This window comes from Ambystoma mexicanum, chromosome 4p, assembly GCF_040938575.1.
Source record: "Ambystoma mexicanum isolate Mex_15411 chromosome 4p, UKY_AmexF1_1, whole genome shotgun sequence".
Classification (NCBI taxonomy): domain Eukaryota; kingdom Metazoa; phylum Chordata; class Amphibia; order Caudata; family Ambystomatidae; genus Ambystoma; species Ambystoma mexicanum.
The window spans coordinates 451,258,055-451,330,143 of record NC_090927.1 but is presented as its reverse complement, the minus strand read 5'-3'; positions in this window follow the sequence as shown (position 1 = coordinate 451,330,143).

Genomic DNA, 72,089 nt, shown 5'->3' with positions numbered 1-72,089 from the left:
GAGTGTGATCAAACAACAGGAAGTCATCTGCGTATGCTAACCATGTAATTTCTTTCCCCACCCAACTTGGGTGAAGGCAAAGAAGCCTTCCTTAGATACATCGGTACATCAAATACATACAAATTAAAGAGAAAGGGGGCGTGTTTGCAGCCTTGCCTTAGACCGGACGGAGTGGAAATAAAGTCTGACATAAGGCCATCTCTATTACGACGAACCCTCACCCCCGATTTCTCATGTAGAGCCATAATAGGTTTAAACAGGAGCCTCGACAATTACCAAGAGTCCAGTTTCCGCTACAGGCGCCAATGGTACACTCGATCAAAGGCCCCAAAGAGGTTTATCGAGGTCACGTAAGTAGTAGCTGCTTTATCTGACCAGGCACTTTGCTGGATGGCCATTACTACCAATTTGTTAATATAAGTAGAGTGTCCTCTGCAGAAGCCTGTTTGGAAGATAGAAAACCTATTTGCTGCATTCGCCCAGGCCTCCAGATGGGTCATCAAGAGGGATGCAAAGATCTTACTGTCTGAATCCAAAAGAGATATCGGTGTATAGTTATTTGGATCCGATCTTGCACCCCTCTTGAATATAGGGACCACAATGGCTGTATGCCAAGATAGAAGGAGAGTGGTTAGCTCAATTATACAGTTAAAGAGAATTATCAGAACATTCCTCCAATTAAAGGGATCAGCCCTTTAGGTACTATTACTTAGGCCATTCAGGCCGGCCGCCCTGGAGGGCTTACAAGATTCAATTAGGTTGCTTACCCTCTCAATGTCCACCCTCAGCTCAAATCCGGCCGTTGCTTCCATCATTTGCCTTAAAGCTGGAGATTCCTGTTTTGCTTTACCCAGAGAACAGAGTTCAGAAAATCGGATGACCTAATCCTTCTCCAAAACTGTATTGGACTGGTAGAGGAGCAGTGGAACATCAAGACCATTGATCAGTGACCAAAACGCACCCATATGTTTACTAATCAGTACCTGAATCATGTTTTCTGCATCCCTTTTGATAAGTTCGCCTTTCTTTTGTTTAAAAATTCTTAAACCTATGTTTTATTAACCTGATTTTTCCAGCTTGCTTGGAAGTTAGGAGCCTACCACTACCACCCCCAAGAGCTTTGATTTCGCACCTCATCAGTGTTTTCCTATTGGAAAGTGTTTCATCATATACATACAAATGTTTCCTAGGGCAGTGCCTCGCCCGAGGACCTCCCCCTCTTAGTAGATTCATCATAAGTTCCTCTATAGTGGAGTCAAAGCTAGACACATTGAACACTCTCAACTTCCATTCAAATGATAAAGTAGATATTACCCACTTGAGTGAATCATTTAGAGAATCTATATTTCATGGAGACCACCTGATGCCATTACGGCCCGTTAGGACAGTAAGGTCTATCGGTCGCCCTTTTAATTACTGAGCGGGTTTATGTTTCAGAGTGACTTTAAATGTGGCACTAACAATACAATGATCACTCCATGAGTTTTTTTCTATGCAGAAATCTGAGCATAGCTCAAAAAGGTATTGGCCCACAAAGATGTAGTCCAATGTTGATTCACTGGTACCCCGAAACCAGGTCGAGTTCCCCCGCACCTGTCTGCCACTCTGACCATTCAGGAGTTTCAGCTCCCAGGCAGCGGCCGCCCAAAGTCATTTCAGCCCTGCCTGGGATTTCTGCTCTGAATTTGCCAATATTGGCATCGCATTTCATGTAGTAGCTGAGATTTCAGGAAGGAGACAATCAGCGTTTTAGTCACCCCCCAAAACTACCTGCCGAAACCCACTCTTCAGCTGCCAAGACGAAAGCAGGTCTTTTAGGACACAAATAAACTCCTCCAACTTACTCATTCCACTATGCCAATGGATGTTAACCAGTGATATGCTAATTCTCTCTTCAGAACTTAACACTTCCACTGCTAATAGCCATACATAGAGTTCAATACCTCATGTGCTGTTATGCCCAGTCCAATACGGATGGCTGTCACCAAGCCTCCTGCAGGGTAGCCCCCTGTACTAGGTTTTGCTGACTGTGAGAAAATACAAAAACCGTCTAATAGTGATGGACTAGTGAGCCAAGGTTCCTGAAGGAAAATAACAGTTCCCCTTTTCTAGGTCTCAATGGTTTCTACATTAGTTAAAAGATGACTGTTACCCGAGAATTCCACGGCAGCAGTTTTAATTCTGTTACTCCCAATGTGGGGGACAAAGCCCTCCTATCATCATTTTCCAATCATTTGACCCAAAACATGCCTGGCTGGCCCGCTTAACCCTTCGGCACCCCAACCTTGAGCCAACCGCTCATTGCCATGGTTAACATTGCTCTACCCTACCAATGCTTTTAGCCAAAGGCGAGGGGATTTAGAGCCACGTTCACTTCCCTGAACAACATTAAAGCCCAACCGCTACAGGTTTTTCCTCTGAGACAGAATCAAACCCATCAAAACTCTTAAACCAAAGTACAGACCAACATGCTTTGTGGCCCCTCTAATTGGAAAGAATACTCTATCAATGTCTGCTGAAGACAAAGACCGTAAAAGCACAAGTTCAGCAAAAATCAAAAGCACATTTGAGCAATTTAAACATAGAGGAACTGCATCCCCCAAAAGGCTAGACAGATCAAGCACATTTTGACCCAAATAGGCCAAATATAGGTTGAGCGGTTGCCTCTCTCAAAGTTTGGGGGTACTTAGGAAATGCAGAGGGATGATCCACATGTGTGCAACCTCTTACGGATGGCTGAACACTATAGGGTTTCTCAGAGCATCGTTCCCATAGTTTAGATTTCATTTTTATAAGAATCTTCCTTCCACGTAGGAAGCTGTAGTCCTGCCCCATGTGGGGGAGTTTTGCCAGACTGGGTGGCTCTCCTCCAGTTCACAGGGTTGTAAAGTTTGCTAAGAATTTTCCCCAAGTTGGAGTTAGCACCTTCACAACAAGATCTGTCTCGATAGACCACTGAGGGGCAAAGCACTGGGGTTGGGTGATCAACCTTGGATAAAAAGTTAGGAATAGACATTGTAGGGTTGCCTGGTGGGGCCACTCCAGCTGTTGCCTCCGGGACCATGCAATGCATTGAAAGTAATCCTGTCTTCGGTGTCTTCGGCCTCTCTAGTGGATTCAAGTTTTCCTGCGTAAGAGAATATCAGTGGGTGCAATTGATGTGGTATTGCTCTTCAGAAGTCCAATCCCGTCCGTCTGCACCCCCACAGTCATTGCTCCCCAAATAGTCTGGGACAGTGTATTTCCCATTGCTAGGGATTGACTCGACAGAGGACAGGCCTGTGGAAATTCATCCCTTGCTTGGGGTACTCCTTGCAGTTGACACTCCATTGTGGTAGTTAGAGCAATAGCCCCAGTTTGTAGATCTGCCACCGCTCGACCCTGGGGTCTCGTTACAATAGACTTTCCTGCCACCTTCACAGGGGTAGAGCCCTCTGCATGGCCTTTTGGGGCAAAAAATATGGGTGCACCATTCTTACATCTGTTTCCACAGTAATGTACATCTTGGAATCACCTTCCATTGACTGTGGTTGAACCAGGGAGTCTCTTTGGAAGGTTACCTTCTTTATCAATGTTGGAGGGTCAAAGACGCCTTCCTCCAGTAAAACCTGTAGTAGGTTCCTTTTGGATACTCCTACTTTTTTTTCAAAGACTGGTAAGGAAGGATTTCACATGAATTTCCGTGAATAAGAGTTTTTGTTAGATATGGATTTCTGCTTTTTAGACCTCTTCAACCTTCATTCCGTTCTACCACCATTGGCCTGACCAGGATTCCGGATTCACCACTCCGTCCGTTTTCGTTGTTAGTAGACTGGGAGGCCAGTGTAGGATCCTCTAGAGTGGACTCCTCAATGACAATCACTCCGCCTTTGTTATCCCTTGTTGTGGGAGTGTTTTGAGGCTTCTCCAAAATCGTTGCAGACCAAAGGACACAATGTGCCCCAGGCAGGCTTCCAGATCTTCAACCTTTACACTGATGGAGTTCAACATTGTTGTGTGCCTTTTACTTCCTTCCACATGTTATTTTAGGGACTCACAAAGGAACTCAACACCATATTAAATGCAGACAGGTTATATGAAGTTAGCTTAACCATGTCATCTGCTTCTCTAAGTGCATGGTGGATAGGGCCATCATCTTTGTGGTCTGTGAATTCCGAAGGAATGGGGGAGGCTATGCCCACTGCCTCCTGAGCCATAAAGTCAGTCAGGTCTGTTGGATTTCCTGAATGAGAAGCATCACATGTCCGTTGGATCACACTACTCTGAGCTTCAGTGATGTCTACTGCAATGGCCTCATCCGCGTTTTCAATGATGCTCATGCCGTTAGCACATTCATCGAAGTGCAGTCTAAAATAGCTGCGCATTGAGTAAAATTCACTGCTCGTATTTCGGAGCTTGTACCCAGTAATTCGGGGGGAAAGTCTGTCATTTTTTGCCTTGCTATGGGTGACAGTATGTGGCACACTGAGCTGCTTAGTACATTTTTAAAGTTCTTTTTACCTTGCATCTTCATGGAGCTGGATTGAACTTCCTGGGCGTTGGGAGTATGTCATTCCATTAAATCTTCAGATGAAAGTACCTTCATGTGGAAGCTTGGCTCCCCCCATGGAGAGAGGGTCAGATTTAACCTGCAGGTCCCTCGTTGTAACCTTATGGTCAACTGACCCACAGATTACTGGAGACATTAAAGAGGAAGGGCCAGCTTTTGTGGGGTGAGCTGATGCATATTGTCTGTGCTGGATTGGCTCATCAGGCCAGTATGAAAAGCCTTCATTTTTTGTGCAATATTGGTGTTTGTGCCCTCCCCGTCTTTCTCATGCAAAGGAATACAACTGACACACCCCGGATGGGGAATGAGGCAAAGAGAGCAGGCTGTGAAAGTTCAAGGCAAGGTTTATGTAAATAAATGGCATTCAGAGATTTCTGTTGCCTCTGAGAGCGCTCTGACCAGAATTAATGTTACAATACATTTTATAGGGAGAATGACGCAACAAACATAAGATACTACATTGGTCCCGGATTGGACAGTCCATATGGTGCCCACGGTGTGGGTGGCATCTCTTCCTCCGGGTTGGCTGCTTGGTTGGCGGGAGGGTGGACGTCAGGCATCTGTGCTCCGAATGGGTAAAGGTCAGGTCGCTGTGAAACAGGGTGATCACTATCTAAGCTAACATAATATATTCTCAAAATACATGCACTAAATGACAATCGTTTTTAGTGTTTGAATAATTCATCATGTCTCTATAAAAGTCACACGTATATCTATACTATCAATTACATTGGATTATAAAGGCTTTAGGTTAAGGGTCTTGACCACCATAATAACACTGATTGAAGTTAAGGTCTGCATTCATAAGAATCTCTGGTATGTCACATTTGTTAGTAGTAGACAACGATATACTGCAGTAGAGGTCTAATGTTAGTTGGGGATCTGTTGGGTGGGCATCATGGCTTGGTCAGTGATCAAAAGAATACCTTGCAGGGGCACAGGGTCACAATAGCAGTAAGTTTTCACTGGCGAGGGTGCGGGGGCAAGGACACGTTTGTGGAGATTGACGAGCTATGTGCTTAGCTCATGCTGGTTCACATGCAGGACAGTGATCTAGGAGGAAGAGTGATGTGTTACATTTATTATTTGTTGCAAGCACCTCCGGCTTCAGCGTGAGAATGGAGCCGTGGAGTTTTCCAGTCAGAGTGGGAACGATGGTGGGGGCCATGTGCCCTGTGTGTCTGGCCGTTGCGAGAAAGGGAAGAGAAGCGTTTTTGTACTATCGCAGTGAGGCCTAGTCACCAAGATGGAGTCGAAAGGGGGTACAAAAATGGATACCATGTGTCCTGTGCAGAGGTCCCATCTACGCGAATCTTAACCGAAGTCGACACCGTATAAGGACGAGGGGCGAACCCATCACTGGAGGCACTTGGTCCGAGTTTTGTACTGAGAAGTAAAGGACACGAGGGGCTCGCTCCCACACATTCCCCCCTTTCCTTACATCTAAAGTAACGAATTATGATACTTTATTTCTTTCATTCTCCCTTAGGTAGTACTCAGCTTCAGCAACTGCTTCTTCCCAGGCTGGGGTACGCTTTATTGGCATCCATGCTCTGCTTACACTTCTCAAGCTATTCCCTCTTCTTGCATATTCATCTGGAGTGCATGTTAAGTATATCCCACCATCCCCGTCCAGGTCTACCCATACCTCGTTATACCATTGCAAATCTGTTGGTTCCTTGATTTTGGTGTGGTATAAATTATCAACCCTGTCCCCATATTGCCTGTAGATGGCATTCGTCCTGTACTTTGGAGTGTTATGTTCCCCTGTTTGTATTTGTGCATCTATCATAGTTGCTACCGCTGTCGGTCGGCCCATTGTTACCATCATCATAGTTGAGGTAGGCATGCTTTTTGCACAACACTGGAGTCCTAATTGGAACACGCAGAAGAATAGTAACACAAAGACGATGATAGGGACGAGTATTTTCATCATCACATTTACCCATGATGGTATCCAGCTGAACAAGTTGTCAAACCATGTGCTTTCTTCTGCTCCGCCCTCTGTTCTCATCTTCTCTCCTAAATTGTGGACTGCTGTTATCACATGTGAGAGTGTCCCATTATCTGCATCTTCAGATGGCACGAATGTGCAACAGGCCCCCCCTGATTTTTCGGCAAACACCACCGTCCATCGCCGTGAGGAGATCTAGAACATATTGGTTTTGCATTGTCATTAGGCGCAAGGCCCGGAGCTCTATTTTTATAACGTTGAATCCTTCTTCAGTGTCGTTGGCCAGTTGGATTAGCTCCCAGCGCACTATTTGTAACCATTTGGCATTTGCTCGTGCCTGGAGCCCTGGTGCTAGGAGCGATGCGAAAAATGTCTCTGCACATGAGAACAGCTTGTATTTTTGTGGGATCTCAGCAAGGAGTTTTGACGATTCAGATGAAATATAGTTGGATGATCTTTTGCTTCGTGACAACTTTGTTTTCAACTCATATTCTGACAACAGTTCATAAGCTGGAAGTTCTGTGTTTACTTGTTGGGGCGCTGTTGATGGATCAGCCGTTTGCCCTGCTGCCGATTTGCCAGCCGAATCTCCTGCTGCCGATCTGCCAGCCGATTCTCCTGCCGCTCCTTGGATATGGCTTTCTGGTATTACTATCAGGGCTGTATTGAAAGTGGCTAAGGTGCAAGTACCTTTCCAGGATGCAGGTAGATGCAGGTAGGCTTGTTTGCCACAAACCCAGTACATGTCCATGAGGGCTGCGGTGCCTTTCTTCATGTCAGGTATTATTACTGTCTTGTTGCATCTCCTTGCTTCCCCCATGTTCACTTTTCCTTCCCCATGGAATCAAGTTTGTGCGGTATTTCTTTTTGTGTTTTTATAGGCTTTTCCAGTGCTGTAATCCATGTTAGCTTAGTGATGTGCTGTGACCAGATGGGGGTGCACACTCCCTTTATCCATTGGAACGCGTCCTCAGCTAGTCCCCGGAGTGCTCCTGCTTTGCATTCACTAGTTTAATTGTGCCATTTGTTTTCTGCATACCTCGTCACTTTTATGACAAGAAATGGTTCTCTGAGGCAGATTACTCCTTGACGCCGGCTCGTGCATGTTCTCTCACTCTCCAGTCTTTCTAGGCTGACAGTCTGTGCCTGGAAGGTGCTTTTTATCCTACATAGAACTAAGTGAATCAAACATTGAGCCTCCGACAAGGGCACTTCCTGGGGTACCAACATTTTGGGTGTCCCTGATGCATGTGGTATGAGTGAACAGACATAGAAGCTTTCATTTGTTGCTTGCTTTGCCGTAGCACTCATGTCCGAGTACCATTTGTTAGATTGATCAGGGTGGCGGGGGTCTTATTTCATCTAACCCCAGGTTATGATAGATATCGTATCTCTTCCTTCCCGCCCCCCTTTTGTCTCTCCTTTTCCCTCCCTCCTATAGCTTCTCACTCTTTGGTACTGTATTGGGAACATTCCAGCCCAGGCAGTATCATTGCTGTTTAATATGGCATGTGTATACTCCTTAGTAGCAGCAGCATAATATGAGGTAGGGTCTAGTGTTGTCTGTGCATGCATACTCGTGTTGGCTAAGTTACTCGGCCAATATTAGTCGCCATCGTATTCATTTGATTCATAATCATTACTCATATTTATGCCAGGATGCAACAAGGAGACAATCGTTGGATCAGCAGGGGCGTGTTCTGAAGGTTGTGTCACATTTGTATCGTTAGTACTAATGATATATCTTTCTCCCCACATTGTCTTTACTCCAGTCCATATTAGGCTTGAACCTTCTCGTATCAGATTAGCCCCGCTCCCCCCCTTGTGCATGTCATTAACCAGAGACAAGAGAGTGTAATACCAGGCCATAAAGAACAACATCACAGAAAGCAAAACAGCAGCGCATTTCAAACACATTCAACATTGCTAAACTTATTAGCCCTAATGGCATCCCTATTGCTATCTAACATAGTGAGTTCTCCGCGAATGTACTTTGTTGAGCCATTTTGGTCACCTGGAGGGACGATATAAATTTGTTAAGTCACCAGAACATGTACATTATTTATATATTTACACTTCTTGTTTGCTCATTGCTTTTGTCACAGTTGCTGCACTTATTATTATGCATTTTTCTGTCATTCGCTTCACTTATATCCTCGTTTTCATTGTGCATTTTTGTGACAAGAGAGAGATATAGTGATGAAAAGAGGGTGAAAAGGGAAGGAAAAAAAAGATAGAGACATAGGGTAAAGCAAATCAGAGGATACATCAGTTTCTTTGCTCCTTACAACTTTCTTTTTATTTGATGAGTTTGTCATTGCTGCTCAACTTCACTTGTAGTACCACTTGCACATTCCTGTTCGCTCTGAAGGATTGTACTATCGCGTGCCCTCCTCGCATCTGAGAGGTGCACCCAATATTTCAGTCCCTTAACTTTCACTGCAGTGGGCGTACTATAAATAACTTCATAGGGGCCATGAAACCTTGGTGAATTCCATCGCCTGACAAAACTCCTCACATATACCTGCGCCCCTGGCATCAGCGGCCCAGTTGGGCTATCTGTGGCTGGCGTGGTAGTATCAGTTGCCACATTTTCAGTAAAAGGCGGTGCTATTTGCCGCGCTATGCTGCATACTGCACGCATCAGCTGAGTCAAATATTCCTTAAATTCTTTCCCCAGCACTCTGGCAGCCCTGTGTGCATCTGATGCTCTCCTAATCGGGGAGAGTGGTTTGTGTATTCGCCTCCCAGTCACAATTTCATGGGGGCTCAAATGGTGGTCTTTGCATGGTTGCGTCCTGAGTTGGAAAAGTGCTAGGGGTAGGCAATATACCCAGTTCTTCTTCAATGTATTGCACAATTTTGATAACTTACTCTTCAGCAGGCCGTTGATCTTTTCCACCACTCCATTAGCCATCAGATGATAAATGGAACACAGTTTGTGCTTCACCCCCAAGAGTGACGTCACTTCCTTGAAGAGGTCATTCTCAAAGTGTGTGCCATTGTCTGACCGAATCACATCACATATTCCCCACCGGAAAAACACTTCTTGTACTAGGAACTTCGCCGCACACTTGGCGTCTGGGTGGGGACATGGACCCACCTCCACCCACCTTGAAAAAGGACATGCTACCACAATTAGATACCTTGCCCCGTTACATCTCTCTCCCATGTCGGCGTAGTCTATATGGAGTTCCCTGAACGGCCCTGCTGGTCGTGGCAAAGTGCCTCGCAATGTCCTCAATGTCATCCCTGAATTGTATGTTTGACATGTTGTACAATCTATGATAAATTTTGACAAATGTTCCTGTAGCTTGGGGACAAACCAATGTTCCTGGATGTCTGTGGCGATGTGTTGTTTCGCTACATGGGCTGGAAAGTGCAGCTGTTGAAATGCTAGGTCTAGTAATTCTACTGCATCACTAGATTCCCCGTTGTCTCCTGTCTCCAAATGAGGTCTGTGGCCGATTGTTTGCACCCCCGCTTGCTCCACAACTCTTGCTCCTCCGGTGGTGCTCTCCTCTGTAGCTCTATCAGCTGTGCTATGGGTGTGTTACTATAGGCTTCTCCTAGTGGCTCTACGGTGGCTGCTTTGACAATGCATTCGGTTGCTGGTGTTATATTGAAATACTAGGCCTCCTTCGCTGCTGCGTCGGCTGCAGCGTTTCCCAATGAGATTGCATCTGTGTTGTTGGTATGGGCTTGGCATTTTACCACTGCCACTACCGATGGCTCTGCCAACGCCTCTATCAATTCATTCAATAGCACGGCGTGCTGTACTGGTGAGCCATCTGCTCGTCTGAACCCTCTTCTGCGCCAGCGTGATAATCCTGAATGGACAGTGGTGGTTGCATATGCTGAATCTGAGTATATAGTCACTGTGCATCCTTTGGCTGTACGTAATGCCTCAATTAATGCGGTTAGTTCAGACGCTTGTGCAGAGTAATAATGGGACGGGAGACGCTTTTGGACAATTGTCTCATAGCTATCTTCCTCCATTCGTACTACTGCCATCCCTACATGCTTCTCTCCTGTTTCTGGGTTGATTGATGCTGAACCATCTATGAAATATATTTCTCCTTCCTTCAGGGCGTCTTCACTCGCTTTGGGAATATCATCACCCTCCCCCTCATAGGTGGCACAATCGTGTTCCTGCATGTCCTTGTCATGATGCCCGCTCCCTGGGAGCCGGTTCAAGCCCTGCGTCCCCGAAAGCGGACATCCAGTCCCCAAGGAAGGACCCAGCAACCCCATATAGGGGCCCTTTGGACAGTGTCCTGGCGCCTATGGCGCCAGGCTCATAAAAGACATCAGTCCTGGCGCCATAGGCGCCAGGCTCATTATGGAAGTGCTTGGATGCACTTACCTGATGCAGACCATGCTGCAGGATCCCGGCCTCCTTGAGGCCTGAAAGGAACTACTTTACCTTTGGGACTAATTTACCATCCGGGCGTGGTCGGGGAAGGATACATACCTGATTGGAGGAAGGATACATACCTGGAACTTCTTCCAAGGCTATTTAAACCCCACCCGAACAGCCACACGTGCTTCGCGTTGTTCTGCATCTAGCAGCTGGACGCTCACCGTGTCTGCTCCCTCCAGCATCCTGACCTCTGCCACGTCTGCCAGCATCCTGGATCACCTGCAAAGGAAGAGAAGAAGAGAACAGAAGAAGGAAAAGTCCTTACCTGTTAAATCCGCATCCCGGAGACATCTCGCCGACAATCCTGAAAAGGAAGACTTTTATTTAAAAGCTCATCGCGTCGATCGCTGCAGCGCCGCATTCCACTCACCTTTACAGGGCGCCTCCATGTTCAGCAGCGATCATCCGGATTCGCAGTCACGCCCCAGCGCCTAGGGAGAAAAAGACCAGAACAAAAGGTGAGAGAGAGAAGGGAATAAGGAAAGCTCATTCTCCATGTTAAGACTTACCTGTTGATTCATTCCCTCTTCATTTTGGGTCCGCGCCGCACCCTGGCATTTCCGGACCCCGGCCCCTTAAGGGGAAAAAAGAGACATCAGCGTTAATGAGCGAATGAAAAGACATTACCAAAAAACGCTCATTAAAGACTTACCTGATTTCTACAAGGATTTCACCTCTCATCTCGGGTCGGTGCCTGTTCCCCGGCATTCCGTACCCCGGCCCCTATGGGGAAAAAGACACTAGCATTAGTACATTAATGCATGGAAACAAGGGGAACCTCTTATCAAAAAACTTACTTGGAAGCCAAGCAAGTTTGGTTCTCACCAATCAGAAAATCCAGTGAAGTAACTGGATACCAATGCGCCCCTGCATCAGAAGCAGGATGGAGAACTCGTCCTTCCAGACCCTAAAGTGAGTCGCTACGAGGAATCAAAGAAGGGTTTCGAGGAGGGTGAGAGGGGAAAGTGGGAGGCTGATTGCATTACCCCGCAGACAGTTAATCCCCTATTTTCACCTACAGAAGGATACTTTGCGAGCCAGACAAGCCAGATTTGGGGGCCTGGTCCAGTCCGTCTTCCGAACCCTGCTCATCACCTGAGAAGAGGTCACAGCAGCGCGAACCAGGCCAGTGCCTCCGTGGGAGTCAGGTGAGCGTTACAGTCCTCCATTGTACATGGCTCTGTGATGAATGTTGCTGGGTTTACTGTTTTACACCTAACCACATGCACATTGGGACTTGAAATTATTATCTCATATGCGGTTGCTCTCTGTGTTGTCAGGGTTGACTTTGACCACTCAAGAATCGCAAATAATGAATGCTCTGCGTACAACGTTACTGAACATCCCATTACAATTGTGGCACTTTTTTCAAAGGCAAAGGCTGCGGCTGCGAGGGCCTGTTCGCACGCGAAGTGACCTTGCATCACTGCATCTAGTGTTCCGCTGTAATAGGCCAATGGTTTGTGGCCTAATGATGTTTTTTGTGTCAGCACTGCCGTCTTCAGTGTTCCATTGCAGTGCGAGAACAAGAAAAATTCCCTGTCATAATCTGGGTTTGCGAGGACTGGGGCATCTGCGATAAGGTCTTTTAGTCTGAAGTACTGAGTCATCATGTCATGTGTCCATTTTATTGGGGCTCTACTTTTTTGTGCTTCTTTTAATGCTTGCAATAATGGGTGTGTATGCTGCATAATCAAGGATCCATGCTCAGCAATAGTTACATATGCCAAGAAATGTTTGCATGTCCTTCACTGTCTTAGGTATTATTATGTTACGTATAGCAGCTGCCCTATCAGGGAGTATTCGTTTTCCATCTTTCGATATCAACTGTCCGAGGTATACAACTTCGGAAAGGCAATACTGCAGCTTCCCTTTATCGACTTTGTATCCTTTGGTGGCTAACACATTTAACAGTGTTATGGAGTCCTCTCTGCACTTTTCTTCTGTTTTGCTACAGACGAGTAAATCGTCTACATATTGTATAATGGTGCTCTCTACGTTCATATTTCCAATGTCTTCACGCAATACTCTGTTAAATATACTTGGGCTTTCACAATATCCCTGTGGGAGTCTGCGATGTTCATATCTGTTATTTCCGAGTGTGAATGCTGTGAGGTACTGTGATCCTGGGTCAAGTGGCATGGAGAAGAAGGCATTCTTCAAGTCAACCACAGTAAAACATGTAGATTCTTTGGATATGCTGCACAGTATTGATGCCGGGTTAGGCACTAATGGGAACTCTTTTTGAAATGCGTCATTAAGTGGGCAGAGATCTTGGATCATCCTCCACGCCCCTCCTTTCGCTTTTTTAATCGGGAAGATGGCTGTGTTACACGGGGAGTTTGATGGTACTATGATACCTTAGTTCAGGAGTGTATTGATTGTCTCTCTAATTCCTTCCTCTGCTTCTCTGGATATTGGGTACTGTTTCACTCTTGGCGGTATGGCACCTGGTTTAAGTTTTATCTTTATTGGTGTTACTTCGTGTAATAACCCTACATCATGGGGGCCTGTGGTCCAAATTTCTGATGCTACTTTTGCCATGTCTTCCTGAAATATTGTTGGTGGGGCATTAACACTAGCCATGAGTGGGTTGTGTACCTCTCTGTACTGGATCATGATGTCACATGGTATACTTATTTCCATTATTATCTCCCCATCATCTTCATTGTCAGTGAATAATTCTTCATCAGTTAGGTCTCTTAACATTATGTTTGGATTTATGCATAGCACAGTTCTCCACTCGCACCCATGCATGTCCAGGCCGATGACCACAATACGTTTGCTCGATACCTGAACTGCCTCGATGTCTATGGACATTATCGTGCCTGGCACGACATCCGTATTTACAATTGGGCGGGATATGAAGTCTGATGGTGTCCTCCATTCTTTTCTCGTTATCTCGGGTACTACTCGGGCTAACACTTTGATGCCATAGATAAACATGTCTATATCAATAGGTATCCCTTGCACCACAACTTCATTCATCATCGTATTGATCATTAACATTGCTCTCACTGGGCACACTCCTGGGGTGGAACACACTATTCCCCGCTCGGTAAACGAAATGGTCATGTTCAATTTACTTAGCAAATCTCTACCCAGCAAGTTAATTGGCGCGTCTTCGTGATACAGTAAGGGTTGTGCACTGTTTTCCCCCCACCGTTATATCAAGATCTTTGGTGTAAGGAACTTTTAAAATAGCCCCAGAGAACCCCTGCGTTTCCAAATTCCTGCCTGAGAGCGGAAACCGCCCTTCCATAAGACATGATTTTTCCGCTCCTGAGTCTACCATAAAGATAAACTGCGTATTTCCTATCTCCGCCCCCACTAGTGGTTCCTCTTCAGCACGTAGGGTGGTGGAAAGGACTGGACACGCAAGTGCTCCCTGTGGGCTGTCCTAGTCTGCGTACCTTTCTTGTCCGGGCACTGAGAAAACATTATCTCCAGCTACTGTGGCGCCGCGGAACGGTGCAGGTACACCATGTGCAGTTGTCGCGAAATCGTTGCTGCTGGCATTTCCTACAATGTTTTGTCTTGTCATGGGCTGTGATGCACTGTGATGTGGTTGTGAGGGTGGTTGTCTTTGCTGTATTTGGGGTTCGTTATAACATTGGTCTTGTGGTCTTCCCCCTCCCATTGGTAATCCATAGGGGCTACCTGGGTGTGGGCATCCCCATACCTGTTCATTGTCCATGGGTGGTTGCCCTTGGAAATACCCTGAGGGCCCCATTCTGCAATCCCGTGAATAGTGTTCCCATCTCCCACAGTTCCAACATGACCCTTGCTGTCCTCCTCGCATCCCTTGGCCACCGAATCCTCTATTCCCCATTCCTCCGAACCCTCCTCTCTGGCCTCGGTACCCACCTCTTCCTCTTGCCGGCCTTTCTTGCCACTTTGGTCCTCTGTGTTGCTCCTCTCCGTACCACGATCCTTGTTCTCCTGTTGCCCACAGCGCCGCTATTCCCACTGGTCTGTTTCCCGCACTTTCATCCCCCAAGTTCTCCCTATCTGTTGCTACGTTGGCGTTTATGGCGGCAATCTTCACTAATTTATTCTGTACCAGTTTCGCTTCGTCTGCCAGCCTTTTTTGTGCTATCTCCTTTTCTCTCTCTTTGATCCTCCTACAGTGGTGCACAATTATACTCTGAATTTCAGGCCAACCCTTGGCTTCTATCCCAGCTATCTTGTCCAAGGCCTTCTATACCTCCTTCGGGAGCCCTTTCTTGAATTATAAAATAGAACAAAGCGGTGGATTGGTTCCACGCCGTACCAGTTTCACTTCTCCACAAGTCCTGCACCCGCCATATGAATTGCGTAGGGTCCTCGTTCTCCTCCATTGTACATTGCATTACCAAATGTAAATCTGGAATATCTGGAAATGTGTGCCGCAATGCATCCCATACTTGTGCTCGAACATTGTTAAAGGGCGATCCATGGTGGCGGTCACAGCTCATTGTTACTCCCGGAAATCCCGCCTTTTCCCACACAGCGTCTGCTTGATCACCAACAGCGGACACTAGCAAACTTTTTACATCGCCTATCGCCAACGGTACTCCTGCTGTGTTCTTGTCGAATGCATGTATTCATTTCCCCACCCCTCCCGCAAGTAGGGGGAGGAGTTTCAACAAGTTGTTTTTATCCATCTGGGCCTATGGATATAGTGTGGCCTGCCTGCTCCTTTATTTATTAACGGCATCTGCAACTTATGCTTCTTCCCTGTTTTACTTACTGTCCCTCTCTTCGTCTTACTTACCAGCATATTCCCTACTTGCTCCCTTAATCTACCCTGCCATCGTGGGGGTGATCGTGGATCCATGCCATCGAAATGATGTGGCAGTGGGGATCCTACAGCTGCCACTCCTTCCTCGTATTCGTCTAGATCGCTCCACACCTCCTCTACTTCCTCTTTTTGCTCGCCATTCTCCTCTTGTCCTTCTCCGCGCTGACTTTCTAGGGTGGCTGGGCATATAATTCTCACTGGTTTATCATTCAGATGGAACAGGAACTCTCCTGATCGCCATTATTTTTCTCGCCCTTGTGATATACGTGCTCCCTGAGAAAGTACGGACTGTGCTGGCTCTGGCGTTGCTAGGGCTAATTGCCCTGTTGCACTTAGCGGGGGTGTGAGATCTGCTACGGACAACGGTGGTACTTCCCCTCCCCCCGGTGGCATTTGGCCTCGGTCGCACAGTGCCCTTAGCCGCGTTATTTCCATTTGTGCATGCGCTAGCTCGCAGTCTAAATCTCCGGTTAATCACGCTAAATTCACAGGGGGTGCACTTGTCGGGACATAAAGGCCTCCTTTTTTCGTATGGTGGTGGCGCCGTGGATACCGCTCCATTTGAGGGAGTGGGGGTGGGGCACGCTGGTATATACAGAGGCTCACTGTATCCTGCTACCGGTCTTGTCATTAAGGGGTATATTTTAGTCGTATCATTCTCAACTGTGGTCGTTGTGCATTCACCCTTTGGTGTTCCACTTACCTCTCCCTGTGTTTTCTGTTTTTCGATTGTTTTTTCTATATCTACCTCTGCTGTAGGGGTAACCTCCTCGAACATTCGCCACAGATCCAATACTTCTCTTCTGTTCTGCAACTGGTTTCCTTTATATTTTGCCAACAAGTGTGTGGACACTAGGTCTAACACCCTTTTGTCAAATGACCCTCCCTCTGGCCAGATTGGTGTGACACTGTCCCCTTTTATCTCCGTCACCCATTGGTTGTGGTACTTTTGTATCCTGTCACTATATAGTGGGAGGTGTTGGCAAATGTGAGCTAATAGTGTTATTCCCCCCTTGATGGTGTTTCTCCCTTCACTTGTGGGTGTGTGCTTGCACCCGATCCTTCACCTAATTGCACCTTTCAACCACCCTTCCCCTTGTATAGATCAACAATATATTAAGCGTTTCTCACTTATTGGCAGTTATTGGGCATCAATATTCAATGTTACCTTTGTAATCATTGCATTTCCAAGTTCAACAGTTCACTTTTGCATATATAACCTCTTACCAACAAATCACTTACAACATTTTGACATACGCAACAATGAGGGACAAAAAGACAAAGACATATAACACATAACATGCACATGCACTACCTGCACGCTTTTATCTCCCCCTTGTTCCCGTTACCGAACACTTTTTACCCTTCCCCATTTTACCTGCTCTTCTCATTCACTCCCCACCTCTTCCACCCTTTTACTCTTTCCCAAGAATTCTTGCTTACACAGAAAAAGAATATTCTAAATAACTACTCCAAGTCTATTCAATATACGAGACTCCTAACATTTTTTCTTTATCTCCACTTATTTATCTGCACTGGACGAGACAATGCTACGCGGCGCCGCCTTCTACCCCGTTCGGGCTAGAATACCTCTTCTCTTCTTCTTCTTACTTCTCACAAAAACCTAATGGCCATATAAAGGACAGATCAGAAAAGTCTCAGCATCACTCACACAGTCCCTACTCTTGGTTTTAACTCACTATCACCTGTTCCCCCTTACCTTTCCTTAGGAACCTTCGCAACCGGCACTCACGTGTTCAGTCAGGTAATCCGAGGTCACCGTTCACGTTCTGAACCCAGTCAGGTCCGCACCCCAACCAAGCCGTGGCCCGCCTCGGCGAGCAGCTTTTTCAGTTGGGTATTCGTCAACCGGGACCCCTTGACCCTTTCTCGTAGTGCGCACAGGCTGGTCGGCCGCAGAGGCGATGGTTTTGCTGGGGGGCGTCCCGGATCTCGCCGCACGGTGTGGGCCTCGAGGAACCTCTCCAAATCACGTCGCAGGGGGTCACCAAATGTTTGTGCCCTCCCCGTCTTTCTCATGCAAAGGAATAAAACTGACACACCTCGGACGGGGAATGAGGCAAAGCTAGCAGGCTGCGAAAGTTCAAGGCAAGGTTTATGTAAATAAATGGCATTCAAAGATCTCTGTTGCCTCTGAGAGCGCTCTGACCAAAATTAATGTTACAATACATTTCATAGGGCGAATGACGCAACTAACATAAGATACTACGTTGGTCCAGGATTGGACAGTCCATATGGTGCCCACAGTGTGGGTGGCATCTCTTCCTCCTGGTTGGCTGCTTGGTTGGCGGGAGGGTGGACGTCAGGCATCTGTGCTCCGAATGGGTGAAGGTCAGGTCGCTGTGAAACAGGGTGATCACTATCTAAGCTAACATAATATATTCTCAAAATACATGCACTAAATGACAATCGTTTGTAGTGTTTGAATAATTCATCATGTCTCTATAAAAGTCACACGTATATCTATACTATCAGTTACATTGGATTATAAAGGCTTTAGGTTAAGGGTCTTGACCACCATAATAACACTGACTGAAGTTAAGGTCTGCATTCATAAGAATCTCTGGTATGCGACATTTGTTGGTAGTAGACAACGATATACTGCAGTAGGGGTCTAATGATAGTTGGGGATCTGTTGGGTGGGCATCATGGCTTGGTCAGTGATCTGGCACATGAAAGGAATACCTTGCAGGGGCACAGGGTCACAATAGCAGTAAGTTTCCACTGGCGAGCGTGCGGGGACAAGGACACGTTTGTGGAGATGGACGAGCTATGTGCTTAGCTCATGCTGGTTCACATGCAGGACAGTGATCTCAGAGGAAGAGTGATGTGTTACATTTATTATTTGTTGCAAGCACCTCCGGCTTCAGCGTGAGAATGGACCCATGGAGTTTTCCAGTCAGAGTGGGAACGATGGTGGGGGCCATGTGCCCTGTGTGTCTGGCCGTTGCGAGAAAGGGAAGAGAAGCGTTTTTGTACTATCACAGTGAGGCCTAGTCACCAAGATGGAGTTGAAAGGGGGTACAAAAATGGATACCCTGTGTCCTGTGCAGTGGTCCCATCTACGCGAATCTTAACCGAAGTCGACATCGTATAAGGGCGAGGGGCGAACCCATCACTGGAGGCACTTGGTCCGAGTTTTGTACTGAGAAGTAAAGGACACGAGGGGCCTGATGGTCCCTCGCTCCCATACACTGGCTCAAAGGGACAGGTATTCAACCCTGCAGTTACCAGTGGAAAGTTTAGGTGGGGAGAGAAAAAGATTGTGGCTTCCTTATGCACAGCCTTCCACATGCAGTAAATGAATTTTGAGCAACGACAGGGAGGATCAAATCAGGATCCATGCAGCCCTTAGGGCAGTAAGCGGGTGCCAGCAAGTACTGATGAGAGCTGGAAAGACCTGGAAGACCCAAAGTGAGCGGCTAGGCAAGAGAGGGGAAGGAAAAGGAGTACCAGACCTGTCAGACCTTATCCGTCCTCTATGCCGCCGAAGACCACCAAAGACTCAGCGCGACTCTGCGACGCTCCACGTTGGATTGAGGTATATGTATCAGAGATCCTCCTCTCAACAGGCAGCAGAGTAAACAGACTCTAGTGGATGCCTCTAGTAACTGTCAGTAATGCCAAAGACTCAGCGCTGACTCTGCAACGCTCTGTGTTGGATTGAGGTATTTTTATCAGAGCTCCTCCTCTCAACAGGCAGCAGTGTAAACAGACTCTTGTGGATGCCTCCAGTAACTGTCAGTAACGGCAAAGACTCAGCGGCGACTCTGCAACGCTTCGCATTGGATTGAGGTATTTGTATCAGAGCTCCTCCTCTCAACAGGCAGCATAGTAAAGAGACTCTAGTGTATGCCTCCAGTAACTGTCAGCAACGCCAAAGATTCAGCGGAAGACTTGTTTGAGAGGAGAATTCCTGAAGAATTAGATATCACATTTCTCTTGTCTAGCTCAGTGGAAGTATATGGTGCAGTTTCAAGTTTGGTCCATCAAAGAAGAGAACAACAAACAATTATAATCATCACATTGAAGAATTCATGTATATGGTGTTGTGCTAGACCTGACGAATACCATTGTGCATTTAGGTCGAAACACGTGTTGGCAAAGGTCGAAACACCATCAATGTGTGTGTGGAGAATAGAAATAGCATCTATTTGAAAACTTTGTTTGAGAATTATCACTGAGTGGATATATAAGAATATCATTAGGAAATTACTTCATTGTATTTTTGAGTGCTTGGCGAATTGGACAGACATCCCCACCCCAATGCTGCTGGAACAAGACCTGCCACTGTGCCAGCCACCGCCGTACCCAGGACATCACCATGTTGAAGGATCCCTGTGTGGTGTACAAGGCTCCCCTGTGTTTAGGAGCATGAGAAAAGGACCCATCTTCTCCCTGAGCCTCTGGATTGGGACTTTCAGCACCCTGAGAGACAAGACAGCTGGAATCCTAGTATTTTTGCTGATGTTCTGCTTGATGCTGCTAACAAGAACCATTCAACACAATTGAACCACCAGGAACCACTGGTGCTGCCTTTTTCACTCTCCCGAACTTCGAATTGCTTGTACAGCGCAAAAAAGTTTGATTTGGTGCTGCCGAACCGCCAAAACCCTCAAAAAGCTAATAAGGACTGCTAACTGGCCCCCTTGGTTCCATTTTGTGGTCCCTAGAGACTGGTTAGGTCACATTTATCCATATTGCACACAAGAAAATATTCCTTTAAAGAACATTGGGCCTCATTACACGGTAGGCGGTAAACCATGGCGCTATTAGTGCCATGGTTTATGCCGGTAATTTACCGGTACCGCCTTGGAGGAAAGGGGAATTACCGCCCTATTCCAAGGTTGGGAAGGCGGTAATTCCTCCTTCCTCCATTGCCCTTCCCCATTCCCATTTTTGCCCCATAGGGCATAATGGGAATGGGGAAGGCGCTAATTACGGTACCGCAAATTGCGGCACCGTAATTAGCACCCCGGTCCCTTTGCGGGTTCGTTTTTCAACGCCTGCAAAAAGCAGGCGTTAAATTCCCCAACCCGCAAAGGGACCTCGTAGTAAGGCGGTAAGGGTTTACCGGTACCGGTCAAGTACCGGTACCGGTAAACCCTTACCGCCTACCGTGTAATGAGGCCCATTATGGTTATTATTTGCATTACACCCCTGATTCATAACTCGGATTATGCTTTTGCTATCTTTTCTTAGTCTGTATTCTTTCATCAGGGTTGGGTTTTGTGTAGTGTTTTTCTAGTTAGTCATGATTGTATATGTGTGTTTAATTAAAGCATAAATAATTTTATAGAACACTAATTGGACATTCCTTTATTTTTGACTGATATACATCACTATTTGGGTTGCTACCAGTGTTCCCTCTAAGCTGTGCGCATGTGCGCTTGCCCAGCTTCCTTCTGGGTGCCTCTCAGAAGATTTTTAGCAGCGCACACTGAAAATTCTCACCTATTCAAAAAGATTTAATAAAGCACAAGACACAGCAATTACCTGACATTTTCTTTCTCTTAAAATAAGCAACTATTCTTGATATTCTTCTAATTTGCATTACATTGCTATGAACCTAAAATCCCTAACAGCAAAATACAACAGAAGAGGTTAAAAACTAACTTTCCCTCCCCACCCATGACTCCTAAACCTGACTCTATCACAGTTTCACCTTATGACTCTAACTTCTGCCCGAGAGAACATTAAGATACTACCGGACAACCTTGTCTCTTCCTCTCCTGGCTCTGCGAAAGGTTAGCAGACGTGTACCGACATCCACTTGTTTTAAGTTTGTTGTAACATGAAAAATGTTCACGCGCCAGAATTTCTGTTACTCATTGTGCCTTACCAAAAGCGTCACCCACACTATATGATCTAACTACCAGCTCAAATATCGGATACTGACTGTAAGTAAGCAGGCTACTTGGATGTGTAACCAAATCCCATACTTCCTCTTCTTTGCACGTATGTCACGCAAGTGCTTTGAAGTGGCCCACTAGTAAGTTAACGCATTATGAAACTCAAATATTAATAAGCAAAGGCACAGGAATTGTGGATCATCATATTCTAAGGTGCAGTTATTCTGATGCAATTATCATCCTCACACAAATCATTACAAGCATGTTCTACTGGCCCTTGAATTACTTCATTAAAGTGGCACTTGAACTCCTTTAGCATGTTTTTGACACATTGCTTTTAATTGCCATTAATCCATCGGCAAATGTATTCTGTGTGAGTTTCTTGACAGCCACTTAAATTATGACAAGAAATATTTGAGTGCCAAAAACGCCAGGGTAATTGTTCGCAGGGGTAACAGGCTGACAAGCCAGCCTATTCAAGGAGTGGAACACACCTACCCCAACCCACTGCCAATAGCCAACCTACCTAACGGTCAATGAACAATAACGCACCAGCCTTGATAAAGACTCCTTGGGTCGAAACACGTGTTGGATGACCACAAGATTATCGCATCAAAAATAAAATTTCCTTTTTCGGAAAAATCAGAATACAAAGAAACATTTCTTTAAGAATAAATATTGTTTGCACGATATATCGGGGAACACAATTTAGAGATATTTGTGTTTTTTCATACACATTAGTGATTTTCCAGTGGCATAAAACATGCAGGGCCTCATTAAGACTTGGAACGGTATCCCGGTGTAAATCTGCCAGAATGCCACCCAAACAAATTACTGTTACTGCCACTTTGTCTGGAGGAATTTCTGCCGGATTACAACTGATGGTGGCGGTGTAATTCCCCATTCATACTGAGTCCATATTGAGTCCATTGGAATAAATGTGGCTTTTTGGCGGGATTACCACAGCAGAAATTCTGACGATTTCGGCATTGAGTTGGAGGATTTACCTCTAGGATTTTCCTGGAGGCAAATCTTCCACTCCAGGCCCGAGATCGTAATTTGGCGTAGAGGTAAAGTTGGCGGCAATGGAGTTACTGCCAACTTTACCACTTACCGCCAAACTCGTAATAAGGCTGACATTTTTCTCTGCACAGAAGTACGTTTGCAAGGTACTGTGGCAGATATTGAAGTCTTGGACTGGTTGATGAGTTTTCTGTATAATCACATATGACATATTTTATTTTAGCCCATATGTTTGGAAAAAGTATTATAAGATTTCTAAAGAATTGCAGTGGCTGGGAAGATGAAATTACTTTCCAAACTCTCTTCTGCGACGGTAGCTCATAAACTGGCTCACCTCATTAATCAGTTGCGCACATGGAAAATAATGTGCGCACAACAGCCAACCGGTCCTGCACATAGAGAAAGATAATTAGAGGGAACATTGGTTGCTACTGAACCACATTCACACCCCTGCGAGTATACCCTCCCTTGGCCCATGTTACCACAAAATAATTTGTCAGTACTGGCTGTCATTTTAGTCTTCTGATGGGGTCTGTTTGGAATCTGTGCTGCTTCTCACCCTCCTCCAAGAAAACCGTTTTGGACATATGATTCCTAGAGTAGGGCTTGTAATTAACCCTTTTTACCCAATGATACACTTCTACTCCCCCCTTTAAAGGCATGTACACATGGTGCCATTTTGGCATCCTTTTCGAGTGCTTGTTTGTAGATTTGGTTGAGGCTAAAGTAAAATAATTTCATGTAAAAGGTAGCCTTAATATATGTACTTTAAATGTTGTCCATTTGGTTTTCTTTCAAGATACGGGACATAGGGCCTCATTAGGACCCAGGCGGACTTCGCGGTGCTAAATGCACCGCGAAGCATGGCGGAAAGCCGCCGATAGCGCCATGGGGGTTGGCGGATTTACCGCCCCATTCCGACCTCGGCGGAGCGGTAAATCCCCAATCCCCATTCTGCCCTTCCCCATTCCCATTTTTGCCCCATAGGGTATAATGGGAGTGGGGAAGGAGTTAATTACGCCACCGTAAAATACGGTGGCGTAATTAACAACGAGGTCCCGTAGCGCCATGGTTTTCTCCGCCTGGTAAAACCAGGCGGAAAAGGCCGCCATGGCGCTACGGGAACTCGTAGTATGGCGGAGAGGTACGCCATGCACTACGCTGGCGTAACACCCTCTCCGCCAGGGTCCTAATGAGGCCCCTAGTGCTTAATTAATATTGAGTGGTATTTCTGGTTCTAAGTATGTTTGTAGACACCTTTTTAAATGTGTGCAGTTTTGGTCGATAGGATATCAACCAGTTTCTTATTTTGGCAGGTCCCCCCATTTTTCCCTGTAACGTACATCCCAACCGGTGTTGTGGTGGAGAAATGAAGGAAGGCTTCTTTAAGGAGGATGGACCAAGGACGAGGGGACGGAAGCGGGAGGAGGGAGGAAGGGGCAGAAGGAGGAGAGTTGGACCAGTTTGTACACAGAGAATAAAGGAATAGGTTGAGAGATCCCGAGGCTCCTGTTTTCCTTTGTGGGAGTGTGCCTTGGGCCTAACAACTGGCTACGAGGCAACACGTCCCCATCCTGCAGGACATTGCCACTGAGTGAGAATCAGTGCTGCGTGGAGGCGACAGCAACGACCGGTGAGGAGTACCCAGCAGGACGCTGCAGAGGTGAGGAGGGCCATTGATGAGGAGGTGCGGGTGTGGAGAGCCTTGCAGAGGGACCAGCGCAGGAGGAAGCTGATCCGAGCAAGCGGAGCGAACCTGAGCTCAGGAAGGAATGAGTGGGTGAACAGGACCCAGAGCACATGGAGGTGATCAACCGGAGGAGGAGAAGCCGGCAGGAGCCAACAGTGCAGCCCAGATGGTGCGGAGGACCTGGCAAAGACACCGGTATGCTGTGTAGGACAGAGAAAAGGGAGGGGGAAAAGCACACTACATGCAAACCATGAAGCGAGAAAAAAAAGGATACTAAAGGGACACACGTGGATGTACTGGGAGAGCAGTGCGTGGACACAGGGACAGAGGAACTACACGCGCATAACAAGGCCTCGCGTAATACACGTGGATGCAGACAAGCGTACCATGCGCACATCACAAAACCAAAAAAAATGTAATAATAATGATCTGAAAGGGAAACAACAATAAAGCACTACAATTACTTTGCAAGGCCACACAAAACACACATGGCTGCAGTAAGAGTCCAGCACGCAGTGGGAGAAGGCCCAGCCTACATTGGAGTCAGCAGGAAGTGTGGAGGCACTCCGCCTCAGCCGCGACAATACATGACCATCACACCAGGGGCTAACAAGTGTACGCCAAGAGCAGCAGCGCACAGGCCAAACAAGGCACACCGCAGGGCATAACCCAGTGACCACTGTGGGTAAAGCAAGTCAGAGACAGGGTGTAGAGCAGGCGCCTGCACAAGCTCCTCCACGCCCAAGCCGATACGACCAAAGGGAGACTTCAGTGGAAGGAGAGGAAACCCAATCCCACAGAACATGGACGGCATAAACACACTATGCTATAGGTGCAGATTTGAATTCCCCCACAGGGGCTAACGCCCAGCCATAGGGCAAATGTGTATGAGGTGTGGCCAGGAAAACCACTTTCAGGCGATATGCAGGGAGAAATCCCCAACGCTTGCTGCCTATAGAGCGACACTGCCGTCAAGAGTAGCCAGAAGATTTGAACAGCCGAGAGGACCCAGTCCCAGATCATGCCACGACCGAGACAACATAAGAACATTCCAAGACAGAAACATGCCTACACTCCCAGCCCAATCAGGAGTAATATGGGTGATGGAAGACCTCGAATGGTCCCACCAGTGTGGTACTTGGACGCATACGACTACTCATCCAACCCACCGGCAGGTTATGCCCTCGACCAAAGACTCAACCAAGAACCCAACATGAACACGTATCCTACACCATACTACAGTCAAGACCCATATGAGAACCCAGCACCGGACGGAGCACTAGGATATACAGACGACCAATACTACACCCACGACAGATACAACAAAGAATATGTCAGGCTCATCAGCGACACCTCGGATGACAGCACAGCACCGAAAGTCGCTGTCCAAATAGGCGACCTGAACAACCAATTTATTGTGAACACTGTAGCAACTGTTAACATCATGAAAGAAAGCCTCCACTGCGCAATAGCAGATGCCTACCCGCTACGTCCATCCCATGCACAAATAATCCAATGGGGCTCAGCCCACCCACTCCCATCAAAAGGTTAATTTCAAAGTGACTTACTCCATAGAGGACGCAGAGTACCCACTATCATCCATGTCATCCATAGCCCTACAACTGGGCGATGCCTTCTCAGCTACCGGATCGCCAGAGCCCTACCTAGCCCTAATCGACATCCAATAGGAACAATCTGAAGTTGTCCAGGGCCTCCGGCCAGGGGCATAGATCCTGAGAGCAATATCATGTCCGCAACTCAACATTGAGGAACTCAAATCCCTGTTTCCGAAGCTATTTGAAGGAGTGGGCATACTAATCAACACCGTCATATTCCTCCACATTGACCCAACAGTCAACCCGGTGCCTCAACACCCTTGCAGGGTCAGATTCCACCTACAGGCCCAAGTAATGTGTGAGCTGCAACTGCTACTCGACAAAAACATTATCGGGAGGGTAGACGCCCCCACACCATGGACGTCCCCTCAAGTTGTCATCCCATGGGACAATGGTCGTCTGCGCCTCTGCGTAGACATGCGCATACCAAACACTGCAATTCAAACAGAGAGGCACCCAGGACCCAACATTGAGGATATGCTAGTGAGGCTAAACCAGGCCACCCACTTTTCCAAACTAGACTTGAATCAAGGGTTCCACCAGCTGGTGATCGACCCTGCCTCCAGACCAACCACCGCATTTGCAACGCACAAAGGGCTATTCTGCTACAAGTGGCTCAACTTCAGGATATCCTGCGCTGCAGAGATATTTCAAGAGACAATTCGCAGACTGATATCCCTGGTGCTCAATGCCCTCAACTACAGCATTGACATCCTCATCTTCATCACCACACAAGAACAACACGAACATGCACTAAAGCGGTCTGTGATATTCTAAACAAGGCTGGTCTCACCCTCAGTGCACCATCAACAAACATAGCCTGCGCTTATTCGGCCACATTTTTTCTGGCGAGGGCATCACAGCCGACCCTAACAAACTAGCTCCGATCATTCCTAGGGATGGCAGGCTACTGCGCTCGCTATCTACCGAACTATGCCACCCTCACGGACCGACTCCGGAGACTTCTAAAAAAGGACTCCCCATTTGAATGGGACACACACTGCCAAGAAGCATTCCACACCAGAAAAAAAGAACTTGCCAACAAAAGACAGCTTGCCTACTTTAACCCGGCATGGGAAACAGAACTCACCATTGATGCCAGTCCCATTGGCCTGGGTGCCATACTTGCCGAGACAGGCTACAGGAGGCACCATGAACTCACCATCATCGCATACGCTAGCAGGGCCGTGTTGCCCACTGAACAGGTATACTCCCAAGCCAAACGTGAGAGCCTGGTAGCAGTATGGGCATATGAGAAATTCCATCACGTCATCATCACCAGAAGATTCACTCTCATCACGACCTGCCAGGCACTGCTCTTCTTATTCGGCAAACCTAAAACCAAAATGCACCCACGCATCGAGAGGTGGGGCATCCAGCTTCAGGAATACGACTACCTGATCGTCCACAAACCTGGGAGAGATGCCAACCCGGCGGACATTCTGTCCAGACACCCTGAAGGGAAAACAGAGGACTCCATGACACAGGAGGCCAAAGACTACATTTCATACCTGTCACTCAACGCCCTCCCCCCTGCTATCAGGAATGAGGAGTTCATCACCAAAAGCAGAGCAGATCCCACCATACAAGCGGCAGCACGCCTCACCAACACAAACAAGTGGAAACACCTCAGCACAGAAAGATTTGTGGGGGGGTGGACAAGAAAGAACTGGAAAGAGTGCTGAAAATACAAAGCGAACTAGCCACAGAACAAGGAATACTACTACGAGGCAACTGCCTAGTGGTCTCCAAAGGCCTAAGAAAAGCACCTGTCATCATAGCCCATGAGGACCACCGAGGGGCCGAAAACACAAAGAAAATATTGCAAAACCAAGTGTGGTTCCCTTACATGTACACAATCGTTGAGGACATCCTGACCAACTGCCTGCCCTGCCAAAAGACAGCGATGAACAGTCCCCCATGCCCACTACAAATAGTACCACTACCCAACGGCATGTGGCAAAGAATAGCCATGGATTTTTATGGCCCACTAGAGGAAGGAGGATACCTACTTGTAATAGTTGATGAATAATCCCGATTCCCACTAATAAAACATGTACAATCCACGGCATTCCATCATATAATGGGAGTGGTCGATGAACTGTTCAGTGAATGGGGAATCCCAAATACCGTAAAGACAGACAAAGGCCCACCGTTCCAAGGCCAAGACTTTCGGAAACTTGCTGCCCATCTGGGATTCCACCACCAGAGGATCATGCCCTGTGGCCACAAGCCAAAGGCACAGTGGAGTGTTTCATGTCCACCATCAAACGTACCCAGACAAAAGGCCACAGCAGATCAAACGTCACTACCACAAGCAATATGCCAAATGCTGAGGAGTTACAGAAATACACCACATGAAGCAACAGGATGGACTGGGTTAGAACTAGTGATAAAATACAAGCCTCTGCCCGTCTCCCACCACTGGAAGACTACACGCCAGCGCAGGATGCAGACATCCGAGAAAGAGACGGCAAAAAGAAAAGGAAAGCCGGGCCAAAAGAGGAGAGCAAAAGAACACCATGTTACGCTCACCTGAATTCCACAGGGGCGTCGAACGAAGCTGGACTGCTGCGGTCTCCACCAGTGAGACTCGTAGCGAAGTGATGATCGACTTCACTTGCCCAGTCAGTTTCGTCTGACTGGCCCGCAAGAATATTTTCCTAAAAGCAGTAAAGGGGATTAGCCACCCGTGGTAGAGAGGTTACACTAACACTATTTTCCCTGAAAACATTCAGTATTCCCCTTCATCAAGTCTCACCTTATTGTTTGGAAGGATGAACTCTCCATCCTGCGTGGAGTGCAGGAGCGCGTAGAAGTTCAGTTACTTCACTGATCCGAAGGTATTTGGCAGAGTTCCAGACAACAATAACTCCGAGGTAAGTAGTGTGTAAACCGAATGTATAGTTCTTTTTGAGTTCAAATGTCTGTTAATTCACTCTTGCACCTTTCATACCTTTTCCCTTGCAGCATGAACCAAGGAGTGAGTTTGCCTCGATGGATGAAGGTAGCGCTTAGGTAAGAGTCAGTTTGTACCAAACACTGTCTAGCAAGTAATATTGTTCCAAATGTAATTAACCAATAGTTCTCTACCTTCTTTGCAGGTGCGACGCCTTGCCGAAAATGTCTAACGTAGGATGGTGACCAGCGCTCCCTCGAGCGGTAAAATTCCGAGTAAGTATCTTGCGGTAAGTAAAAGAATGTCTTTGGCGGAACCCAGCTCACCTTTTGTTTGTTCTTCTCTTTTCAGATGCTGATGTTTTGGGCGACGATTCAACGGGTGTTGCGCCGGGTCGTGGAGATGCTCCAAAGACAGGTGAGTATGGCACGGCGCTGCAGCTGGCACTGCAACGCGGTTTATTTTAATGTCTTTTTCCTTTATCCACAGGTGCGGCTGCTCCAGGAAAAGATGATGACCAAATGGAAATCTCCTTGTTCTAACATTCTCTTCTTCTTTCCTATTCTCTAGGATCGGCTCCGGACACAAGACGGGTGTGGATGTAGACTGGATGCTGGACTGCAGACACGGCGAGCGTTACGCTGCTAAGATGCAGAATAACGCGAAGCGTGTGCTGCTCTTTGGGCGTGGTTTAAATAGCATCAAAAAAGTAGTTCCCAGGTAAGAAGTTCCAGTACCACACCCAAGCAGCAAAATAGTTCCTAAAGGAAAGTAGTCCCTTCATGGCCTCATGATGGCCTGTACATGAGTTCTTTGCATGATGACCTGCATAGTTTAAAGTTGGCAATATGAGCCTGGCGCCTATGCGCCAGGACTGAACCCATATAGCCCATAAGCAGGGTTTTGGGAATTCCTGTGTCTTCTTGGGTGCCTGTTCCCTGGACAGATGGACCTGTTCCAGATGTCTGGGGGCAGGCATCGTGACACACCAATTCCCAGTTGGGGAGACCGTGCTGGTGAGACAAAGACAACAGAAGAAGACTGACTGAAGGTACAATCCGGAACCTTTCCTAGTGACCAAAGTGAAAGGGCTGATGGTGACGGCAACACTAGATGGAGCGAGATAACCCGGAATGCCTCATTCTTCCACAAACTATACCTCGAGGAACAGAACCGAAGGAAGAGATAGCAACAGAAGAAGAGGAACCGAGAAGTGAAGCAGCAAGCAAACCTCCAGGCATGGAGAGGTCAGGAGAGACCCACAAATCACCCATGCAACCCCAGTGGGCCACAAGGAACCCGTACGTCTGATCGAGCAGATGTGAACAATGGACTTTCATGCTAACTCAGGGGGAGGTGTTGTGGTGGAGAAATGAAGGAAGGCTTCTTTAAAGAGGACGGACCAAGGAGGAGGGGAGGGAAGCGGGAACGAGGGAGGAAGGGGAAGAGGGAGCAGAGAGGGACCAGTTTGTACACAGAGAATAATGGAATAGGTTGAGAGATCTCGAGGCTTCTATGTTCCTTCGTGGGAGTGTGCCTGGGGCCTAACAACCACTGCCACTGCACCCCCATTCCCCACATACACAATTAAATATGCCCATAAATGTAATTGGTCGATTTTGACCAAAAGTGCACCAAGTCCGCCCCTTTAAAGGGTATCTATAAATAGATGTATTTTGGTATTCTTATCTAATAACTCAGAAACAATGTGAACATGTTTATTGAAGGAAAATTGTCGTGAGATAACATTTCGCCAATATTTATCTTTTTGCTGATAGGTTTGTTCTTACCATTAATCAGTCCATGAAGAGTGCACACAATAATGTCCTATTTACAATAAATAGGATCACAGTATACTTGCAGAAATCAGTGTCCTAATTTCCAAATGGGTGGCAATAGCTTGTGTAATAGTGTGTGAGAATAGGGGATGAGGCTTTCATGGAAGCAGTGTTGAATAATGAGTCGAAATGCCCCGAGGCAGCGGGCCTACCCTGTAGGTAACGGCCCGCTGCCCAAGTTAAGGGCCTGAACGAAGCTAGGGTCCCCTAACAAGGGTGGCGGGCTGTTACCCACAGGGTGGCCCAGTCACCGAGGGGTATATTGCCATTAGCACCCGTGCAGCATGCTATGCAGGTTCTAAGGGGTTTTTCCCGTTCGCAGAGAGAACATACTCTACCAACATGGCTGTCAGGGTTTCAGAACTCGGTGCTCCATATGGAGCCCCTCGTCCATTTCCATGGTGGCCAGAGCGCGGATGGGAGCAGCAGCAGCTGCGGCGGCGGGACTCTCTGTGGCAGCGAATAGGTAAGTGGGATTGGGGGGGATTTTTAAAAAAGCTGGGTCGGCGAGGGGAAGATGGCAGGCGGGAGAGCCAGCCATCATTCGGCATAGAACGCAGGCTTTCACTGGTAGTGTCAGCCTGTTTTCCTTGCCACCTGATTGGCTGGCTCCCCCACCCAGGGTACTAATGGTTGTAAGGGAACATATGTTGAGAATAAACCGTGTTTTATTCTAGCGAAATGGACCCTGTGGCTGTCAAGCCACCAAGCCCCTCAACAGTTAAGAATATGGAACCCTAGGCAGGAATAAACACCCCAGGGTTCCATTACAACACTCCCCCCACCCCTTAATGATGCACAACACGGAAAATAAAGGAAAAACAAGAAACAAGGGAAAGAAAGACAAACCGAACAAAACAGATGTCAAAGATGTCAGAACAATAACACCCAGCATGGAACAATAGAAAATAACAATGTGCAAAGGATGCACAATGAAATGGGTGTTGTAAGGAAGGAATGGTATCAAACAGTGAAGACAGACACAAGTGTTCACAGTTCAAGGGTGTTTATTGAATTCAATGGGTTGGTAAAATGTCTATCTTAACCTAAATCTAAGAATGGGAGCAAGCTACGACCATCAAATAATAAAAACGCAGTCCCAGTGGAGTCTATCAAAATAAAAGGGCCTATACTAATAAACCTATTGCCAATCCTTAATTCTAAATACGAAATGGTGTGGATAACAATGTACGAAAAAGAAAATTGTTAAAGAAATGATATGTCAGGATAGTTGAGCAGTAAGTTTCCCTTCCCACGTTTTCAGAACAGGGCAAGGCGGCACGTTCGAGCTTCACACACACTCTAGCTTCTTGGCCACGAGGTAACAGTTCAACACATAGGCATTAGGGCCTTCCACCAAAGTCTCTCTTGCAATGACAGTCTCTTAATGCAGAGGGTCTGATGCAGCAAACAAAACACAAATGTTCCTTTCCTTAGTCAATGTTTCACTTTACAATGTTCAAGACTGGTCTCCCTCCTTTGGGCTCGCACCACAGGTCCCCATCCTCTGGGCTCAGACCCTTTGATACAATGTTCACAGTTTGCTCTCCCTTGTTTGGGCTGAGACCATGGATCCCCCTTGTTCTGGCTCAGATCCCTTTTTCCACAATATTCACAACTTGGTCTCCCCTTGGTCTCCCTCATTCAGGCTAAGACCATGGATCCCCTTGTCCGAGCTGAGATCCCTTTTTTCACAATATTCACAACTTGCTCTCCATCGTTCGGGCTCGGACCATGGATCCCCCTCGTCAGGGCTCAGATCCCCTTTTGTACCAGAATCAAAGACTTTCGAATGTGCAATGGGTTTTGCTTAAACCGTTGCAGACCACTTTGATTCACTTCGCACAATTTACACTTCACACGTATCTTCTGCTTTAGTTTTCTTTCGCCAAGATGCCGTACAGAGACCTTCAATTGAGCACATTAAAAGTGCCAGACCACTCTGTCAACGGTATTGTATCTTTTCTTCTACTGTTCAAATATTCACCAGCAATTTAGCTTTAGTCGCGTCTTTCATCACAAACAGTTAAAAATGTTCCTTCCAGCGCTCACTTTACAATGTTTCTGCTTGCAACCTTGACTTCAACTCTGATCGGTCTCCCCAAGTCACTGGCTGTGTTGATCTCTTTCTCTTCTTTGTTCTTGGAGCCAATGACGATACCACGGCATCTGCTTCTCCTCCCCGCCTTGGTCAGTTACGCAGGAGGACCCTCGATATCTCTGACACACAATGAAGGGTTGTTTAGCCTTGTTTCCTGATCTTATGTTTTCTTCCTTGAAGGTTTCTTGAAAGTACCGGCTTCCTGTCAACAATGTCAAGGGTGTGGCCCCTCTCATGAACCTCTCGTGCCTGGCCGTCTTTCTCCCCTCGCTCAACTGCCAACTCGAAACTGCTGTACCTTCATGTGTTTTGCCTCGCTCAGAGTGTGCTCTTGTGCTCCGCCTTTTATCAGTGTTTGGTTAAGTGTAATGGAAGTCAAGTGTGAGTGGTTGTCGATAATTGTCTGACCTCGCCTGACCATAGTATTGGCACATGTCATGTACACCGCTCAGGTGTAAGTCTGTTTTCTCCCAGCGCGGGCTGTCTGTGAGAAAGTGTTTGTGCAGGAAATGGGGGGAGGGGTTGAGTTTCTAAATATCCCATCAGATAGGATGGGATAAAGGTGTTACAGAGAAGAGAGGGATACCGCATTTCACCATCCGATGTCCCACTCCCACTCCCTGAGGACCTCTCACCCTGGTGATAATCCTGCAATGGCCCAGCCCCATGAACTGGATCCAAAAGCAATGGCCATGTCATGGCCACCTGCATGACAAATCCCCAGGGACTAGCGGGTGAGACACACTCTGGTTTCTCAAAGTGCACAATTAAATAAATGGCATATCAGCAATTAAATGAGGTGCACAATGAAATGGGTGCACAATTAAATAATTTCACATCAACAATGAAATAAATAGCACATCAACACCTCACTTTCCCAAACTCCGCCAAAAATAGTCCCTCAACTTGACAGGAGGCAATCCTATTTTCAGAACCCCGCCCTCAACAACAGCCAAACCAATAACAGGCTCCCCTTCACCATTCCCTCCACTCACAAACTCTTTCCAAGCCATATTAACCTCCACACCACCCACGTCTTCCTCCTCGCATGTACCTTCAGTCACCTGTACACCCTCAAATCTGCTCAAACAGGACCCTGAACTAGACACCAAAGTGAAATCACTCGAGTCGCTTGACACCGACACTGTGGGTGCATCTCAATCCTCCTCTTGCTCTACTGTGAACCATCATCCAGAACCACGTATGCAGTACCAACCATTTCCAGAGTGCGCAGAGACATGTAGACACTCCCACCTACAAATATAGGGTTCCTCACTCTCACACAATCACCCACCTTTACACCAACAGGCTTCCTCCCAACTTGCTGTGACCTGACCCTCTCCTGCCAGGTACGCACCCTCTCCAACACATCTGACATATTCACCTTGGCCCCCGAGTGCAACCGTCCTCAACCTAGAACCCGCCTTCCTGCCTCTCATGAATTCAAATGGTGAGCGACCCGTAAAAGATGATGACATACACCTATAAGCTGTCAATGCCTCCGACACCACAACACTCAACTCCAAACCATTTGCAAAAGCCAACTGAATAGAATAGCCCCCTTCACAAACCTATTCATCCTCTCCACCAAACCGTTGGGTGACGGATTGTACAAATCTGTCCTGTGATGCCTGATGCCCATGTTCCTCAAAAACTCCTGCATGCGGAGAGAAACAAACTGGGCTCCATTGTCTGTGACAATACCAGCTGGTACACCTTCCCTGTCAAATACCTTGTTCAAAAACTCAATAATGTTATCTGTTGTAACAGTTTCCAATGCAACAGCCTCCACCCATCGCAAGGTGTATTCCACCAACGCCACCACAAGTCTCAGTCCACTACCAAGACCTTCCATGGGACCCATAATGTCCAATGCCAACTTTGACCACACTTCAACCAGAATGTCAACGGAATAAATAGCCTGTGGCTGCACTGTCTTACTTTTATCACTCACGGAACATGCTACGCACTCCCTCATGACCTCCTTCACATCCTCATCCATTCCGGGCCACCAACATGATTCATGCAACCTCCCTTTCATTAAGGACCTGCCCAAATGTCCCTCGTGTGCCAACTCAACGATCCTGGGCCTTAATCTGAGAGGTGGAATCAACCTATCTCCTCTCGAGATCCCCCACAGACCATCTGCCAACTCACTCAAAACATACATATATGACTTCCCTCCGTTTTTGACGTTCACACTCTCCCACCCGACATGCAAACCTTCCCTGATCCAAGCCAAATCTACATTGTCTGAACACTCTCTCTGCCATTCACTTTTGTCAACTGCAGGAATCACATAGGCGACCTGGGCAGTCACTTCGCACTCTGGATCCACCTCTAGACCAACCCCGGGCAACCGGGACAAACAGTGCCCCACCACAATCCTTGAAGCAGCAATGTACTCCACCCTGAAGTTAAACTCCTGTAGATCAACCATCCATTTGGCAATCATGGGGGAAACAGACCCCATTCCCTTAGTGGAGAACACATACATCAGAGGTTTGTGATCCATACGGATCACGTACGGGATCCCCCACAAAAATGTCCTGAAGTGCTTAGATGGCCAAGAAGACGCTAAAGCCTCCCTCTCAATTACCACATAACGCACCCGCACATCTCTGAGAACTAGATGCAAACGTAATTGGCCTGAACTTTCCACCCTGCCACTTCTCCAACACTGCTCCTAGACCAACATCACTCGCATCTACGGCAAGTACAGTCCTACTCATAGGACCAGATCCTAGAATCAAATGAGCTCAACAATGGAGCCATGTCCACATCCTTCTTCAATTACATAAACTCTTCCTGACAATGCTCTGTCCACACAAACTTGAAACTTTTCTTCAACAACGCCCGCATGCACACAGTCTTTTCAGCATATAGACAAATGAATTTCACATAGTACTCGGTCACTTTCAAGAACAACCTGAGCGGCTCCGTGTTCACAGGCGATGGCACCTCCTTCATCACCTTAACCTAATGTTCCCTTGGTTTTATGCCATCGCTACGAATGTGTGCCCTAAATAAGTAACACTAGCGACACCCACCTGACACTTTGGCAATTTCACAGTTAAGTCACTTTTCAGCATGATTTGCATCACCCACAGAACTATCTCATCATGTTCTCTCTGGTCCTTACCCCACACAAGTGTATCGTCTTGGAAGTAACTTACTCCATGGATTTCCCAAAAACAATGCTTGCATCAACTGCTGGAAAATGACTGATGCGGACACCAAACCAAATGGGAGCCGACAAAATCTGTATGCCCCAAATGGCATGACAAATTATGTGAGGTGGCGAGACTCCTCATGCAAATGTATTTGATGGTATGCTAAGGAAAGGTCAAACGTGGAAAACCACGTAACTTGTCCTATGGTCACCAAAAATTCACTTATATTAGGAAGGGTGTTAAACTGTATTCGTATAATAACTTCTTGTTATGAATATTGGTCTAAGCCCATTCGCGTTGCACAGAAAACCGCGTTTGAAATGCTTCAATTTGAATCGACTTTGCTGCCATTTTAGAACTATCCGCCATTTTGATTTTGACTCTTGCTTCGTGTGCTAAAATGGTGGACTGTGTTTTCAACTACAGCTGAGCCGAACAACCTTTGAGTTATGTCAAAATTTAGGCTGTCTGAGAGCAGACTGTTTGTTCTGTGCAAAGACACCTTGTGACTCGTATGAACCGCAATCCAAGTGTTGTCTGCGCTCACAAGCCTCATCCTCATCTAAACAACAGAACAATGTAAAGCAAACTCCAACCGTGTGCTTTGGTTGTAATATATTGTGTTCTTTCTTGAAACTAGGCTTACTATGAGCCAGAGACCCAATAGTGCCATTGTATCTTCATGGAGAAGCAAACTTGTTAAATATGTCAAGCAATATTGTCATATGTGTCATCTGAACTGGGCATTGACCCTAGCATGTAAATTATTAGTTTGGAGAGGGGCTGGACAATGATTGGAATAATGTATAAAAGTGTCTGCATTAAGATGTCCAGCACTCTCACCCCTCACTGTATCTGCTTGTACACACTGCGAGGTATTGGGAGCCAGATAGCTATCTGTTTTGCTTTGAATCTGTACGGAAATAAAGATACTTGTATCTTTCAACCCGTTATTGGCATATTTCATTTTGTGGTACTAAGCCTCGATATTTCTTTGGTCTTTCAGATGGCGCCCGAATAGGGACCCTCAAGATTGATGTCTCCTCGCTGAAAAGAAGACGCAGCTATCGGACTGTGATCGGAGAGTGGAAAAAGGGGGCCCCTTTGTATGAGACGCAACACCTCGACACTACTGCACGATCTGATCCCTGGACGGTGAGCATGCGGTTCGAGAGGGTATCTTGATGAGGGTCCCCATATCGAAGCGGGCTCTTTGCCGAAATCGTCAACCACAAGGATTCTTTGTAATCCGATCATACCTCCTTAGTCTTTGAAATCAGGTCTTGCCCCGATTCCTAAGAATCCTGATATTGGTTGTAGTTTTGCACTCGTGAGTACAAACGACGCCATGTAACACAAGTAATCTGACATACCTGGGAAATCGTCTGCCTGTTTCAGGGGTTTATTCCGCAGAGACAGACAATCTTTGGGACAAGGCCAACCTGTGTCACCTGTTGGCTCACGGCTTGTTTAATGTACTGTAAGTACGGCCTAAATAGTATTGTATTTAACAATATTTGGCACAGACAAACTAGACATGCTTCCGAATTTCAGTGGCCAGTTCATGGTAGCTTTGAAATTGCCCATATAGAGTATTTAGAGTCTATATTGTTGAAGAAAAAGGCTAGACCTGCAGCATTTGATATAATTAAGGATTGGAGAAAGGAAGCTATGCAGCAACTTAAGAGTAAAGAGAAACACTCACATCGACATATGTCTAATACTGAAAAAGCATTATTGCATGATCAACAGAGGATTTTTATTCCTCAGACGAACTAATCGGTAAACTACTGAATGAGCGTAGGACTGTTGCCACTGCACCACCTCCTTATGTGACTCTCCCTGTTGTTTAACCTATTCCCGCTGTTGCACCTCCTCCCATTGTTGTTCCTTTTCCTCCCATTGTTTCTCCTCCTCCAGTTATTGCTCTTCTTCCTGTTGTTGTTTCCCCTTCTGCATCCTTGCTATTACCGACACTTGCTGTTCCCTTAATTCCGTCTTTACCGCCAGCGATAGTGTCTCCAGTGCCTATTGTACAAGATTTGTCTGAACTTTCTTTTTTAGGTGGTTCTGCTCCACTTGTAGCGATTGAAGGGGCGAGTCCTGATTCAAGAATAGTGACTCGTAGTACAGTATCTAAAGCTAGAAAAAGAGAATTGTATGCATGTGCTAAGAAATATATAGGCAAAGGTAAAAAATCAACTGTCTTCACAGTGATTTCTGACCAGGAAAGTAGTCCCGAACAGAATATTTTGATAGAGGGGATGGGAATGCATTTGGCTGATATTTGGAGTGATTTGGCGGACATGAATGTCCCACACGGTTTGAGGGATTTGAATGTCCTAGCTCGCTCAAGGGACACTGCGGAGAAAGTACATGAGCATGTTGAGAGGTTTTTTGAGTTTAAGAGGGAGTTAGATCGGTTACAGAATGATGAAATAGATGGCAATAGATTGGAAGCCTCACATGTGCAGAAACAATTCCTTCCTTCATGTAAACCAATGAGTGAAGAGACGCGTATTTGCACAAGAGATGCGCTTAGATGGATTTTGGATGTTTCAATTTCTCCCATTGAAGTATATGACACGTTTAGTCAGTATGCTACGGCAATGCAAATGAAAGTGTTATAGGTAATGGTAGAGTACCTACAGGATGAGTTTAGGAAGAAAAAGGTTTGTTGTTCCGCAGATTTGATGGTCATTTATAAGAGAGCATTTTTCGCCCAATACTGCTTTGACTACTTTGTCACTTGATTTAGCCTTGTTGCTTAATGAACGTTCAGAATTGCCTACTTCTCAATTGCCAATGAGGGAGGTTCCTCCGACATTTGTCCCTAAAGTAGAAATTCCAGCTAATGCCGCAACAGGCACAGCAGCTGCTACTATTGAAGCTCATTATGTCTCACAGTTTGTTCATGTCCCATTTTCAAGACAGCAAGTGAATACTATTAGACAAACGATTCCGGATATTAGGAAAAATCCAACAGTTTTTATAAAGAAAACGAATCTGTCTTGCATTCGTCAGTTTTCACGCTGGGTGATATAGATTTGATGTTCCTTGTGATCCTACCTGCTGATTTATGGAAACAGATTAGAACTGTAGATGATCAGGCAGGACTGGGTGACACGTGGGTTAACTTGGTACGGATAGATGGAGAAAGGAATGCTGGTGAGAAACTGCCACAGGTGATATTGACACTGCCAGAGGTGATATTGACACTGCCAGACAGAATAATAACTAAATTGAAAACTTTGGTTCCAGAGAGAAGAATAGTTTGGGATGAGCTTACAGGTTGCATCCAGGGGAAATCTGAAGGTGCTACCTAATTTTTTAATCGGTTTGAACAAGTGTTTTCAGATTTTAGCGGTCAGGATTTGAATACCGAGTCAGGAAAAAGGCTGTTTGTAGACAAATGTGTGTGTGGATTGTTGCCTGAAATCCAATCACAAATTATGATTTCTGAAAGGGCTTGTCCAGCTAAATCGCAGTCTGAAGCTATTGCGCCTGGCTCAGTATTATGAGAATAGGGTTAATACTGAAAAAGAGAAGATAGAAAAGAAGAAGGGAGACTTGAAGACAAAAGTATTGTTGCAGCACATAGTAAGAGGAACTAGAGGTGGAAATACACAGTTTAGAGGTCAGTTTGCACCACAGAGTAATGCGCAAATGGGTCCTGTACACATGAACCAATGTGCCTATTGCATACAAGAGGGTCATTGGTGAGCACAATGCCCGATCCTTCAGCAGCAATGAAATAACACATATGGTACCATGGGTAGACGATCCAGAGGCCGTCCTGGGATAGTGGGTCCTGGTAGAAGTCAGTTCGCTCAGAATCAACAGTCATCTTCGCAGGATAGTCAGCAGCTTACTGTTAATAATGGGAACATTTTTGGTAACCCTTTGACTGTCTATTTTTCCGAGGATCTTGCATTTGATGATGTACTGTTCCGGTAGGACAGCCCGAAGCAGAGTCTGGACCCAGTACCTATTCCCGTCGATCAGAAAGGGCCCTACTTTGAGATGAAGGTGGGGAATAGGAAGCAACTATTTTTTTTTTTTTATTATTCTTTATTTTTGTTGCACACAGGTAATACAATCACTTAGCTGTTATAGTGGTACATTCATACATTGTACTGTTTCAATTACTATTCAGGGTCAGAGTGCTCCTGCTCTGTCTTGTCCAACAGGTATAGTTTGTATCTTTCCCAGATGTTCTTAGGCCGGGAAACAGGGAGTACAGTGTCTATGTACAATTCCTCCATGTCATTCGCCCAAACCATGTCCCTGTCCCAGTCCACCTTGGTTGGGGGGTTTGCATTCTTCCATTTGAGCAAGATTGCCCTCTTAGCCAGTAGCAGACTCGAGTTTAGTAGCTTCCTCCATATCGGGTCCATTTTTTCAATTGCTCCCAACAGGCACACCCGCGGGGACCATTCCACTGGTTGATCTGCCATCTCGTCTAATGCTAGACATACCTCTTCCCAGCATCCCCTCAGTTGAACAAACGCCCACAACATATGATAAATGTTTGCATTTTCCGTATGGCATCTCGGGCAGTTCCCCTTCATGGCCGGGTATATGCTTTTGAGTTTCATAGGGGTGTAGTGCGTTCTTTGTATGATCTTGTAGTGTATTAGTCGAAATCTAGAGTTACAAGAGATCTGTTTAGTGAGTGCACAATGTCGGGACCATTCGTCGTCTCCCATCTGTTCTCCCAGGTCCTGTTCCCACTTGGCCTTAGCTGCGCGTGGCTCTCTCGGATGTGTCTGAAATATGGTCTTATACAGTACTGATGCCGTTATCTTTTGAGATCCCCCCGTGAACATATATCCCAGTCCTATGTTAAGTGGAGGTTCATTGAGGAAAGTCGGGCACATACTCTGGATGGCTGCCTGTACAGACTCTCCAGAAAATTGCGGCATGAAATGGAAAATTTTGCGGCACAAAAAAGAAAAAAATTGCGGCACACAACTGCGTTTTTTGCGGCATTTTCTAATGTTGAAAAATATATAATTTAACATCTTTTTTAGCCTAAAACCAAGTAATTGCAAGGTTTTTGTTAGTGAGGAACAAAATGTTGTGTTCTGTCTGGCCACGCTCTGTAGGACAGCCAGTTCGAGTCACCACAGCCTAACATTTTGGATTGTGGTGGGGGAGGGGGATATTGCCTGATCAGCTCCATGGAAATGGTGCTGCGCCACTACTTACAGCAGACAAGTGGAAAGCAAATAAACAGATAGGCTTGAATTCAAATGTGTAACCCTGGTTGAAGCCCATAGGTTTGCTTTTCGCTTGTCCTATGACCCCAGGAGAGAGGGGGAACAACTCTACACTTCTCCATGGAAGGAATCCGTGAGGCCCAAGACACAGGGGAAATGCAGTGGCAGTAACTGCAAGCCCATAATACCTAGCCAAACAATGAACTCTCTTGGGTGGTCATCATTCCTTGGTTATGCCACCCACACATGGTGACTTAACACACCCACAAACAGAAATGACATCACAACACTACCAGGGGTCAAGTCCTACAAATTAATGTGGGGGGACTCATCAACAAATGCAATGGCATGTGATGTCATCAGAAACTAGCATATCAAGGTGAAATAAGCATATATCATTAAATTGGCTTTGCATAACCACCAAAATTGCACAGGACGAATGGCATTTGCCTTTCATAAATTTAAACACCCAATTTTGTGCGTAATTGGTGTCATACAGCCCAGCCTTGATTGAAGGCTGGGCTGCATGATACAAACGCTCGTAGCTGTATTCGTTTCAAATTGCTTTACAATTATTGTAAAGCAATTTGAAACGAATACAGCTACGAGAGTCTTCAATTGGAATCATGCAGCCCAGCCTTGACTCAAGGCTGGGCTGCATGATACAAACGCTCATAGCTGTATTCGTTTTCAAATTGCTTTACAATTGGTATCATGCAGCCCATGATACCAATTGAAGACTCTCGTAGCTGTATTCGTTTCAAACTGCTTTACAATAATTGTAAAGCAATTTGAAACGAATACAGCTACGAGCGTTTGTATCATGCAGCCCAGCCTTGAATGAAGGCTGGGCTGCATAATACCAATTGAAGACTCTCGTAGCTGTATTCGTTTCAAACTGCTTTACAATAATTGTAAAACAATTTGAAACAAATACAGCTACGAGCGTTTATATCATGCAGCCCAGCCTTGATTTCAAATTGCTTTACAATAATTGTAAAGCAATTTGAAATTAATACAGCTACGAGAGTCTTCAATTGGTATCAGGCTGGGCTGCATGATACCAATTGTAGACGAGCGGCAGAAAGCATTAAGTTTATGCTTTCTTTTCCGGCACTCGACAGGAAAGTAATTTACTTTCCTGTCGAGCGCCAGTAATGAAAACAGTCCAGTGGCCTCTTTGGGTGCTCTGAGTTGGGGGCAGATGAGTGGACAGGCCAGTGCTTACCTGGCTACGCTTCACCAACTCTGTCAGCTCGGCAGGGCGGGCACTCAAAGAGCCTTGGAGGTGCCTGGGGTCACAGCCAAATGCTGTGCAGCTCCCAGGCCTGCGTGACCCTCCCCCAATCCTGGGCCTGCAACGCAGAGCCGGAGGTGTTAACCCTCAAGCTGCTGCAATCAGCAGTCAGCTGTGTTTGCTCTAAATCATTAAATGAGTGCGAAAAAAGACACACTAAGCTAACGTGTCTTTTTCGCGCTCATTTAATGATTTATAGCGGCAATTGCGGGAAATGGCAAATTTTGCGATTTTTTTGCAAATCGCAAAATCGCCATAAGGTGGATGGTCTGCCTGTATACAAGAATATTGTTGTCTAGTCCCACGTGTATTCCCCACTACGTCCTTGATATCATCCCATTGAATGAAGTTCCCATCCGTAAATAGTTGACCCCATTGCGATATGCCCCTAAAGGACCAATGGCACGCCACCTCCCCTTCTATACTGAAGGGAGCCTGAGGTTCTCCCCACAGCGGCATACTCGGGTGGTATATCCTATCCATGTCGTGTAACCCAACTATTCTGGCCCATGCCGTGATCACCACTTTTGTTGGATTCAGGGAGTTATGATGCTTGAAAGTGGATCTCGTAATTTGGTGAAGCGCCAATAGGGCCTCTTTTTCAGGCTGTGTCGGTATAGGGCCTGCCGGATTAAGAAATGTTGTGGCCCACTGGGCGGCGTGTTGTGCCTGTGCAGTTAAATAGTATAGTTTGAGATCTGGTGCCAATAGGCCTCCTTTCGAGTAATCATCAGTAAGTGCTTACCCTAGGATGACCACCCCAGACAAACGACACACATGCACTGGACATTTTGGAGAAGAGGGCCCGTCCCGGCCACACCGGTACCGTACTAAATAAATAGAACAACTTTGGAAGAATTATCATTTTCACCAGGGCAATCCTGCCCATCATGGAGATGGGGAGAACACTCCAACGCTTTAATTTCATACACAGGGAGTCTGACATTAGGGTATAATTTAATGCCCGGGATAACTGAGCCTTCCTGGCTATACATGCTCCTAGGTACTGAATATGTGTTGGGCACCACTGTAGGCCATGCAGGTCGCGGGGTTTACTTGTGTTCTTAGTAATAGGGAACACCTCAGATTTGTTGGAATTAAGTCGCAGGCCCAAGAATCTACCAAATTGTTCTACTGCTGCCAGGACCCTCCCTAATGTTCTGTCTGGGTTTTTTTAGATACAGCAGGATGTCGTCTGGGTATAGATTTATAATGTGTAGTTTATTCCCTGTCATTAGCCCATATGCACTGTAGCGGGACCTCAATAAATCTGCTAATGGTTCTATTATTAGGGCAAACAACAATGGTGACAATGGGCAGCCCTGTCTAGTGCCCCCTCGTAACTCGATCTTTTCTGTTAGGGCGCCATTGACTCTAACCCTGGCCTCGGGACCCGTGTACAGTAATTGTACCCATTGTAGGAATTTCGGGCCGAACCCATAATTTCGTAAAACCCCGAACAGGAAAGGCCAGGACACTGTATCAAATGCTTTGCGCATGTCCAGTGACACGGCTATGGCTTGCTGGTCTGGGGGTGTCATAGTCAGGATCTCATGGCATCGTCTGACGTTAGTGGCCGTGGACCTGCCAGGAATTAAACCTGCCTGATCCTCATGTACCATATATGGCATCCAAGGTGTTAATCTAATGGCAATTATCTTTGCTAGGATTTTTGCATCCGTATTAATTAATGACAGAGGTCTATATGACCCACAGTCATCCAAGGGTTTTCCTAGTTTGAGCAGTAGCGTTATCACCGCCTCTCTCGTAGTCTCTGGGAGCTCCCCCCTGTTTATGGCCTCGGTCCACATCGCCAGTAGTCTGGGCACCAGTAGATGCTTAAACTCCTTGTAGAACTCTGCACTAAGGCCATCAGTGCCAGGGGCCTTCTCGTTAGGGAGTGCCTTAATTGCTTCAGCAACTTCTGCCTCAGATATCGGAGCCTCCAATAACTCTCTAGTACCTTCTGCCAATAATGTCGTCGGGATCCGGGAGAGGTATTGTTCAATCTCCGCATCCGTAGCGTCGGACTGAGGGGAGTAGAGCTCTGCATAGAATGCATGAAATGTATCGCGTATCTTGCCCTGATCTGTGGTGACCGAGCCGTCTGGTGTTTGTATACACGGGATATCAGTTGATCCCCTTTCCCCCCTCACTGCTCTGGCTAGCAACCTACCTGGGCGTTCACTTTCACTGTAGCGGCGTGCAGCCGCTGGTCTGTCAAAGTAGCGGATCTCTTGGTCCGCCACGTCAGTGTATTCGTCTAGCTTGTTTTTTATATCTAACATGAGTTGTAGTGTCGGGTTAAGTTCATATTGGGCTTGTATTGAGGCCATCTGTGTTTCAAGTCATTATAGTCTATTCCTGATGTCCTTGAGGATGCCACTTTCCTTTGATATGGATGCACCCCTTATATACGCCTTAAATGCTTGCCACAGTACTGCAATGGAGGACACTGAATTTTCATTGAGTTCAAAATATTCTTGTATGTGCAGTTCCAATGCATTTCTGTAGACCAGATCTCTTAGCGCAGCTGGTTTGAATCTCCATGGGGGCCTGCCAGCTGGCTCGCCAGGTATTCGCAACGACATCAGTATGGGGGAGTGATCTGAATATGTCCTGGGGAGTATCTGAGTCTCAGTGACCCATGACAGAACCGTATTATCCAGCAACCAGATGTCTATGCTAGAGTGCATATCGTGCACTGTCGAATAATATGTGTATCCTCCCGCGGAAGGATTCAATGACCTCCACGCATCCTTCAGTCTCAGATCTGCCATGTGCAGCTTTGGACAATGCTCTCGCTTGTGTCGAAGTGCGGTCGATGTTCCCGTCGAGAATGGTATTAAAGTCCCCCCCGCATATCAGATGGGCTGTGGGATAATGAGCCAGCTTCCCAAAGATCGTAGGATAAAATTCCGGGTCATCTATGTTTGGCCCATATATATTTAGGAGGACTACCTCTTTATCTCGTAGAGTACCATGTACTAACACAAATCTCCCCTCAGGATCACACTCCACCTCTTTGCACGTGAAACGCAAAGTCTTGTGTAACAGGATTGCCGTACCTCTAGCCTTTTTCGAGTAAGTTGTGTAATATTGGTGAGTTCCCCAGTACGGGACCAACTGTCCCCCATATTGTGGACCGATATGTGTTTCTTGCAGGAAAAGAATCTTGGGAGCATGTCTATTGATGTATGCTATTATTTTCCGTTTCTTGACTCTAGAGCCCAGACCCCGAACATTCCAGCTCATTACCTTGATGTCATCATTGCGCGTTTCAGCCATTCCACATAAAGTAATTGTGACTATGAGCCTGCGAAAATCGTTTTACAATGCTTACAGATTTGTCAGTGTACATTAACTGTGTGCTTTTTACTTTCCTCCCAAAGATAACAAAACCCATTCCCAACGTTTCAAACTCCTCCCCTCCCCCCACCCTCACAGTTCCCTTAACTTCAACTGTGCTCCTAGGATCCCAACCTTCCCCTCCCATTAACTCAATATGCACCAGCTACAGGGGGGCCTGTGGCAATTTCCAGCGCCAATGCTTGTTGGACCTCGTGTAAATTGGTCCGGTTCCGTCGTTGCTCACACCCTTATTGACGGCTGTGGGTAGCTTCATTTCGTGTTGCCTCACATATTGAAACATTTCCCCTCCCTCCTGGGCTACCCCAGGAGGGGGATGCCGCCGCTTCAGGATCTACATTTCAAAGCATGAACTTATTCCTTTTCTTCCGATCATGTATATTATTCAGTTCCTGTTGTACTAGGTTGCTCGGAAGGAGCAGGGATGTGCATTTCAACAAAATTTGCAACTTCCTCCGAAAAGGTGAAGAAGTGTGTCTTGTTCTGATATTGAATTTTAAGTTTCGCTGGATATAGCATGGCATACTGGACCTGCCGTTCACGTAGCAGTTTTTTAACACTGTTGAAGAGCTTCCTCTCTTGTTGGACTGCCAGTGTGAAATCCGGGAAAATTTGCATGACGTTGGCCTCCCATTTCAGCTCCTGTTTTCCCTTGCAGCTCTCAATATTAAGTCCCTGTCCCTGTAGTTCATTACTCGGGCTATGATTGGCCTGGGGTATGCTCCGGGCTTGAGCTTCAGAGCCAGCGACCTATGAGCCCGTTCAATTATGAACATTGACGACCAACCCGGATCTCCCAAGAGCGTACGAAGGAGAGCCTCCACCGCCTTTTCCATAGAACCTTTCATCGCCTCCTCCGGAACTCCCACTATGCGGATATTGTTGCGTCTTGATCGCCCTTCCAAGTCCTTGTATTTAGACTTCACTGTCCCCAATTCTATGGCCATTGTGGAGACTGTGCATTTCAAGGCTTCAAGGGCATCTTCAGTACCCGATATTCTTGTCTCCGCTTCTGTGATGCGTGATGTCGTTTTGTCTAGTTTGGTTTTGATGGCCGACACATTTGCCGTTATCCCGTCCAGCTTATGATTGAGGGCCGCGAACCCCTGCTGCATGGCTTGGAAGAATGCCTGGGGGTCCATCAATGGTCCAGGCGCAGCCTGTTGGTCTCGTGGGGTCGTTTCCTCCTCCATCCCGGATCCCGTCTCTTTCTGGAGAGGTGTCGTACATTTTTCAATGGTCCCCTTGCCCTTCTTGTGGCCCAGACCTTTGGGCATTATTCTCTTCCAAGTCGGTTGGTCCGCGAGCCGGTCAAGCTATATGGTTGCCCACAGTGCTTTCCCGGGTGAGCAGGTGAGGGGCACCGCTAGGACCAACCAGCATAAGCCTAAATGTCAACCGTCGCAGATACGCAATCCTGCTGATATCGATATGTTAAATATCTTTGTGCTGCCTTCAATCTTATTTAGCGTGTGGCGATCTGCCCCTGTGTTGTTTGCTGTTGTCATGGTCGGAGACCGTGGCACCGACACGCCTGTCACAGATGCATTTAAAGGGGTACTTCTAGTGTCACTTCATATGGCCTGTTCTTCCCAGTGTTCTGTAGCACCCACTTGCAGGCCCCTGTGATTATTGTGCTGTACTTGAGGACCTCGCCGTCTCCTGGGGGGGTCCACCGCCGTCACAACCAGACTTCTCTGCCAGTGGCGCCCATGTGTCTACACACAGCGGCCCCCGTGGTCTGATATGCCGCGATCATTGCTCCGAGGGGGGGAGGAGGGGAACATGTTCCGCCTCCCGTATCGCTGGATTTAGCAGATGGCCACAGCAGCCGCCATGTACGGCTGGTCTCCCCCCTCTGTGCTCTCCCCCCAGCTCCGCGGCCCCCACTTAGCTCTCAGTTGTCTGCCGAGGGCCCTGGAGCGCAGCGGTCCCCCCTCCGCCGCCGCCGATTATCCCTCGCGTGGTCCAGTGCGGTGTTTAGTATCCTCGCAGTCGAGGCGTCTGAGATGGGGAATGGCAGGGGGGCAAGGCGGCAAGGAGGCTCGCAGGCGCTCAACGAGGAGCGGAGCGCCCGCAGTGATTTTCCCAGAGTTAGGAAGCCGCCAGCAACCCGACCGCCTCTCGAGTTGTCGTCGCCGGACTCCTCCCCCTCGTCCCGGCCTGCGCGCGGGCTTTGCTTTCCGCGGCCCGCGGGATCAAGAAGAAGCCATAACTCCTCGGGCTCACAACCTGAAGTCTCCAAACTTCGTCAGCCCGATCCTTAAAGTTTATGGATCAGTGCATGCTATTTATGTGCAGAACCGGAGTGTCTAAGCGCTCATCTCAGCATCGCGGCCCTGGTCTTTGCCGGAGCTCACGCAGGAGCAGCCATCTCCTCTCGTGCGCAACAGCGCCCCCGGAAGCATCTATTTTTGATAGATACAGGAGCACAGAAGTGTTCCATTGATCATTCACGGGTTCCAGATATTCCACTGTCAGGGCAAAACAACATTTCTGTAGGGTTCTCTGGTACACAACAATGTTTTTTGACACAGGGACATAGACTACCCCACATAGGGTAGCCTATGTCCCTGTGTCAAAAAACATTGTTGTATACCCTCATGACATAGGTCCCCATGATCAAAAAAGAGGGCCGCACACACCCCTTGGTATCACAAAAAGGGTTCTCTGGTATGCCAGTGGTTAGTCTGGTTTCTCAGCCTGTGCCGATTTCACTGGGACCATTTACTGATTCATGTCCATTTCTTCTGACGACACACTGCGGCCAAAATGTTGTTGTGGTTGAATCTATTGAAAGAATTGAATGCTATAATTTACTTTTCTCCGGATGAGTGCATTTAACGATTTCACCTCAACGAACTTCTGTTTCACAATTCTTGGCTAGGCCTTTACCGACTGAATTGGATAAGTTTCAGTGGGCGGTTGATGATAATGACGTTGGGATTTTGCAAATTGAGCCTGTTAAAATTGTCTTGAAACCAGGTGTTAAAGTACCACGTATTCCACAGTATAAGATTTCAGTTGACGGTGAACAAGCTTTAAAGAGTATAGTTTCTGATTTTGTACATCGAGGAGTGATTGAGGAAATTGCAGGAAGTTTGTGTAAAAGCCCGATTCTACCAAGAAAGGGGATAATGCAATTCCTTTCCGTTTTATTATTGATTTACGCGCTATCAATAAGATTATTGCTCCACAATTTCCGATTGTGGCTGATGTGACCACTATATTGACAATGATTCTGGCTACAGCTACTCATTTTAGTGTTGTGGATCTAAAGAATGCTTTCTTTAGTATCCCTGTACATGTTGACAGTAGATATTTGTCCGCGTTCACCCTAGGGGGGTGCTCATTTACATTTACTCGTGTGCCACAAGGGTACACTGACAGTCCAAGCATTTAATGCAGAGCTTTCAAGGAGCAGCTTGATACACTTGAGTTGCCTTCCACCTGTACGTTGTTGCAGTATGTTGACAATCTTCTTTTAGCTGCAGATTCAGAAGTTGCTTGCAAGGAGGGTACCGTGTTGCTGCTTATCCATCTAGCAGAACATAGGCATAAGGCTTCATTAAAAAGTTTCAATATTGTTGACAGGAGGTCACCTATTTAGGCTATCTCCTGTCAAAGGAGGGGAGAAGACTGACACCTGAATGGATACCACGCATCTCTAGCATGTCTGTCCCAAATACGAAGAAAGGGGTCAGAGCCTTGATAGGCATGGCTTCATACTGTAGACAGTGGATCCCTAACTTTTCATTAATGATAAAACCAATGTTGCCATTGTCAAAGAAGGGCAATTCTTTGCCTTTACCGTGGAACATGGATTGCCAGAAAGCTTTTGATCTGCTCAAGGCTGCGTTGTGTCCAGCACCAGTTTTGGGAACACCAAATTATGACAAGGCCTTTATTTTGTATGTGCATGAATGTGATGGATGCGCTTTGGCTGTGTTAACGCAGGAACATGGGGGTAAGAATAGACTGTGCAGTTATTTTTCCTCCACGCTTGACCCTGTTACATGTGCTTTGCCGAGATGTTTGGGAGCTGTTGCTGCTGCCGCTGCATCTGTAAAACAAAGTGAGGGTATGGTTCTGGGTCACTCCTTAACCGTGATGGTACCTCACTCTGTAGACGTTCTATTAAACAGAACGCAAACACAACATCTCACATCAGCATGATTAATAAGATACGAGCTGATTCTATTTACACGGCATATCCAAATTAAGAGATGCTGCACACTAAATCTGGCCAAACTATTGCCCCTTCCGCAAGAAATGGATTGCAGTGACAAAATGTCACATGACTGCCTCTATACCACAGAACAAATAACTAAGGGCAGAATTGATCTAAGTGATACACCATTAAAATATCCACAAGGGGAGCTGTTTTGCGATGGCTTCTGCTTCAAACTCCCGGATGGTACATCCACTGCTGCTTACGCGATCACTACATTAAGCACTATTGTGGAAACCAAAAGTATTCTGCATAACTCTGCGCAGGCCGCAGAGATTATTGCATTGACTCGAGTTTGTGAACTTTCCAAAGGGCTTAGTGTGAATATATTTACAGACAGTCAGTATGTCTTTGGGGTGGTTAACAACTTCGGTCGATTATGGGCAGAAAGAGGTTTCTTGACCTAGCATCGGACTAAGATACAACATGGTACTTTGATAGTTCAGCTACAATCAGCACTTGCGCTTCCTACCCAGTTAGCAATAATGAAGTGCGCAGCACACCAGAAAGTAACAGATGATGTGGGGAAAGGAAACACTTTTGCTGACAGGATAGCCAAACATACTGCCACCAATTTTTATTCCAAAATGTATATAACGAAAGAGGTCACTAACACTTCTGTGATAGACGTAGGAATAAGTTGCATAAAAGACATTTAGGCTGATGTCACTCCAGATTAACTTAAACAGTGGGCTGGGGTTCAGCAAATTTAGACGATGAAGGTTGTTGGGTAGATAATGGAAAACAAAAATGGATGCTGCCCAATGCTTATGTCACCGCTATGGTTACGATGACTCATGGTCCAACTCACATATGTGCTAAAAAGATTTGTAAATTGTTAGAACCTGTCTGGGTTAATGTAAATATCTCATAAACTGTTGAGCGTTTTGTCCAAAATTGTATGGTATGCATACAACATAATGTTGGGAAAGGTATATCAACACCGAGGGGTAGTTTTGGTCCCCCCTCTATGCCTTTTGAGCTTATACACTTTGGGCCTTATTACGAGGTGGGCGGTAAGGGATTACCGGCACCGGTAAGAGTACCGGTGCTGGTAATCCCTTACCACCCTACTACGAGTTCCCTTTGCGGGTCCTCCCTTAACGCCTGGTTTTTCCAGGCGTTAAGGATGGGACCCGCAATGGGACCCTGGAGCTAATAACGGTACCGCAATTCGCGGTACCGTTATTAGCACCTTCCCCATTCCCATTGATCCCTGTAGAGGAGGTCCCAGGCATGGCCTGCACCCCTTCCCCTCCTTTCGAAGTACCAGGAACACACTCGCCAAGGCATGTGACGCATGTAGAGCAAATGAACCTACAAAGAGCTGCATTGGGACTCTGCCCAGTATACATCAGAAGATCCATACCGGTTGAAGCACCCATAACCAGACAACCCTGAGAAGCACGGTACCCTATTAGACAGCCATACCAGCCTCTGATACGAAATGAGGAGTACCTACACACGGTCCATGAAGAGACCCCAAAAGCCTTAATGGAAGGCCAGTGGAAATGACATAAGGGCCTGAACAGATCCGTGAATGAACAAAAGTAGCTATCGAAGATAACACGCCAGTGCGAGTAACTACGAAATTGAATGGAATAGGCACAGAGAGGAGACAATGTTACAACGTGAGGAAACAGTCTTACGAGACAAGATGGAAGCAACCGTCCTGTTAAACGTGTGTAAATATGCTTGAAACGCAAGATGCTAAGAAATCGATACTGCTTGCAATGCTTAGTAGAAGATAGAGCGGCAAGCGCCAACCGTACATCTACCTCAATAGGGCACATTACACAAGTGTGACTCCAGTTTGTAAAAGCATAAAGGTACCCAGGCGGCCAGAGGCCTGACAGGCCAAGTTTCGAAACCCAGCCAAAGGCAAGAGAAGGAGCGGAATCGAAACTCAACAAAGAGCAGCTCAAGCCTAGGAAATCGAGGTCAACCAGAGAAGGGGAGGAGAGCGTCAGCTCACAAGACTCCAACTTCAGAGCATATCATCCTGCCTTATCTCATGAAGATCAAGATAAGGGGGGCCCATGCAGGTGGCTAGGCTGACACAGAATTAAATACACTAAAAGCTGGAAACTGAAGCAGATTCATGGTGAACTAACACGTGACCAGCCAGGCGCGAAGAAGTACCATCGCCTGATGTCATCCAGGACCCGAGGATGCCATAACTTTTCCCGATAAGAGACTACAGTTTCGAGGCCATCCTTAGCCAACTAATTGACACGTCGCCCTAAAACACTGATTGATGGAAGGGAGGCATGGTGAAACTTGGGACACTAGGCACAGGGGTGTCCATTCTGCATGCTGCTAATTAAAAGTGGAAATTTATGTATAGGGGTGTAACCTGCCCAATCACAATCGACCAAGTTATCTGGAGTCCTATAGATATTGAAACCAATAGGACGTTGTAGTTGTAGTGACGTCTATCACACGTGATGTAGAGGTATGGGCGTAGACGGCCACCCGATAAGAGTTATCCAATCCGCATGCCCTATTATCATATACAGATATAACACCTATACTTAAGTTACCTTTCCTAACCAATTATATTGCATGTCAAGTTTTGTAAAGTTAGACGTCAATGATGACGAACATTGCCTATTAGAATCTCTGTTCAATTGAAGTTCGAGGAAGTCAGAGCGAGACCGGGGATCTCACTACAGCTGATTCCCATTTGTTTCCCTGTTTGATGTATGTATCATTAAACGGACTTCCCTTTTCCAAACTACTGAGTCCTCGTTATTGAGCCGTGTCGGAGTAAGTGAATCCTGCACCACCTGTCCTCACATGGTGCCGCTATCTTGTCTTACAAGTTCTAGAGGGTGAGTGCTGACCAATGGGCCCGTCAGCGAATTCCTCTCCTTGTGAACACTTTGTAGCGTGAGGATGGTTCCGGCCATCAATTATAGATTATCGATTGATATAGTGTAAGACACCCTTAGACCGAAGGCACGAAGTAACTCTGGGACTTCGGTAAGATCACAAGTCCTTTCGCCATTCCGGCTGAGTAGACTGAGAAGCTTCCCGTGGACAATGATAGAGTAAAATTTCAAAAAATCTGCAGTGGGCCTGAAGGAACCCGCCTTTCCAAGCATAACCCTTCTCATTCCCACAGGCAGCAGATCGGATGAAAACCTTAAAAGCAGGAAGAGAAAGGGGCGGTGATCCCGAAGTTCCAGAGAGGAAACGATGCGATCGGTGAGTAAAGCAATAAACTCGTTACTTTGGCAAATGTCGTGTGGCATTAGAGCCAGTAAGGGAAAGGTAACGGAGGGTGGTGGAGAAACAATAAAATAGTTAGAAGTGGAGAAGACTGTATATATAGGGGGTAATGACTCGAGCATAAGAAATAAAACACAAAGAATATCAGGGGGGCACCTGAAATAAAAACGTAAAGAATAACAGGGGGGCACCTGAAATAAATACGTAAAGAATATCAGGGGAGCACCTGAAGTAAAAACATAAGGAATACCGGGGGGCACCCGAGAAGAATAAAATGTAAGGAATACCAGGGGGGCACCTGAGCAAAAACGTAAAGATTCGCCTTGTTCCTGTGCTTTTAACAGTGGTCAGAAGGAATGTGAAACCAGGGCCACAGTGGGGCGACAATTTAGGCTACGATGACGTTTAAAGACGTCATAAAGGGGGTTCGTTCAAATCCCATGACGGGGTATTAATTAGAAGGCAGGTATACGTATGACCAGCTGGTGTCTGTCTAGTCTGTCAAACGTCTGTCATATGTGTTCTGTTGTATGTCGAATGTAAAATAATTGTATTGGTGATTGTTTAAAATGCATTTTGGATTTACGCGATTCTGTAACTGAGAGGGAATCACCACTGAATTGATGAGGTTTTGAGTAAATTGTTGGTATACAATTTGGTGGGAAGAGATTGGATTGGAGCTTGCGTATTTGGTGCTCGCTCATACTAGTAAAAGAGTAAAAGAACTGTATAATTATTATGATGAAATTAAGAATGGAGGAAGTTACTCCGCTTGCGCATTTATGCAAGCAACTGCCCAAGCATGCAACAAAGCTGAAGAAATATAGCCAGGAGTGGGTTAAGGGCACCGCAAATAAGATGTTTATGCCGTGCCCCCAGAACGGGTCACTCTCTAAGGCTGTTTTACAGCACATGACCACCTTCCTACATGCCACATATACCGGCAAAAGGCTAGAGAAACGTCTTGCTGTGCTGGAACTATGGAAAATGTTTGAAGAAACAAAGGTGGAAGAACCACCCGCAGATTGGATATTAAATGTATGTACAGAGGGGGGTGAGACGCCTACCGCGCCACCTGCCCCACCTGGACCAGTGATCGAAGGGAGTAAGTCAGAGGATCTTTACCCGCTAAGAGAACTTAAGGCAGCCACGGGGTACAGCAACCCGGCAAATGAGTCGCCTGCATGCAGTGGTGACGACATCAAAGAAAAAGAGCAGGAAAGTAATCTTGCCTCCGTAGTCCCGAGGGACAAGGAGAGACACAGTGATGAAGGAAAGGATCAGGCACAGAGTTGTGCATCTCTTGAGAGAGAGGGAAAGAAGCAGAAAGGAAATAGCGAGTTAGCATACGCGAAGGACGAGTGGATGGGAGGTCAGATATTACTAATACTTGATGGTAAAGGAAGCGATGACATAAGACCGAGGGAATGGTTTGATGAGGTGCTGAGAAAGGAAAAAGAGAAAGAAAAGGACATGAGGGACGAGAGGATAAGAAAGAAGAATAGGTTGAGGTGAGAACAACTATATTGCGAAGAGCAAGGAATACCGCTTAGTCGCACACAATACACAGCCTATGAGAAGTACAGGCAGAACATGCTAAAGCTAGAGGAAGAAAGGAGAGTGCAAGAAAGGGAAGTGAAGAAGCGAGAAGACGAGGAAAGTAGAAGGGCAAAGGAACGTAGAAATGAACGGATGAGGGAAGTAGATAAGGCTAGAGAAGAAGCGAAAGAAAATAGATGAGGAAGTGGAACGTAAGTACAGACAGAGGGCACAAGATTTAGAATATGTACAATGGGAAGTTAAAAAACCCAATCCTGTTGTAGAATGAGAAGACATAGAAGAATTCTTTCCTGCAAGCGATGCGGTACCAGGTACAAGCGGGACAAATATTGAAGATGACTTCGACACCAGAAGCATCGGGGAAACGATTGACAAAATCTATGATGAGATGGGGCTGGAACTAATTTCCCAAGGGGGAAGGGAGGATGAGCGCTTAGAGAGCACTCAGCTATATGACACTGAGGATGTCACCCGAAGTAGTGGGAGCAGGGGACTGTCTAGGCTAGAGATTGGGCAGAACGAAGAAGATGCAAGAAGTTGTGTAAATTGGGAGTATTCAGGATCTGACTCCGGTGAGGAAACAGAGGAAATGGCACATGACGAAGGGAGACGGTGCGGAAAACGGCTCCCAAGGGATCGAGAGATACGATGGGCGGATGCTAGAGGGTCCACAAGTAGGGCACTGAAGTCCGCTGGACAATCCAGCCGACATGAAGAAACACCCCACGGTCAGAGGGGGCGTCGGCGCCTGCCTATGCGGACAGGTTAAGGGCATTGCCAGGTAGACAGCAAGGCGGGAACGTAACCCCGGCGATAAACCCGAGAACTATGGGGAAAGAGAAAGTGGACTGTGCATTCCAATTCCCGTTACTAGAAAAGGGGGGAGCAAGACCACAATATATTCCATGGCCACACATGGACCGAGAAAATCTTAAAAATAAGCTTCCAATGCTGACATTGGGAGCCGGAAATTGGATACATGAGTTAGAGAAAATGACGGGGGGTGTCACCCTGGCCATAGGGGACATTAAGGGGCTCCTAATTGCTATACTGGGTGAAAGAGCAGACGACGTGTGGAAAAGGGCAGGCTACCCTAGGATAACCATAACTGACACCTCCCATGAAGGAGCGCCATTTAACAACTGTAGGGCAGCAGTGTGGAAAGCGCTGCGTACACTACATCCAGAAACTTCTGATATGGGAGCTATAATGACTCGGAAAATGAAGGAATCTGAGGATCCGCTGATTTATATCCAAAATTTTCAAGACGCATGGGTTCTCGAAATGCATGAGTCTTGGACGGAATCTATCCCTGTATACTACCATGTATTATGCCAAGGATAACCAGAACCAGTGCAAAAACAGCTCAAGAAATTGGTAGGAATAGAAGCTAAACCATGGGCCGAAATACAATTGACAATCGCGCACTATTGTAGATTGCTACAGGAAAAGAATTGGAAAAAGGAGGCAACGCATAAGGGGGAGGAGGCAAAGCTGGTGCAAAGGAAGCTCTCAAAGTATGCTCTTGAGGGAGCAATGCTCACCAGCCCGGCCGAACCAAGCATACAGCAAGCGACTAACCCATCGCAGAATAATCAAGGTAGCATGGGATTTTACCCGAGGGGAAGAGGTTTTGGAAATAGAGGATGGCAGAGTAATCAGGGAGGGTTTCGAGGTAACCAAGGAGGGTTTTAAAATGTTCAAGGTGGCTTCCAGAACACACAGATGGGAAATCCAACTATGCCAGATGGACAGAGGGCCCGACCACCGCCAGCATGTTGGCTGTGTGGAATGAATGGACACGTGGCGCGCATGTGCAGAAGTCATGGCATGTGGCAAAATAGCCAAGGGATGGGGGCAGGCATGGCGAATCAACCTGCCATCCCGCAACAGGGCGGTGCCCAAAATTACACAGTGCAGCAGCAGGCGGCAGGCTTGCAGCAAGGTGCACAGCAAGTGGTTCAACCACCGAACATGGGGAATATGCCAAAAGGACAACCCCAGCAGGCACCGCCGCAGATGGCTCAGGGCAATATTCCCAAAGGGGGAATTAGCCCTGGAAATGGGGGAAACCCACAAGTGTACAGTGGACTCAACCTATATATAAAATAGGACAGCTCATGGGAGACTCTGATGTGTTCTATCCTATCAGTGACACCAGACCCTAATAGGGAACCTAGGGTGAATGTCACCATAGGGGGTAAAGTATATTCCTTCCTAGTTGACACCGGTGCAACACGTTCGTGCATACGAGAAGGCAAATTTTCCTTGTCCGGCGAGGCCATAGATACCCAGAGTTTCACTGGAGCTCATAGTAGAGTTCCCTTTACAGATGCACTCCCAGTCTCAGTGGGAGAGTGCAAAATGAATGTACCTCTATTATATTCATGCCAGACCCCACTAAATATTCTGGGTCGGGACCTGATGACTAAATTAAACATGACCATCTCGTTTACAGAGGATGGTATAGTATGCTCCACCCCAGAAATGCATTATTCAAACGTGTGCGAAATGATCAGAGCATACTCAGGACGTGTAGCAATGAGGGCTACACCGTTGGAACCAGAAGTGTTCGCATATGGCGTGCAGGTGCTTATGGCGGGCCTGCCAGGCCTTGCAGAGAAATCTATGAGGACACCTGATGAGTTTCTATTTCGGCCAAGAATACCCATGCACGATGAAGAGGGACAAGTATTTCCCTTGGTAATGCGATCTGCCGCAGTGCGAGGAAAAGTGGTATTGGTTGAAGGATATGACGATGAAGGCAGACAATGGTGTGCGATTATTGCCATTCAAGAAGGGTATCGAGTGACTGACGTCGCCGATGACGATATGTTCGAAGAACACCCTGACCTAGGAGAGACAAGGGTGGAGGTGAGTCTCATATTTTGGGTCAAATTGATCAAACGAGAGGTGCCACAGAGAATGATGTTGGCACTGGTACGCCCAGAATACTTTGAGGCCCAAGTGCCTGCCGCAGTCTGGACTACAGGGCCCTATGATGTAGGTCTCCTGAAAGGGGCGGTTGAAGTTAAAATCAATTTTACCATGAGAACGACAATATCCCATGTCCAGAGAGGCAGATGAAGGAATAGCGAAGACAATCTCTGCCATGATGGAGCAGGGTATCCTAGTGACGTCAGAATCACCTTGCAACACAGTGATTTACCCTGTCAAAAAATCAAAAGGAGGGTCTTGGCGTTTAATCCAAGATTTACGAGCATTAAACGAAATAGTTGAAGCCGAATTCCCTCTAGTCCGTAATCCATCCACAATTCTGTGCAACATACCCACTGAGGCAAAATATTTCACGGTGATCGATTTGAAAAATGCGTTCTTCTCAATCCTGTTGCACCGTGACTCTCAAGACCTGACGTCATTTACTTTTAGACAAATGCGCCTGAAAAGTACGAGGTTGGCACAGTGGTACTGTGAGCCTCCATCCATTTTCAACAGAGTCCTGCAGATGGACCTAAGCAATATTGCGATGGACAGTGTTGTTTTGCAATATGTAGATGACATTCTGATCTGCAGCACCACTGAAGAGCAATGCAGGCGCGACTCTGTCCAGCTATTGACTATATTGGCTGAGAAGGGATACAAGGTTGATAAGGAGAAGTTGCAGTACTGTCAGCCAGAAGTGTTATACATAGGCCAACTGATCTCTCATGAAGGGAAAAAGGTAACCCCAGAAAGGGCTGAAGCCATCATGAACACGGCCAAGCCACGCACAATAAAACAGATGCAAAGCTTTTTAGGCCTGTGCAATTACATCAGAGCATGGGTCTTTGACTACAGCTCATACACCAAGCCCTTGCTTCAGGCCCTAAGAAAGGCCCAGACAACGAGGGAAGATATTGAATGGACTGAGGCAATGGAAAAGGGGTTTACAGAACTCAAGGTGGCAATTTGTAAAGCCCCAGTCCTTGGGATTCCTAATTATGCAAAGGAATTCTACCTGTTCTCACACTCCGATGGTAATTTTATGACGGAAGTGCTTGCGCAGCGAACCTTGCGGGGGTACAAGCCCCTAGCATATTACAGTGGGAATCTGGACCCAGTCATGAAGGGCCACTTCCCATGCGAACAAAACCTAGCTGCTGCCGCATTCGCTGTCGAAAAGGCATCGTCCATTGTGATGGGATGCTCCATGACATGGTATGTTGAGCACTCACTGTTTGCCATACTAGAGACACCAAAGGGCACACTGACATCTCAAAGAGCATCTGCCTTTGAGGTGATTATCTCCAACCCATCGATCAAAATAGTGTGATGTAAAACTGTGAACCCTGCTACATTCATAGCTGAACCAGTCACAGAGGGAGAACCTATACACGACTGTGTGAACTATGAGGAATTCTATGATGAGATCCCCAGGGTAAAAGAGAATGCCCTGCCGAGTGGGGAGATCGTCTTTATTGACGGGTCTTCAAGAATCGACCAAGAAGACGGACAAAGGTATACCGGCGTTGCCGTGATAAAACACCTAGCGAACGGAGTTCCGAGTACTCATTAGTGCACGAATACCATCTCATTATTCCGCACAAGCTGCAGAGCTGTTGGCATTGATACTCGCCATTGAGAATCATGCAGACCAGGAAGTGACGGTGTACAGTGACTCCGCCTATGTGACATCCACAGTGCACGCAGGCTTAGAGCGCTGGAAAAGGAGGGGCTACCTCCGAGCAGATGGCACACCAGTGCAACATGCAGCCTTATTGGACAGGCTGATAAAAGCACTACAGCTCCCAGTGGACGTAGCGGTTGTGAAATGCGCCGCTCATACCAAGGGGACAGAGCTCGCGTCACACGGAAATCATGAAGCAGACACAGAAGCCAAGCGCATGGCATCCAAAACTGAAACAATCATGGACGTGGAGGTTGCACGTACCCATGAACGAATTATGGTAGCACGAGCCACACCGGAGGCCTGTAGCAATATGGGGCAGACCCAGCTAATGGAGCTCCAGGGGGAGGCACCACAAGAGGAGAAGAATTTATGGAAGCATCAAGGGTGTTCTTTAAACCCCTCTGACGGGCTGTGGAGGCAAGACAGCACTGGTAAACCAGTAATGCCTGTCGCCCTCCTAAAGGTAGCATTAGAACAACTGCACTACCCCATCCACATGACAAAAGAAAATCTTGCTTCAACGCTCGCAGAAGACTGGTTCATGCCGAATTTAGCGGAGCATGTTGCATTTTTCATGGTGAACTGCATTATCTGCCAGCAATTCACAGCTGGGCACACATTAAAAGTAGTGAGAGGAATCATTCCCAGACCAAATGGACCATTCCAGCACTTACATATCGACTATATCGACATGATTCAAGTGTGCAACGGGTACAGGTATTTAATTGTGGTGGTGTGTCCAGTGGTCGAAGTGAGCGGGAGCGGTCGGGGGCGGTCGGGAGCGGTGCTCCTCTACTTTTTTAAATGACCTTTTACAGCTCCTATACTTTTATTTTTAAAAGAAACCGTTCTGGAATGGTTTCGTTTTAAAATAAATGTGTAGGAAGAAGTTGAAACTTGCACTTTCAGTGCACTGCACTGAATGTTCCCTTAAACAGCAGGTGCAAGTGTTTGGGGGTGTGTATTGTGTGTGGGAGGGGACGTGTGGGGAGCGGGGCAGCCAGCAGGGAACATATTTCCACTACTTCTTTTCATACACTTCGACCACTGGGTGTGTCTCTTCTCTAGATGGATAGAAGCAGGCCCCTGTACACACCCCGACGCTGCCTGTGCTGCTAAGTTCCTGGTGAGGGAAGAGTTCCCTAGATGGGGGGTGTGCAAGGTAATGAGATCAGATAATGGGGCCCACTTTGCAAATTTAGTGTTCGATCAGATTAGTTCATTGCTTGGTATAAAGCATAAGTTCTCGCCGGCGTATCATCCAGAGGGGAATGGGATATGTGAACAGATCAACGGCTTGCTTAATGAGAGGATAGCCAAGTTGAAGCTCACATTAAAAAATAGATGGCTGCACTGCCTACCACTGGCATTATATGCACTTCGGAACCAACCAGGCTCCGACCATCACCTCACGCCGCACAAGATAGTTACAGGCAGAAGGATGAGGACCTCTCTAACCCCCAGAGATAGAGCTAGTTGTGATGCCGAGCCGACTAGGGAGATTTTGGGAACAGAGATGCAAAAGTACCTGAACTTTTTGACATCCAGTGCCTCTGTCATTTCAGGCCAACTGCAGCGACGGCGAAAAGGGGGTGGCGCAGCAGGAAGTGCTGAAGCAGACACCTAACAAGGTCTACATGCGCCCCTCGTCTTCCCTGGTGACAGCGTTTTGGTGAAGAACTTTACCAGGAAAAGGTGGGACGAGCCAAGATTTAATGGCCCTTTCATTGTAGAGGACTGCATCCCCTCCACCGTCAAGCTCCAGGGCAGAAGGGCATGGATCTTCATAAATGACATTAAACCCTACATAGGAGAGAGCCCTCCTGCTTCATCAAACTGCAAAGAAACTGCAGACAACGGGGAAGAACCTCAGCACGTGCAGACAAGATCCATGGTGAGGAAGAAGGATGCATGAGCAGCAAAAACAGTGGCAAAGGAATCTGATAAATTGTGGCTTGCAGAACAAAGCATTTCCTCAAACCAAGTGAAAGGTGATAAAAAAGACAATGATATGGACACTCAGTACAGCCAAAGTTACAGAGCAAGAGAAGAGAGTTGCACATCCAAAGCTGCAGTGATGCTACTCATATGAACATTTAAAGCCGAACAAATTATTGAAAAGACCCCAAGAGTCTTTTAAGCAGAGAATAAGACACTCTTGAGAAAAAAAAAATGATATTTGTTCACCAGACTCATGATATCCCCCAGTAGAAATATTATAAAGGATGTGCTATCCTGTTTTCAATTAGTATTAGAGACATATCCATCACTTGTAGGGAGAGACACCAGCATCCCAGATTTCATCCAAAATCCAGCTAACAAAAAGGTAATACGGCGACTACTGACTGTCCTTGCAGAGGCATTTGACGAAGTACCAGAGTACTGGAAATAAGAACAAATTTTCCCACCTCAAGTGATCATTGATGAACTTACATATACACTAGTTTTCCGCATCATTGAGGAATGCCCAGGACTCGTCGGGAGAGCCACAGATACCCTAACCTTCATCAGAGATCCAAGAAACAACGAACTCCTTAACCAAGTGTGGTACAAATTAAATTGCGTGGTTGCAATCCACGCAGCAGGAAAGTGTAAAAACTGTTCACGTCGGAAGAAAGGATTGTGATCAGGACCCTGCAAACAAGGCAGATGTCCCTGACTCCCGCAGATACCCAGCTAGCCCACAATGTCATGCTCAGTCTAGTCACAGACTATGCTGAAATGGTAGGAATGCCAGCAGATGTTGACGTCATCACCTTCCTTAGAGATCCGGCCAATGTCCCACACCTGGGCACACTTCTCCATAGCATAATTCTCCAAGTGGAACTGTCGAACTTCCAGCGAGAATTCCTAAGGAGATTCCAGTGAGACCTTTAGCCGAGGGACAGATTGAGGAGACAAAGACTGTTCACGCTGCAAGAAAGGCCTGTGATCTAGAGGCTAGAAAATCAGAGCAAATGTCATTAACACCTGAAGACAGCCAATATGCATATCGTGTTTTCTTCCACCTCATTGAAAACTTTCCAGAACTAGTGGGTAGACCCAGCAATGTTGACATACCCGAATTCCTCAGAGATCCAGCAAAAAACACGCAATTAAACATGCTCCTGAGGGCTATCATAGCGCAAATAAGAAGCAATTATGGACATCCACTGCTGAGGAGAGCCTTAGAAGGAGAAAATCCAAGATAGAACTTTGTCGTCATTGTTTCACCATGGAGCAGATAGAGAAAAGAGACACTGTTCCCCAACTTGTCGCCGAGAGACCGAACGAAAGGAGCAGACACAAGAACTTCGCCATCGTATTTTTCCTGTTCTGCATCCTTCTCATTTTTTCTATTTTTTCATATATTGACTTGTGCTTTTATTTTTGTTCTTGTTGCTACAACATCTTATTTTTGCGATTTTGACTCGGTTTCTATTTTTCCAGATTTTGTTTTTATTTTTATTTTTGTTCCTATTTTTACAACTTTATTTTTGTACGATTAGCTCATTGTTTCCTATTTTGCCACAAGTTCGCTTTTATTTTTATTGTTATTTTTATTTTTTCAGCATTCCATTTTTTGTGTAATTTGTAGCAGTCCTTTCAGTTCTTCTTTCACATTGAACTGTCACCAGCATGTCCTCAGGACAAAGGCAAATTCGAGGCATCCACTGGGACCTCACCTACTTTAGATACGCATAAATAAATGTGATGTATCAGAACTGCTAGTCTAACCCTTTTCCTTAGTCTAGCACAGGAACTGTACTGAGAACCCAGAGACTACCGTCGTCACTCACGTTAGGGGGGACATTGGAGAAGCACTCGTCCCTCTAATAGTAACGAACTCTCGAAATACGAGAGCAGAGCAAAAGAAGGAATAAATAACTGACTATGAACTCATTCGAAATGGGGGCCCAGAACCGTAACTTGCTTTTACCCACAACAGAAGGGCGCCCCCGCTTTCCTGGGAGAAAATGCTGCCAGATGTCTTACGAATCTATCATGTGTATATGCTTGGTGATCATCATTGTCTTTCTGTCATTGACTATCAGAACTGGTTTCTTTATTGGTGCACGAAGTGACCCCTATCAGTACACCCACTGGATAACGAACGTCAGGGGCCTACAAGAGCACCCAGACCCTATATAGTGATTCCAGTTCCAAGAAAAGCTAATGATGAAGCAAATGACTTAAATTTGAATGTAATTAGCAGCGTATACACATGAGGTGATGAATGAGAGAAAAAGCTGGAGACAGGGTTGTTAGGCAGAAACCTGTGCAGTTCGCTCTGGGACCACTGCAAAAGATTTAAGACTACAGGTGTTTGGCAGTAAACCCACTTGGTAGCAGTCTGTACCACACAGATTCACTTGGTCGCTGTGGCTGAGCAGGCAGACTTCCCTCAAGAAGAGTTAGGCAGTATGCAAAGTATACACAATAGGCACTCAGATACAATAGCACAAGCAAACACTGACCAGAGCTTTGGTATCAAGGTATATCATTATTTATTTAAAAACACACTGATTAAAACACTCCAGCACTATTAATGTAAATCACTCTCAACACAGTTACTATTATTATATATACATCCCTTATTCCTTATCAGACAAGTCTTAGTTAACACCACTTATTTCCAGACACAGGTGAGCGTTTAACTATAGATGGCACTCCAATAAGTTAACGAAAAAGGGAGGGAAAAAGGCAGAATATAGGAAAATACACCACACTAATCTTTAGGAACTCTTAAGCAAGGCAGGAAAGCCAAAAGTTACATGTGAGCCAAAGTCCATAGGCCGGGCCCACTCTTGGAGAGAGCAGGGCACAAATGCACCCAAGATCACACAATGACAACAGGCTTAAAAAGTCTTGCAGGGAGTTCAGAAAGGTTTTAGTTAGGCTCAGAAAAGTTTAGCCAGGGTGTCCCAGGCTAACCCAGGTTCGAAAGCCGGGGGCTAAATCTACCCCGTACAGTCGGTTGCAAGGGAAGCCAGGCGGTACACGGTACCTTATGTGGAAAGGATCCTCCAGCGGGGGCAGTTGTTCCTGGCAGCGGGTGCAAGTCGCGGCGTCGCCCAGAGGAAGAGAAGATCTCGACGTGGAGGAAAGATGAAGGTCATTGCACTGCCAGGGAAGAAACCAGCCGCGGAGTTTTCCGGTTAAAGGTACTACCCTTTGATTTGCAGTAGTGGTAAAACGTGGTATCCCGGTTGCCGGGGTGCTTGGCACAGGCAAGGCGGCCACGAGATGCACCAGGAAGCGAAAAAGGAAGCAGACTGGTTATCCCCACCAGTCGAAGGAAGAAGACTCTCCGGGCTGGAGATCTCCTCTGTCGTTGGGAAAAGTGGTGAGACGGTCCAGCAGGGCTCCACCGGTGGTGTCGTCGTAGCAGGTCGGCTCAGCTTCTCCCTCATCGGATTCTTAGGTCCTGTGGCGACTTCTAAAGTTCCAGTCCCCAAAGCCCTGCTTTTATGCAGAAAACCCCCATTCACTCATCCTAGCTGTCACTCAAACATGCTAAGTGGTGAACCACTTGGACCAACCAGGACGGAGTGCGACTTGAGTTGCCTAGGCAACTCAGTCCAGGGTGCCTAAATCCCCCGCCACCCCTCCTAAGTACCCCAGACAGAGTGGCACCACTTTGGAGGGCTTCTGTGGAGAAGCCCGCCACAAGTGGAACAAAGGGCTCAACTTGGGTTGGAGTCACAGAAGCGAACACAAACGCCATTTTAGAACCGAGTTCTGGCAAAAAATACCAACCGGAGAATTAATAATAAAATAATAAACCGGCGGTATGTTCGAGGCTATAGGAATTAAATAATTAAAGTTGGTAGCCTCGAACAATGGGAAATGCCATAGAGATATATTCGCGGTCGAATATAAAAAGTAGTATCCACTGCCACCAGCCAAAACTCGATCAGGGGGGACAGAGACATGCCCCCTCAACTAACAGACCCCGGGAAAATCGAATTGCCCCGGCCAGTACGTCCACAATATGATGGTTTGTACTGGTTCTGTTCAGAATTTGAGACTAGTAAAGTCAATGGTGACTTTACATGCCCTGGGAGACAGTAGTCAGTCCCAGGGTATGGAGTCTATATTGAGGGGTCACTATGACACCCCTGTGTTACTGCACTGAGGGTGCTGTGTAACACACATCACAAAAAAACATGAAGCCCTATGGAGTAAAAGACCCCATAGCCCATTAAACACATCTAGAGTCAAAGAAACACACTCAAATAATGCCCAAGAGTGAGGGTAAAAGAGTCTCACTCTTGGCAGGAGAAAAAAATAAACCCCACAAATCCAGCAAAGCTGCTGGGGGACTCACTAGGTTAGGAAATTCAGCCTAACAAGAGAATTCTCCCTAACACTCGCCACCCCCAGACTAAGGGACAGGAGGATTTAATCCACTCCTGGATGAACCTCATACCTCCAGTCGATGACATACATCCTAGAGAGTCCATCAGCATTTTGATGGTGACACCCTGACCTGTGCTCAATGGTGAAATCAAACCCTTGAAGGCAGATTGACCATCTCAATAGTTTTGGTTTTTCCCCTTTCATTTGCATCAACCATCTCAAGGGTTGGTGGTCAGTCTGAATGACAAAAGTAGAACCATACAAGTATGGCCTAAACTTCTTCAGTGCCCACACAATGGCAAAACATTCTCTTTCAATTGTTGCCCACCTTGTCTCAGGATCCTTCAGCTTACGGCAGATGAAGCAAATGGGGTGCTCCCTGCCCTTCTCATCCAGTTGGCTAAGGCCTGCACCTATACCTACATTGGAAGCATCAGTCTGTACAATGAAAGTTTGGTAGTAGTCAGGAGCTCTCAGTACTGGTGCTTGGCACAGAGCTTTCTTCAGGTTTTCAAATGCCTGATTGCACTCTCATTCCATTTTACCTTTTTAGGGAATTTTGAAGAGGAGATTACATTCAGTGGAGAAGCTATGGTCCCATAGTTCTCTATGAAATTCCTATAATACCCAGTGAGGCCTAGGAAGGCTCTCACGTGGGTTTGAGTAGTAGGTGTTGTCCAATTCTGCACAGCTTCGATCTTGCTGAGCAGAGGCCTTATTTCTCCACCTCCTACCTCATGCCCAAGGTAGACCACTTTACTCTGTCCAATTTGGCATTTACTTGCCTTTATGGTCGGATGGGCCTGCTCAAGAGCCTGCAAAACATGTCCTAGGTGGTTCACATGTTCCTCCCAGGAGTGGCTGAAGACTGCAATGTCATCCAAGTATGCCATGCAGAAGTCCTCCATCCCAGCTAGAACTTGGTTTACCATCCTTTGAAATGTAGCAGGTGCATTTTTCAGTCCAAAAGGCATAACCTTGAATTGGTATAAGCCAACGGGGGTAGAAAATGCAGTTTTCTCCTTGGCATGGTCTGTCAGGGCTATTTGCCAATAGCCTGACATAAGGTCAAATGTGCTGAGGTACTTGGCTGAGCCAAGTCTATCCACCAACTCATCTGTCCTTGGCAAAGGGTGGGCATCAGTCTTGGTGACTGCATTAAGAGCTCTATAGTCCACACAGAATCTCAACTCTTTGGATCCTGCCTTTGGTACTAACACAACTGGGCTAGACCATGGACTAGTAGAGGGCTCTATTACCCCGAGATCAAGCATCTTCTTGACCTCACCTTTGATGTGGGTTCTTACATGTTCTGACATTCTGTACCCTCTGCTTTTGACTGGCAGACAGTCACCAGTGAGAATATCGTGCTGGCCCCAAGGGGTCAAGCCTGGTGAAAGTGAGAACCGGGAGGCAAACTGATTTAACATAGATTTGCACTCTTCTTGTTGCTCAGGTGTCAGATCTGAAGAGAGATTAACTCCTTCAACCTTTTCGTCGAAAGGTAAGCCTCTAAGGAGGTCAGGTAGAGCTTCACTCTCCTCCTCCTCTTTCAATGAAGCTAGAAGCAAGGCTCCTACTACTGGTCTAGAGACATATGGCCTCATTACGAATCAGGCGTTAAGGGGTTAACGGCGCCGTAAACGGCACCGACCCTTAACGCCTGATTCCGAGGTCCCTTTGCGCCATGGTGAGTTTAACGCCTAGTTTTTGCAGGCGTTAAAATCCATGGCGCTAAGGGACCATGGTGCTAATTACGCCACCGTAATTTACGGTGGCGTAATTAGCGCCTTCCCCACTCCCATTATGCCCTATGGGGCAAAAATGGGAATGGGGAAGGGTAAAATGGGAAATGGGGATTTACCGCCCCACTCACCTTGGAATGGGGCGGTAAATCCGCCATCCACCATGGTGTAAACGTAGTTTACACCATGGTGGTGAGGGTACGACCCAGGCGGTAACTTACCGCCTGGGTCGTAATGATCCCATAGGCTTTGAGGCGGTTGGTGTGGAAGACTCTGGGAGCTTCCCTGGGTTTGCCCAGATCCACCAGATAGTTGACCTCTCCAAGTTTTCCCACAACATTGAAGGGTCCCATCCATTGGTCTTGCAAGGCCCTCTGCCTTGTTGGGAGCATAACGAGAACTAGCTGGTCTTGAGTGAACTCAACCATGTTAGCCTTCTGATCATGCCAATGCTTGACCAGAGCTTGTCCAGCTCTCAAGTTGTCACTTGCTTCTGCTATCATGTGTGACATTCTCCCTCGGAGACCTATCACGTAGTCAGTCACTCTGACTGGCTTGGGGGAAGGAGCACTCTCCAACCCCTCCTTGATCAGGGCCAATGGACCTCTGACCGGATGGCCATAAAGAAGCTCAAAGGGAGAATAACCTACTCCCTCCTGAGGGACTTCTCTATAAGCAAAGAGAAGGCATGGCAGTAGAAGGTCCCACTTTTTTTAAGGGGTTCCTCTAAAGCACCTATCATGCTCTTCATGGTTCTGTTAAACCTTTCTACCATCCCATTTGTCTGAGGGTGGTATGCTGTTGAGAACTTGTAAGTAACTCTGCAGGTTTTCCACATGGCTTTCATGTAGTGGGACATAAAATTCGACCCCCTGTCAGAGATTACTTCCTTAGGAAACCCAACCCTGGTACAAATACCAAGGAGGGCCTTAGCCACAGCCGGAGCTGTAACAGTCCTCATAGGAATTGCCTCAGGATACCTAGTAGCATGGTCTACTACAACAAGGATAAACCTGTTGCCTGAGGAAGTTGGGGGATCAAGTGGACCAACAATGTCAATCCCTACCCTCTCAAATGGGACTCCCACAACTGGGAGAGGCACTAAAGGTGCCACATTCTTGGAACCAACCTTACCAGAAGTCTGGCAGGTATGGCAGCTCTTACAATACTTATCTACTTCAGCCCCCATCTTTGGCCAATAAAAGTAGAGAGAGAGAGCCTTTCCTTGGTCTTCTTGAAACTCAAGTGACCAGTCAAAGGTATCTCATGGGCTAGTTGTAAGAACTGTTGTCTGTTTTCTTGAGGTACTACACGGCGCTTGTAGTCTCCAGGTTCAGAATCAGTTGGTTCACTGTAGAAGAGGCCATCTTCCCAGTGTAACCTGTACTTCCCAGGCTCTTGCCCATCAGCCTGAGAAGCTGCCTGTTGGCAGAGACCATCCAGAGTTGGACATTCTCTTTGGCCCTTACGGAAAGCTGATCTGCTGGGTCCACCTTCTGCCAGCAAAGACTGCAGCTCAGGATGGTCAGCTGGATCTAAATCTCCAATAAGGTCTTGGCCTCCTACTAGCTCTTCTTCAGAGTCTAGTTCAACCACACAGGGTTCAACCACCCTCTCAGCCTCAGCTGGAGGGGGAGTTACTGGTGTAACTTTGGACAACCTAGGGGAAGTCCTTGTTGGAAGCACTGGAGTGCTTGCTGCTGGCTTTTTCCTTGGAGTCTTGGGTTGCCCCTTGGCTCCTGATCTGGTAGTCACTGCAGTAAGTTGCTCCAAGGGGAGAGGAGTGATCTCTGTCATCATCTCCTGAGATGACCCTCGCAGGGTTTTCTCTCTTGCAGGTTTAGTGAGCTCCTGTAACCTTTTACTAGGAGGTCTGGGGGTATGTGACACAACTCCAAGAGCGTTCAGGTCATTACCCAACAGAACCCTTCCTGGCACCTCGCATTGTACACTGACAGGTATCTTTACAGTCATATCATTGCACTGGATGAGAACTGGTAACTGGGGACACACCTGCACAGGCCCTCCAGCTAACTTGGTGAGGCATTTGGGTGCCTTAGCAACATCCTCTGCCTTGAAAAATGATTCATCCACCACAGTTATGCTGGCCCCAGTGTCTCTAATGGCAGGAGTCTCCTGACCATTCACCTGGACACTTTCCTTATAATACTCTTTAGTATTATCTGGGATAGAATTATATACATCTAAATTCTGTTGTTCCCACAACCCCAGAGAGACTAAAGAAACACTGGCTGAGACTCCCATGGGTTCATCAGCCAGCAGTAGAAAGTTTCCACTTGCCATTGGGATTTCCTCTTCTTGAGCGAAGGCTAAGGAGGCAAGCTGGATCCCTGGAGGTTTACCCTTACATCTGGGATCTCCTTTCACATGGTCAGTGGCCTTACAAACATAACAAGAGCCAAAGGCTCTCTGGAATGGAGGCTTGTTCTGACCTCCTTCTGGTCCTGGACCAGAAGGTACACTAGCCTGATTCGGTTTCCCTTGTGGCTTACCCTTATGGTTTTGTTTGGGGCACTCTTTGGAATTTGCAGTATTAGAATTCTCTTTGGAGTCCTTTTTAGGCTGTTTCCCCTCATCCTTTTTCTGAGTTACCCCAGAATCCTTGTGAGTGGCCCTGTTGGCAACCCACAAGTCAGCAGCCTTAGCTAGTTTTCTGGAGTCTAATTCCTTTGAATCAGCCAAGTGCTGTCTGAGCTCAGGAGGCAAGCATCATAAATTGACTCCAACATAAAAAGATTTCTCATAACTTCATAAGTGTTCACTTTGTAACCCTTAATCCATCCCTCTAAGTTTTTCAACCCTTCACTCACCCAGGTAGCCCAAGGGGTACCATCATGCTTTTTGAGGGTTCTAAACCTCTTAAGATACTGGGAAGGGGGTCTTCCCAAATCTAGCTATCAAAGCTAGTTTAACACGTTCATAATCCTTCTTATCCTCCTCCCCCAACTCCATTACCACATCAGTTGCAACAGGGTGAAGCCTAGAGAACAACCAGGTGAGTAAGTCATTTCTTGTGATGTTCTGGAGCCCATGATTATATTCAAACAAAGACAACCAGTCCAACACATCCAACTTAGGCTCATACATACCAATCAATTCCTTAGGCATCCGGGGTCTTTTAGGACTGGAACTTCTAGAGGAGTCAGAGAGAGAAGCATTGTCTACAGATCATTTCTTCATTTCTAGCTCATTCTTGAGCTCCATTTCCCTTAGCCTGAGTTCTTGATTCAGTTCCTGGTGTCTTTGTTCAGCCTGAGTATTCAGTCTCTTGAATTCTAACTCAAGTTTCATTTTCTCTAGCTCAAGATATTGAGGACTAAGTGTGGGACCTGGCAAAGGTCCAATAGGTACAGCTGGCAGAGCAGACAGAGGCCTAGGGGGGACAGTTACAGCATCCTCACCCTCCTCTTCTGACTCTTCCTCAAGATTATCAACATTTTGATCAACATCAATCTCTAAACTGTTATCTACAGTTTCTGGCATGGTAGGTTCCTCTGAACCATCATCCAGACTTTGGTTAGCTAACAACCTTTCTATCAATTCCATTTTCTTGCCTTTAGTCAGGAGATTCTTATGCTTACAGAGAACTCTTAAACAATCAGCAGTTTTTGTAGCAAGGGACTCTTGACTATAATTTTCCATAGTTGACATGTTAGAACGATTACTTTTTCAGTGCCAAGCTTTGTGGTTAGTTGCACTAAAGTCTCTTAAAGCACTCTAAAATGTATACTCAATACAAATCCCACCGCTGTACACCAGTGTTAGACAGAAATCTGTGCAGTTCCCTCTGGGACCACTGCAAATGATTTAAGACTACAGGTGTTTGGCAGTAAACCCACTTGGTAGCAGTCTGTACCACACAGATTCACTTGGTAGTTGTGGCTGAGCAGTCAGAGTTCCCTCAAGAAGAGTTAGGCAGTATGCAAAGTATACACAATAGGCACTCAGATACAATAGCACAAGCAAACACTGACCAGAGCTTTGGTATCAAGGTATATAATTATTTATTTAAAAACACACTGATTGAAACACTCCAGCACTATTATTGTAAATCACTCTCAACACAGTTACTATTATTATATATACATCCCTTATTCCTTATCAGACAGGTCTTAGTTAACACCACTTATTTCCAGACAGAGGTGAGCGCTTAACTATGGATGGCACTCCAATAAGTTAACGAAAAAGGGAGGGAAAAAGGCAGAATATAGGAAAATACACCACACTAATATTTAGGAACTCTTAAGCAAGGCAGGAAAGTCAAAAGTTACTTGTGAGCCAAAGTCCATAGGCCAGGCCTACTCTTGGAGAGAGCAGGGCACAAATGCACCCAAGATCACACAATGACAACAGGCTTAGAAAGTCTTGCAGGGAGTTCAGAAAGGTTTTAGTTAGGCTCAGAAAAGTTTAGCCAGGGTGTCCCAGGCTAACCCAGGTTCGAAAGCCGGGGGCTAAATCTACCCCGTACAGTCGGTTGCAAGGGAAGCCAGGCGGAACACAGTACCTTATGTGGAAA